Raw genomic sequence first — 70,880 nt, forward strand, 5'->3', positions numbered from 1 at the left:
CGAGCCATGGACACATTTACAGGTGAAATCAGTCACACGATGGAGAATCAAGTACACTAGATATAATTAAAACCACAAAGTAAAACTTATGTGTGCTACGTTCAATCCATAGTTCCTGCTGATGCTGATAAGCTTTTGATGTGTACTGGACTAAAGTCTAAAGTCAGCAGTGTTACCATTACAGCAACATGATTGTGTTTAATAATGAGGATAATTCATTGGGAGACCCCCCTCAGATGCCATTGTGATCATGAACGACTCTGTGATGAAGAATTGATCAAATCTGAAAGTTCGAAAGATGTATTTAAAACTTGCACAGCGACATCAGCAAACATCAGCCTGCATCGAGGGTGAAGCACTGAAAACTTTCTATAGCACGATTCTGTCTCCATACGGCCTGTGCCTGCTCCCATCATCTCAAAAAAAGAGTAAAAAATAAAAAATCTGCACCAGATAGTAAAACAGTTAAATGTAGACGAGCAATTCGCTCTCTCAGGTGTGGGTTTCTGTCTCACCTGTGGCTTTCCTGCTCTCGTTTTCTCCTCACTTGGCATGCCATCTATAATCCGGTTTGAGATCCTTCCCAGACGCCTTAATGCCCACTCACATTCTGTGCTATTTGACCTCAGTAAGTCACATAACAGGGTGGGGCTAGGTCTCACAAACTTGGCTGATAGTGACCCACACCTGTTTTCAAACCTTGGCTCATGTGATTATGAGCCAAGTGAAATAGTTTCATGTGAAAATTTCATGTATTTTCAATTTCATGTAATTTCACATATTTCATGTGAAATAGAAAGATGGCGCCGGTGAGGTCGGCTGCCGTCACGACTGCTCCGACCACTTTTTCTTTGTCTTTGTTTTTTAAGTTAGTTTTCAGCGTTTCTAATTCGGCAAAATCACCACCATTGGGTACATTAGGTATGACAGTGACACTCTTGTTTCTATTGGTTTACAATGTACTCACAATTTGAAGTTTTTAACTCCGGATCCGAGCTGGCCGAGTGAGATCTTGAGGGAGAACAAAGGGAAGCGGCGGCGGCCTAGAGGGAAGCGAGCCGGCGTCAGGAACAGGCTGAGAGCTCGTGCACACCGCACACCTCTGCCTAGCATCCTGCTCGCCAACGTCCAGTCACTGGAGAACAAGCTTGACGACCTCAGGGCCAGGGTGAAGTTCCAGAGAGACATTCGGGACTGCAATCTCCTCTGCTTCACCGAGACATGGCTGAACCCAGCGGTGCCGGACCACGCCATCCAGCCGGCCGAGTTCTTCTCGGTTCACCGCATGGACAGGACACGGGACTCGGGGAAGTCAAGGGGAGGCGGCGTGTGTTTAATGGTGAACAACAACTGGTGCAACAGTGCGAACGTTGTTCCTCTCACACGCTCCTGCACACCAAATCTGGAACTACTGTCCATCATGTGTCGTCCTTTTTATCTACCTCGGGAATTTACATCGGTCATTATAAGTGCCGTTTATATTCCACCACAAGCGGACACGGTCACCGCCTTATGCGAGCTGCATGAGGCACTCACACAGCACCAGACACAACACCGGGACGCTGCGCTTATTGTGACGGGGGACTTTAATAGCGCCAACCTCAAACGCGCAGCGCCGAACTTTTATCAACACACCTCCTGCCCCACCAGAGGTGAAAGGACACTGGACCACTGCTACACTACGGTCAAGGACGGCTACAAGGCACAATCCCGCCCTCCTTTTGGCAAATCTGATCACGCCGCCATCTTCCTCATCCCAAAATACAAACAAAGGCTGAAACAGGAAGTTCCGGTTCAGAGGAAGGTCGCGCGCTGGACGGATCAATCGGTGGCCGCGTTACAGGACGCACTCGATGACGCAGACTGGGGCATGTTCAGAAACAGCTCCGATGATGATGTCAACGTGTTTACGGAAGCGGTTGTGGGATTCATCGGGAAACTAGCGGATGATACCGTGGAGACAAAGACTATCACAACGTTTCCCAACCAGAAGCCGTGGGTGGATAAAACCATCCGCGACGCTCTGAGATCCCGCACCGCTGCCTACAACACGGGACTCATGACGGGGGACATGGACCCGTACAAAGCCGCGTCATATAACGTGCGGAGGGCGGTGAAAGAGGCGAAGCAGCGCTACGGGAGGAAACTAGAGTCACAACTCCAACAGAGTGACTCTAGGAGCCTGTGGCGGGGACTAAGGACAATAACGGACTATAAAGCACCAACAACCGGTATGACGAACGCGGCCGTGACTCTGGCAGACGAGCTGAACACTTTCTATGCTCGCTTCGAGGCTGCAGCTAAGGACTCCAACAATGCTAGTGTTAGCGGCGCTAACGGCTGCAGACAGGAAGATACTGCCAGCACCGGAAACGTGCTCGTCATCTCCGAGCATGAAGTAAGGAGAGCCTTCAAGAGAGTGAACACCAGGAAAGCAGCAGGCCCAGACGGCATCCCAGGTCGTATCCTAAGAGACTGCGCATACCAGCTAGCTCCTGTGTTCACTGAGATATTCAACATCTCTCTATCTCAGTCGGTGATCCCCACATGCTTCAAAGAGTCCATCATTGTTCCTGTCCCGAAGAAACCCCACCCTGCTTCTCTCAATGACTATCGCCCTGTAGCCCTCACCTCAGTAGTGATGAAGTGCTTTGAACGCCTGGTCAGAGACTTCATCATTTCTTCACTACCAGACACACTGGACCCACTACAGTTTGCTTACCGTCCAAATCGTTCCACAGACGATGCCATCTCTCATCTCCTCCACACATCACTCACTCACTTGGACACTAGAAGGGGGAATTATGTTAAAATGCTCTTCATAGACTACAGCTCTGCATTTAACACCATAATTCCCTCCACACTCACCACCAAGCTGGAGCATCTGGGACTCAGCTCATCTATGTGTCTGTGGATCTCCAACTTCCTAACTGGCAGACCACAGGCAGTAAGGATGGGCGGACATGTCTCAGCCTCCACCACTCTCAGCACTGGAGCCCCCCAGGGGTGTGTTCTGAGCCCCCTGCTGTACTCTTTGTACACATATGACTGTGTGGCCACTACCAGCTCCACCACCATCATCAAGTTTGCTGACGACACCGTCGTGGTGGGCCTGATCTCTGATAACAACGAGACGGCCTACCTGAAGGAGATTAGGAATCTGGAGAACTGGTGCTAGAGGAACAACCTCCTTCTAAACGTCAGTAAGACAAAGGAGCTGATAGTGGACTTCAGCACTAAGCAGGAGAGGAACTACCAGACCCCTGTCATCAACGAGTGCCCAGTGGAGAGAGTGGACAGCTTCAAATACCTCGGAGTTCACATCACGCAGGACCTGTCATGGTCCTGTCACATCAACACCGTGGTGAAAAAGGCCCGTCAGCGTCTCTACCACCTCAGACGCTTGAGAGACTTCCAACTGCCCTCCAAGGTGCTCAGGAACTTTTACTCGTGCACCATAGAGAGCATCCTGACGGGAAACATCTTAACCTGGTTCGGGAACAGCACCATGCAGGACAGATGAGCTCTACAGAGGGTTGTGCGGTCAGCTGAGCGCACCATCCGCTCCGAGCTCCCTGACCTGCACTCAATCTACAGCAGGCGGTGCTGGACCAAGGCCAGGAAGATCGTGAAGGACCTCAGCCATCCCAACAACAGACTGTTCTCTCTGTTGAGGTCAGGAAAGCGATTCCGCTCCCTGAAGACCAACACAGAGAGACTGAGGAGGAGCTTCTTCCCGCAGGCGATACGGTCTCTCAATCACACCACCACACAGTACTGACCCACACATACAGTTCTTACACACACTGGACATTCTGGACATTGTTTTCACTTCACTACTTAAATCACGCTGCTGTTATTGTGTATATATTTATTTATATTTCTTCATACATTCTTATATAGTTCTATATTGTGTATTTTGTTGTACAGTTATTTTATTTTCAACTTTAATTTATATATTTTATCTTATTCTCCCAGTTAAATTTACCCTTCATTCTAATTTGTGTTGTACAGTTATTTCATTTTTAACCTTAATCTATATTTTATTCCTTCCTAGTTAAATTTACCCTTTTTAATTTTTCATATTTATTTCCTATCTTATTCATAGCCTTTTCCTTTTTTGTTTTCTTTAGGTCACGAGCAGTTGTCCAAGCATTTCACTACATATCGTACTGTGTATGACTGTGTACGTGACAAATAAAATTTGAATTTGAATTTGATTAGATAGGTGATCAATAGTGGGTCAGCGACCCCTTAAGGATTCTCCCAATGGGACTAAAAAATTTGTGAGTCTACACCAGTTGGTCTTTGAACTGAAGAAGCTTCTCGGATGAAACATATTCAAGAACCTTAAAGAAGTCCAGATGCTTTTCTTTCCAAACTCCTTTGATAACCATGACCTGGATGACTGAGAACCTTCACAGAAAGCTTCCTAGGATATTTAAAAGTAGATTTGGAGCCAGATATGCTGCAATAGATTTAGTTGTCTGTAGGTTTCCCATGATGCACTGGGTGCATCTTCTGCACCCAGCTTTTTCACTCCTGATGTGTTTAATCATGAGTTATTAATACTCTGGCTCTCTTCCACAGCGTATCTTTGTTCTTTCTTCCTCCTGTGCTTTTGTTCAGCAGCTGCATTGATGGTGGAAGATGATTTGGATCCCAGTGAATAGATATAAAAAGACGTAGAAAGGAGAAAATCTTGTGCAGTCTCTATATGAAATGTGCTTGAAGTTGTAGAAAGTCTTTCTTTAAACTAAGAACCATGTGTGTATTGTAAATGTTCCCTCTAAGCTGCGCACGTGCGCAATTGCGCACTGCTGGCACGGTCTCTGTGCACAGAAAATCTGCGATGCCACCTTATCCCACAGTCCAGCCAATGATGCGATTCACATTCGTATATACGCAGCTAATCAACGCGGTTGACAGGCTCTGACAGCGTCCTTATGTGCCGACACCGGTGTTTTAGCGAGCAAAACTGATGTGGAGTGAAGCCACGTTAATGACAACATGTACAACCATTGGAGATGTGAGCAGGACAGACGGAACAACTGACAGACAAAGTGTGGACTTTATAGCAGTTTTTAAATTGTGTTGATCGGCCACGTAAAACCAGAGTTATGATAAAAATATCTGCAATGTTTGTTTTTCTTCCTGAATACTGTCGTTGTTTATATTTACTGCGGGAAGAAACGGTAAAAACGGCGTTTTATTAGGAAAACGCTCGAAAGCCTGTGAGCAAAAACGACACCAAAAACCCCGCCCTTTCCTATTGGTGGAAAAATGTACCATGTGGACCAATCAAAAAATGATATGGCAACATGACATTTAGTTGTTTAGGGAGGGGGAAGTTTTAGGAGTGACGGCGGTGTTTTGAGATGTGAGAGATTTGCGACGTTTAACGCAAATCTTGCATCAGCAATTCAGCATCACTCTGAGACAGGATGTTTCTAACTTTAGAGATATTATGCAAATGCAAACAGCAGCCCTACATATTTGATATTCGCATTGGAGGATATCCTGTTAAAAATGACTGTGGGATTCACTTGGAAAAATAAGGCAGGCTTTATTTATCTGTTGCACTTTTGCCAGGGGATACAAAATGTCCAAACTTCTTGTTTTAATGTTGAGCTGGTCCTTTTTGTTTGATTATCTAACAGACGATGTTCCTGGACACACAGCGAGTCTGATGGTCCAAAACAGAAAAATTATCAGAGAAAATAGTTAAAGATCCCAGCCCTTTGTCTCTATGAGGAAGCTAGTGTTTCAGATCTTCTTCTTCCGTTGGTGTAGTCTTTAGGTTTGGTGTAGTCTTTAGGGATAGGTTTTTAGCTTGTCAAATGCTGCATGTAAACTTCCTCTAAAGAAAAAAAACTGAAGATCTTTATTTTCCCTGAAGAACTGAAGCAGAACTTTAACCTGAACAGAAAACACTTTTAAAGTTTCTCAGGTCAGCCATTTATCAAATTAACATTTTTCTGATGATGATTTTTTTTGTAATTAAAGTTTTTTATTATTTTGGACATTTAAAAAAAACATAACATAACAACCCAAAACAACAAAAAACACATTCAGTGAAGAAATAAAAAATAACAATAAATAAATAAGAAGATAAGATAAAACTTTATTAATCCCTCGGGTGGGTTCCTCTGGGAAATTCGGTTTCCAAAAGCACAGCATCGACAGAAGTTACAGAGCGTGAGCAGTATATTATATATATATACACACATATATAAATACAGTGACATATATAAATAAAATATACGAAGGGGATAAATAGCATAAATAGGAATGAAAATAAAAATACAATTGAATTGCACATTTCAAGTATTGAGGTCTGTTGCACCGTTGACTATTAACAAAAGTATTGCACAAAAGGTATTGCACAGTGAAGTGAAGAGGCACTACAGCTTAGTTGTTCACCCCTCCTTTGTCCTCCTGTTTCCCCTCCCTCTCCCCTCCAGAGAGGAGTTAAACAGTCTGATGGCGTGTGGGACAAAGGAGTTTTTAAGTCTGTTGGTTCTTGTCTTTGGGAGAAGCAACCTGTCACTGAACTCCTCTGGTTGTTTATGGCCGTGTGCAGAGGATGCTCAGCATTGTCCATAATGTCCAGCAGTTTTTTTTAGTGTCCTTTTCTCTGCCACTGTCACCAGAGTGTCCAGCTTCATGCCGACCACAGAGCTAGCCTTCCTGATCAGTTTCTCCAGCCTGGATAAGTCCTTCTTTGCTGTGCTGCTCCCCCACCACACCACAGCATAGAAAAGTACTCCAGCAACCACCGACTGGCAAAACATCCTCCGGAGCTTCCTGCAGATGTTAAAAGACCTCAGCCTCCTGAGGAAGTACAGTCAGCTTTGGGCTTTTTTAAACAGGTGCTCTGTGTTGCATGACCAGTCCAGTTTGTTGTCCACCCACAGCCCGAGGTACTTGTACTTGTGTGTGCAACAATAAATATATTGTTGCACACACAAGACCCTTAATTGATGGGCGATCGTGGCTCAAGAGTTGGGAGTTCGCCTTGTAATCGTAAGGTTGCTGGTTTGAGCCCCGGCTTGGACAGTCTCTGTCGTTGTGTCCTTGGGCAAGACACTTCACCTACCGCCTGCTGGTGTTGGCCAGAAGGGCCGATGGCGCGATATGGCAGCCTCGCCTCTGTCAGTTCTATTAGAGTCTTCCCAGCATTTTCTCGCATGCGGCATTTTCAGTCATTTTCCCTTCCTTTTAGGGTTGGAGTCCGAGGGTCTTTCCAAAGTGTTAAATTAAGACGAACACACGTCACAATCCCAGTGTTTAGCACTCTGAAGCCTGCTTTGTGTAACTGTGGCACCTCACCTCTGTCCCCCAATAGGCACAATCTCGGTGATCTAGGTAATTTAAGTGTCACCCAACCCTCCATATGATTTTCAAACATTTTCCCATATTGAGGAGACCAGTGGACATTCCCATAAAGCACGTACTAGCGTACCTTTTTGCTTCTTGGCACTTCCAACACAGGACATCTTTACTTATAATTCCCATTTTATAAAGTCTCGTTGGTGTGTAATAGGACCTGTTGAGAATTTTATATTGGATACATTTACCTCCAGCCTCCCTAATGTCTTTTTTGTGCCACTGTGGCCAATAAATAGTTTCTTTACCTATTTTTATTTTTGGGTTATGTCACAGGGGTGCATATTTTTGAAAGTATGGGGAGAGATTACAGCTCTTGCCGCACCATTTTTGAAAACTTAAAATAGGGTTATCTACTCTATTCCCTTTATTGTCTGGTTTTTGAGCCAACACCTCAATGGGAGTGAATGGAAAGACCAGTTCACGTTCCATTAGAACCCAGTCTAGGTCTGAATTTATTGCTGCCCAGTGTTTACACAGCTTGCACATTTCAATGAGATGCTGTACTGTTTTGTGTTGGGTAGGGATAAACCCCCTTCTTTTCTCGGTTGGTACAGTCGACCAGGATTGATCTGCGGGCTACCACCATCCCAAAGAAAGGGTTTTATCATATTATTACATCTTACGAAAATTTGATTGATTGATTGATTGATTGATATACCTTTATTAGTCCCACAAGGGGAAATTTCATAAGGCTGCCGACCTATTGCACGCAATTGCGGCGCCATCTTAACCTCCGACCATACATACATTACACAAAACATCACATGGGGAAGACAGGTCAGAGAGGTATAACAATGGAAAATGCACCACATGAGGAAAGATAAGGAGAAATTGAGGTGAAATACAAACTGGTATCATTCCAATGAAATAATTGATCAGAGGAGCTGCTGCCATCTTTAGCGTATTTACTTTGCCCCATAGTGTCAAGTGCAGCTTACCCCGTTTATCCAAATTAGTTTTAATCCTAGTAAGTAGTTTTCCTACATTATCAGTCATAATCTCATCAACATTCGGATTAAGTATTATTCCTAAATATCTCATCCCTTTTTGTAACAAATTAAAATTGAAAGCTGACAATGAATTAGCAATACATGTTTGAGATATTGGCATTGCCTCCGACTTATGCCAGTTAATTTTGTAACCTTATAACTTAGAGAATTCACCAATAACATTTAGCAATTTTGTTATAGAATTGGTAGGGTCCTGACACATCACCAGAATATTGTCTGCATACAGAAATAATTTATGTTCTCTCCCCCCTCTGTTCACACCCCCAATACTTGAATCTTCCCTAATTTTAATAGCCAGGGGTTCCAAAAAGATAGTGAACAGGGCTAAGACTACAACCCTGACGGGTAGACCTGGAGATATTAAAAAAAGGGGACATCAGCCCATTGGTGAGAACAGAGGCTTTCAGCCCTGTGTCTTAACTCATCTACAAAAATTATCACCAATTCCAAATCTTGACAATGCGGTGAATAAAAAACTCCATTCAACCCTGTCAAAAGGGTTTTTCTATAAAAAAAATAATGAATGAAAATGCAACCCCCGTTTTGACTTTAAGATTTTCAATATCTTTTTCAATATGTTTATTTTCAATAAACTGACATTTGTTCAGCTGCTGAAAAGAGTAAAACAGCACAGAAACTAATAAATAGCTGACCTGAATATTTATGTTATTACATGTACTGAAAACAAGATGTAACCGAGTGGAAAAACACGGTCAGATGTTTGTAAATGTATTCACAGCGGTCAGTAATCACGCAGGAAACTGAATTTATTCAACACTGCATGAAAGTGAGAAATCATAGAGAGACTGGTCTGAGGCTGTGCAGGGACGTGTTTTCTCATTAATGACGTTTTTTTTATCATCTTTTATTTAAAAAACCCATAAAGTTTCAATAACGTTTCTTCAAAAAACACCAAACTCTTTGATGTAAGTCTCTGTCTGACGAGGAAGAGTTCATCCGAAGAGTTGACAGCAGCTCAGATTAGAGCTAACAACAGCAAAACCAGCCGAACATCAGCTGCAGGAGGAGACCAAGGAGAAAGACTTGCGCCTCTGTCTTCGATCGCCTTTCCCGCTTGTCAAATGTGACGAAGGAAAGAGAAGTTTGGTGATCCCAATCTAGCTGCTTCTTACTGTGATGTTGACATATAGCTGCCAAATGTCTGAAAGATGGACTACAAACAGATTATCTTACATGCTTTACCCAATCTGTTGTCTGCTAGATAAATTTCATTAGATAATAACTGCAAATAAACGGGAGAAAACAGCTTGTAAAGGAAATCCTTTTCAAATGAGATTCTCTCCCTGTTGCAGAGATGATCCAGAGTAACTCCTCATTCATTTGGGATTTCTGTGACTGCCATCAGATTCATCCATGATCATCCTAAAGGCTGAAACACACCTGACAAAGCTCCTGCAAACCGAGCTGAGAGCAACACTTTATTAAAACTCTTCCTTTTTATTTCTTTTACAGGCCCGTCTTCAGATTTCAGTCAGTAGTTTATTAATGAACATTAACACGACCCAAGTGGAACGGTGTTGGTTTATCGGGCTGGGACAGAAAGCTGTTCATGATTATTAATGATCTGTGTGTGTGTTATAAAACTGTCACTGTGTGACCTTCCTGCAGCTTCAATATTTAAACTGTCAGGAAATAAACTCATTCATCTTAATTAGCATCTTGTCTCCATGGAGATAGAGACGCAGTGAATATGTGAGTGGCCTTGAGCAGAGACCAGGTGTGCACTGGATTCATTCTGTAATCAGTCAGAAGATTATAATGTCACCCGATGCATTTTATTAACCACTGAACTGGTTGCTTGTGCCTCGTGCTTTTATTTAGAAGGGGCTGTAGCAGAGTAAGTCCAGCAGGGGGCGACAGAGTAGAAACTTATTCTGTCAACAGTTTACTGCTCACATGATTAAAATAGATTTGAAGTCATTATCGGTAAGTGCAAACAGACTAACCTTAAATTAGTTTAATTAACAGTAAGTTGAAGACCCCGCCCCCGGGCAATGCTTTAAAGGTTCAGACTGGGTTCAAGTTCAGGGTCAAGGTCCTGGGAAGTCCTCACAAACACCAGAACACGTGTGTGTGTAGATGTGTGTGTGTGTGTGTGTGTGTGTGTGTGTGTGTGTGTGTGTGTGTGTGTGTGTGTGTGATCCTTGGTCAGCTGTTGCTCTTCTTGTCTTTCTCTTTGAACTTTGGCCATTTAGACTCGACAGCAGCTGTCGCCTCTGAGCCAGACAGGAAGAGAAATCTGAAGGTGTGAATACTTAGCGTCCAGGTGGAAGCGCAGTTGCGAATCGGAAAACTTTATTGATATGTACAGATATAAACGTCATGACAACACTTACAGAAGCTTTGTTTTACTGCAGGTCACAACTATCCTCCATCCAACTGACCACTCAGATGGCTGAGACTCATCCACCACATGAAGCAAAAGTTTCTTAACAACAAGAAGACAGTTTGACAAAGTTCACCTGCAAGTGAAGTCTGTAAAAAAACAACATAAATGTATTTTGAGAAGAGACAAAGGTTTTAGGATCACTGAAACTCAGCAGAGTCCATAAAAAGAGAAAAAAGAAATTACTTCTCTTCTTCTTCAGTGAATAAACACTGTTTACATCACAAAAACAGCCTGTTCCTATTGGCTGTCCATTTTCAGTGTAACAGTTTTATTTCTTTTCATTTCCAGGTACATGGACATGTTTTATTAAAAAGGTGTGCAGCAGTCTTTGAGGGGTGTTTGCTTTTATGTCATTAGTGTGTCAGAAATGTTCACCAATCGGGAACAGTGTCAGCACACAGCAAACAAGCTGCCTCAGCCAGTAAAACAACACTTCCCGTTTTATCAACTCTGCAGAAGCTTTGATTTTGCATAAAGAAAGCACCTGCAGCTGCATTCAACAAACTGGAAGTATTAAGAACTGGGAATACAAACAACTTGTAGGTTGAGTCTTTTGTTGATGAAATGTTAATTAAATAGGTAAACATGTGGTTATATTTGAACTACTTTAACCAGAACTTCTTCACCTGCTAACATGCTGTACTCTCATTGGCTGTCAGCTCTTAGGTTCAGGTTAGTAGCACATGCCTGTTATGAATTAATGAGTACTGTCTCAGGCAGTTTCAGATACAATCTCAAACACATCCATCATAACATTTGAGTCGATCGAGGTGACTCAGAAACAATCAATAATCAGGGTCACCTGCAAAGTTTGACGTCACACAGGGCATTAACCATGGTGTTAACCTCTGAACACACTGGAAAAACAGAGTCTCTGCTGAGTTTGTAGAAAGAACGCCAGCTGCAGCTTCCACAGGTGAGAGGAGAAACTGGAGGAACAGGTGTGCTGTCACACGACAGATTCCCTCAGGTTCTCATCTTGAACAAACTCATGAGTGCTGCACGGCGGGGCGGCGCGGAGAACAAACTCGCTCTGAAGCTCTACCCGGGTGGGATGCACCTGACCTGAAGCCGTCTGCTCGTGGCTGCCGCTGTACGGCTGACTCAGTCCTTTAGAAAGAGTTGCTTCTGTCTCTGGTGGCTTGTCCTGTCGTCCGTCCAGCTTCTCTCCGTATTTGTAGGATACCCGTTTGACCTTGCCCCGCTGAAGGAGGTGCTTCCTGTACGCTCTCTGGATCACTGTCGCTGCTACCTCTTCCTGTTTCCTCCGCAGAGTACTGCTGATTGGTTCGTATGACTCCTGTATGTCATAATGATCACAGCATCAGAGACAAATAATATTTCTGACAAGCTGTCAAAAATGTTTTTGACAGCTTGTCAGAAACTGAATATGAACAGATAAAAATGCTGCTCTGTTACAAAAACACTGAGCTTGATCTGCTGCATGTTCACCGACACATGAAGAGCCCACGAATCGCCTTCTAAAGATGTCTCTTCATTTCCCATCAGGACAGAAATGTGTTGTGGCCATTTTTGTTGAATTCTTGTGAATCACAATTTTTATCCATTATAACATACTTAAGCTATTTCGCTATTAAAGTCTGTAATTAAAAGTTTTAATTTTGGAAAAGTTGTTTGGACCCTCGCATTAACTCAGAGCATGCTTGGTGGAAATGTTTTCCTTGTTGTCAGCTGGTAAGACGGGAGCGTTTTTAAAATGATTTTTTGACCACTCTGTGAACTTGTGGAATTAGTTGTAAGTTGTAAGTTGTAAGTAAGAAAAGTTGTAAGAAATGATTTGGTTCATAATTTTGCAAGAAATAAACAGCATATATTTTTCAAAGAGTCACGTTGGAAGTGCGTTCTGAAACAAACCACCTGCTGCCACCTCAGGCCTTTTCTTGGATTATTCTGTTTGGAAGCTTAAAAGGCCGTGACACAGAGATTAACCATCTTAACCTCATTAGACACCAATCCTAACTCTAACTCTGGTTGCCAGAACATGTAAGTTTTGATTTTATGAGATTGTTTATCTGGGTCTTTGGTCTGACCAAAGAACATTCATTCTGACTGACACATCAAACATACTTACGTTTTTTGCATTTTTTTCTTTTCTCCAAAGATTTCTCCACAGATTCATTTGTCACTTGTCATTTACATATATATGAGAGCTTTGTGTGACCGTTAGACATCTCAACATGAAATAAAAATTTAGACAAGCTAAGCATGAAGCTAAGCTATAAACAGGTCTCAGATGTAATAACAGCTTCTACACAAATTCAAAGCAGTACTGAAAGGAAACCAATTACTGGTACCTAAATATGCCCATGTGCAAACTCTCCCAAGAACTGTACATGACACTGGTAAAGACTTTATGATAGAATAGAACAGAACCTTGGATGGGTTGTTGGCTGTGAACTTGTCTTCCATGTTGCCTTTTAGAGCGTCCATGGCCCCGGAATCACCTAAAACCTATAAATGTAATATAATATAGTATAATATAATAAAGATCCAATAGAATAAGCTGTAAATGTGAGCAGGTGAGGTTACCTGTGCAGTGAGAGCAAGCAGTATGTCCAGACAGTGCAGCTTTTCTCCGGGTACCAAAGGCAGGTCCATTTGGATCAGGGTGGCAGCGTTGGGTTTGGGAATCCTCAGAGGATCCTGCAGAGCATCGCAGAAGTCTGACAGCTCACTGAGGAACACATTAGAATCCACAGAACTTAACTCTTACAGGTCTTTAGAGAACACCACATCTCAGATTAGAGCCAGACTAAAACACAGGTGGACTCACCTGTAATGTATGAACTGTGAGGCATCGGGGTCAAACTTTTCCCAGGTTTCATAAAACATCTCAAAGTCATCTTCACACAGTGGGTCGCTGCTCTCCTCTGTAGCTACATTGAAGTTCTCCAGGATGACGGCAATGTACATGTTAACCACCACCAAAAAGGACATGATGATGTACGTGGTGAAGAAAACGATGCCTAATGCTGGGCTGCCGCAGTTCCCTCTGACAGTCGTTCCTGGGTTTTCAAAGTCTGGGTCGCAGTCTGGGGGCGTGTTCATGATGGGATTTAGCAGACCATCCCATCCTGCTGATGTGGTGATCATGAAGAGGCAGATCATGCTGTTTCCAAAGTTCTCAAAGTTAAATATGTCGTCAATCATCGCTTCCTTCTTCACGTAGGCAAAGTTAGACATACCAAAGATGGAGAAAATAAACATGATGAGGAAGAGAAGGAGACCAATGTTGAAGAGAGCAGGAAGGGACATCATCAAGGCAAAGAGCAGCGTCCGGATCCCTTTGGCTCCACGAATAAGACGAAGGATTCGGCCAATACGAGCCAATCGGATCACACGAAAGAGCGTAGGTGATACAAAGTACTTTTCTATGATGTCAGCAAGGAGAAGGCCTAAAGGAAGGAAGGAAAAAAGAAAGAAGGTGGAAAGGGAAAAGAAAGTATGAGATTCTTCTATTAACGTGTGAATTAAAAAACAAAAATATTAAATATTGTCAGTTTCCTCAAACATGGATTCACCTGCAATGGAAAGTATAACCACCACAAAATCAAAGATATTCCAGCCGACGGCAAAGTAGTGCTGCCGCAGAGCGATGATCTTTAGACCGCACTCTGTGGAGAAGATGATGATGAAAACAAGGTTGACCCAGTAAAGGATGATTTCTTTGTCCTTGCTCTGCTCATCTGTTTCCACCATCATAGTCACCATGTTGAGACAGATCAACACCATGATGAGAACGTCAAAAAAACGTTGGGTCACCAAGTCAAAGACCAGACCCTGAAACTTATTCTGGACACAAAAAATAAAGGAACCATTTAAATCTTGCTCCATCCCAAATGTTTAAATCCTGTTTTCTGCTCACAGGGAGTAATCAAACTGACCTCAGGCCGTGGGATAGGTTTCTGAGGTGTCTTAGAGCCCAGTTTCTTCATGGCGTTGTAATACTTCTTCTGCTCCTCTGTCATGAAAATATCACCTCCTCCCATGTAAAGAAAAAACAACACACAGTCAGCTGGCAAATAGAAATCCAGTAATAAATGATTGATGTCAGTGAGTAAAAACCTATCTTAGCTTTCTGCTGGTTGAAGTTGTCTATAATGACTCCGATGAAAAGGTTGAGGGTGAAGAATGAGCCAAAGATGATAAAGCAGACGAAGTACAGGTACATGTACAGGTTGTCCTCATACATTGGCTGGGACTCCACCTACACTCCCAAGAATGTAACCATGGTAACCAAGATAAAGGTTAGGGTGAGAATGAAAACTGTTGAGTGATGTCATTCTCTGGGGACACTATTTCAGGGGTTAGGGTGTTGCCATCAGTGTTGGGAAGGTTACTTTTTAAATGTATTCCACTATAGATTACATGCCCCAAAATGTATTTTGTAACGTATTCTGCTACTTTACTCAATGAGAGTAACGTATTCTGAATACTTTGGATTACTTAATATATTATCATGCTTTTTACAACTACATGAATGTCCTATTGCTGTGTGATTTATTACTATTACTGAAGGTTACTTGTCACACCAACTAGATGTTTAAATCTTAATATAAATGAGTAACAGTAGGTGGACATTAGGTAAGGCTGCACTTTTTGCAGCGATCTCGTATAGAAAACTATTCCACGCGTATATAAAACAGGTCCGCGGCTCCGAACCGTAGTAAAGGGACCTCTGGCTAATACGTCGGGTTCGTGTCGGGCTCGTAGCTGAAAACTAGCTTTACTTTGTTGTCTGGGTCGACTTTGCTAGCGAGAGACAGAGAGAGGCGTTGAAAGGCTGCTCCAACAGAGCTTATTGTTTCAGAGGAAAACACGAACACAGTGTACAGTCGAGTCTTAATAGCTTACTTACAGCTGGGCTCGTCAGGCACTCTTTTTGGCTGCAGTGGTTATTATTATATTTACATGCTTCCAGCTCCCGTTTCTGCTCGATGACAGCTCGTACCTTTCCTTTTTCTCCCTCCTCGCGCTCACAGACACATAACGGGTATGGCAGTCCATTCTCCCTGCAGCACAGGCTACACTGCCCATCAGGCTACATTCTTTAGGGCTATGACTGTAACACTCTGCTATTGCATTCATATTAAATCATTTTTTGAATAATACATTTTAAAATAATATTTCTTCACGTTATTATGTGGACCACAAGTAGAGGTGACATGGGCCGCGAGATAGAGACACAGACATTTGAGCCTCATAATGCGTGTTTTGTTTGGGTTTCCACCGGCGTGGAATTACCAAAAATAGAGAGAGCATAGCCAAACATATGAAACAGGAAAAGACCGCCATGTAATCCATTTATTTCAACAAAGTAACTGTATTCTGAATATCATCTTTTAAATAGTAACTGTAACAGAATACAGTTACTCATGTTTTGTATTTTAAATACGTAACACCAGTACATGTATTCCATTACTCCCCAACACTGGTTGCCATTAGATATCTGATTTCCTTTCCCGCCTAAAGGGCATTGTTTAGGAATCCAACAAAATGAAATAAGCTAAATTGTTGTGATGGCTTAAATGTTTTTCTTAGGTTTACCCGACTAACCACAATAACTCAGAAGCAACGAAACGTTCTGACATGAAAAATTCCTGTCCCTTTCCGTCAGACTTCATTTTTAAATACACAAATCTGCTCACAAGTAGGAGATCTGTGCATCGGTATCAGCACAGTCTCAGTAACCGTTTCAGTACAACTGACCTCTCTTGAGTCTACTGCTGCATACATGATATCCATCCAGCCTTTAAATGTGGCCTGAAAGACAAAAGTCCTGAACATCAGTTTCAGTTGTTCATCTACTGCAAGAATCAGCAGGTAAAGACCCACAAAACATCATGACAGCAATATCTGATCAGTGAGGTCAGTAGAATTATTCTGTATTGATCTATTGGGTTATTTCTCTGTGAAGTCACAGGTATTCAGACTAACCACTTGCAGCAGAGACAGGTAGCCCATTCCAACATTGTCGTAGTTGATCTTCAGGTTCTTCCAGTGGACCTCAGTGAAGTTTTCCTGAATCAGAGCCAAACACTGGGTCTTGTTGTCAACCCTCTCAGGGAGAAACAACTCCTCCGATGTCTCATTGAAGCAGTAATAAAACTTTCCTGCAAACAGGTTCACGCCCATGATGCCGAAAATCAGCCAGAAGATCAGACACACAAGGAGGACGTTGAAGATTGATGGGACTGCTCCAACCAGAGCATTAACCACCACCTGCAGTGAGAAAGCAACCAGTCAAACACAAATTCACTAGCACCCTGAGACCCTCTTGACAGGGTTGTAGACATGTGCTAGCCCCACCTTCATCCCCTCAAAGCGGGAGAGGGCTCTCAGGGGCCTCAGAGCTCTTAGGGTCCGCAAGGACTTGATGGCTCCCAGCTCAGAGTATCCCAGGATATTTGCTGTTAGCGACACCAGAGACACCTGAAAGACAAATGACACTGGTGGTGAAGTCAGAGTACTAATGTCCTCCTAAAGTAGACTGTTACGCCACAGGGTGTGAGGACCCCAGAATAAACACTTTGTTCTGATTTAAAACAAGCTGTGCATGAACAGAAGTTTATATGAAATATTCAGATTTATTAGCAGTTTAGACATGAACCTGGAGGAATGGAAACCTGTCCTTATTACTGTGGTGGAGTCTCCCTAATGAAGCTTATGCACAAGTTCAATAAGGAATATCTGTAGTCACATATCTGTCTGTTTTCCCGGCATTGCGGCTAATCTAGGCTTTCATTAACTCTCCCACACTGTGCAGCTGATTTTGACATCACTGCTCTAGTCCAGTCATCTTTTGTCCAACCTTCTTCAGGCCAATCAGCCTTTGCTGTGGGTACTATACTATAAATCTCACTGTGTACCCACTCCATTGCAGACCCCTTGGTACAACCCTCCTCCTCCCCATCACCACCTCTCATAACTCAGCCTCCATTCAAGTCTCCATCTTCATTTCCACCACCAGCGTCAAGATTCCTAGGGGTCCAGCCCTAATCCCTATCACCAGTGGGATTCCGTTCTGCTGTGATGGGCCATTGTAGTCGAACCACCAAATACCTCAAACTGAATTCTGAACATCAATAAATTATGTTCAAATCCTTCTAATGATCTCTCCTTATTAAACTATATGCAAGTGTCTGGGGAGACACCGGGGAGCCATGGACATCCATGTTTGTGTCTGTAGAAACCCTCGTTGTGTTTAAAATATGTGGAGGTAAGGCAGAGGTCTTTAGCTCCACTCCAGTGGAGGGGTGGTGCCGCGGGCTCAAGGGGCAGTGCCAGGAAAGCTAAGTTCCAGGTGGCGGAAATTAGGTTGATGAACTCTTTTCCTTTTTTTAGTGACATCGGGGACTGGCAGACGAGTGTGAAGTACATGAAGCATTGTGTGTTTAACTTAAGCTGCAAAAACACTAGGAACAGTGACTGAATGCTGTGTGGGTCAAATAGGCAGACTGTTGTTGATTCAGTGAAATTTAAGTAGAATTTTTTACCTCCCGTGTTCACGTTCCTGTTTATAGAAATTAGTGCACATTTAATGAGATGAAAAGTATGTAATAATTTAAAATAAGCAAACAAAAACAATCTTAATTTCTATCTGGGATGTTTCATAATGTCTGTCAGTTGTATCATAGAAAAACAAAAGATAAACATCAACAGCATCTTTGGTAATCATCCATTCTGTTCTTACATCTACAATGAGGAAGTCAAGCCAGCACCAGGCGTTGGTGAAGTAGGTCTTGAATCCATAGGCGACCCACTTGAGAACCATCTCCACCACGAACACGTAGGTGAACACCTGATCCGCATACTCCAGGATCGTCTTTATGACCCGACGCTGCTCATTGTAGATATCTTCAAAAGCCTGTTTTCAAATCAGCTTTAGTCACCACATGGAAAGGAGTTCACTGTGTAGTGCATCCGCTTGTAGAGTGATATTTATTAAAATAAACCAACACAGACATTTTCAACAAGATTAAAGTGCTTTCTACACTTGATAGACACAAACAGTTTTATACTGCTTTAGTTTATTCCTCTGATAATTTTACCAAACTCATTTGCTAAAATACAAAAAAGTGGCTCAACAGTAAAGGACTTGGTTCTTTTTGTCTTAAATGGCGAGTTATTTTTTAAAAAGGCCTCCATTCTGATCACACCAAAGAGCTCACAGGTCACTTTGGATTGTATCTTGCAGGTATTTTCAGGTAGTTCCAGGTATTCCAGGCAAAGGTATTTTCAAGATTAAGATGGTATTTCTCTTCATGGTGCCATCACCATCAGTTTGCTGATGGTGATGGCACCATCAGAACACTTGTTACAAACACTAAGAGTTTATCATGTCACTCACTCAGGCATTCAAACCTGACCTCTCGGTTAACCTGTCACTTAAATTCTGAGTTTATTTAAAGCCTAATCATCTCAAATGAAAAGGAGAATGGAAGTGCAGAATAATCCGTTTCTGAACAAGAAGTTCCAGTTGCACATTTTACATAGTGAAAAAATAAAGTTTGAACCTTACCCATTTTTGTACACTGCTCATAAAAGTTAGAGGACCACTGTGAAAACACATTAGTCCTCAGTTGGAAAAAAACCACACTGGATATCTGTACCGATAAGAGCTGGGTAATGTGTTAGGAGTGAAAGGATGCCACAATGTTTGATAGAAATTAAAATGATCAACCTACATCAAGCGTGTCGAACTCCAGGCCTCGAGGGCCGGTGTCCTGCAGGTTTTAGATCTCACCTTGGGTCAACACACCTGAATCACATGATTAGTTCATTACCAGGCCTCTGGAGAACTTCACGACATGCTGAGGAGGTCATTTAGCCATTTAAATCAGCAGTGTTCGATCAAGGACGCATCTACAACCTGCCATCCCAGACCTACCTACAGACAACATCCTGAAAATCTAACTAAAAAAAAGGATGCAGCAGGCTGGTCTATTTTGCTGAAATTTTATTGCAGCAACCAACAAATGGCACTCTGTAGTTTGTGTTGTATGCATGGGTGACAATGTCAGAGCCTCTTTCTGATAAGATGATGCTAATGGACAGTCTGAGGTGCCACCTGGCGGCGTTGGATGGATTGAAACATAACGTCCCGGTTGTGTTCTATCACATTTGGGTTAGGCAAGCGTGTGGGCCAGTCAATTGTTGATCCTCTAGTGTTCCAGGAACAGTAATTTCAATAATACGAAAGCAGCTTGAAACTGAGCTTCATAAAAGTTTAATTGACTTGATGCTGAATGCTGATTAAAAGGTGTTTCTTTGAGTTGTCGTGTGTTCATGTAGGGGTATTTGTTATATCTCACCTGTAAAACCTGAAGCAGACATATTAGTAGCCAACATGTGCTTGCCCACACTGTCTCCACAGGTTAGTAATCACTGTACAAATACGAACCAGTCATTTCTGACCTGCTCAGTCACATGATCAAAACAAACCAATCAGCACTGAGAAAACTGAGCAGCAATCAGAATTATGAGGATTAATAAAACAAAAATATTACAAGCAGAACAAAACATAAAAAACTCAGAAGAAGAAATGAAGGTTTTACCAGAGCACCGCTGCTCAGCAGGATCATGAATATGATGAATGTCTCAAAGTAGTTGTTCTCTACAATAGTGAAACAAGTTCTCCTGAAATTAAACCAGACTTTCCCACGGCCCTGGGAAGTGTCTATGTCCAGGAGTGGACAGCCACTGTAAAACTCTGAAATATCAATTAACAAACAAATGCAGTGTTTGAATTGGCCAATGAAATCACAGCACACATTTAACTTTGCAGTCGGTCCACAAGGAACGCTTCACCTTATAATCACAAACGTTAATGTGTGTCTATGAACGCATGCATGTGCCTACTGTCGCTGCAGCAGTCCACAGGCGTGTTTGTTTCTTCATCTTCCTCCTTTGGAACTTCAGGACGAAAATCTGCAGTACTGCAGACTGATGACATGTCGCCCTGAACACAAAGAGAGCAGTTAAACTTTGATAAAGACAACACTAATACATAATTACTAAAACTAATCCAACACTAATGACATTAATACAGGAGCATTAAATTACCTGTGTTTACCTATACTAGCTACTGCATCATGCTGCTGTGAAAAAAGGTCCATAGAATAGAAAGGAACAATAACAGGGATTACTTGTGAGTACTTCTCTTCTCCATCCAGGTCATCTTCCTCTTCCTCTTCATTTTCACGTATGTCAAAGTAGGACTCAGCCTCGGCTATTGGGACCCGCAGGGATGCAATGGTATGGTAGTTACTGGTCAGGATGCCATGGTTAAAGCTAGAGGCTTTGTCATGGGGCTCTGGTTCATCTGAGGTCACAAAGGTCAAAGGTAATACCTCCTTCATCATTGTGTCGTCTTCCTCACAACTGACTGCTAAAGTAAATGGACATTAAATCCAATTTAAAGCTTTTTTTCTTTACACATAACACTAATAAACAATAAACATCTGAAACATGGCTTGTACCACTGGACTGGTCTTGGTTGACTTGTTTCTTATTTCTCACTAAAGCCCAGATGTTTTCCAGGATCCAGAACTTGGTCCAGGCCACAGCCTGGTTAATCCGGTTTATGGCGATTTGTAAATTGTTTTCTCCTTCATCTTCTGGAGCTGCTAGATTATCACCACTGAAAGAACTCAGCAACAAGGCCAGGAACAGATTCAGGACCTGCAACAAAAGGGAAAAGCTTTTGAAACAGATTCATGGCCTAAAATAAGAAGAAACTAATTTAGGAACACATTCAGAATGAAAAAATAACAGTTTTATCAGTGAATGCAAGACAGGCACTGCTTGCTCAGTAAAACCTATAAATCAATATCAATTAAACCAAAACATGAAAGCAGTCTCTTGCCTCACATCTCAGTGTTCTGTCACAAAGCTTCTCTCATTGCCTGTTTACGTCATCCTTTGATTTACTGGCATCTTGTGGGTGCATTTAGCTATCATCTCTGGAAGCAGATTTAAATCTACTTGGCCTGGGCTTGGCAAGCCTGTGGAGCTCCAAAGTCAGCTCAAATGAAGTTGGACTCGGCAGTGTCTGATGCAAAAAACTTGAGTGTGGTGAGAGCATGGAACAGCACTTTTGGACAGCCTCAAAGCAATTGTGGCAAGCTAATGTACAACTCATAATTCCTATTTATGTGTTTTTGTGGATTTGGAGAAGGCATTTGACCACATCCCTTGAGTATCCTGTGAATTTTGGGTTCCTCCTGAACCCAAAATTCAACAAATGAACAGACTCACTCTCCAGTATCCCGACATAGATACTGGAGAGTGAGTCCCAGGGGGTTGAGGAGTGTGATCCCCCTGTAGTTGGAGCACACCCTCTTTTCCCCCTTTTCACAAATGGAAATGAGAGGCACTGTCCCAGGACTCTACTCAACATTGCAAAGGCGTGTCAACCAAGAGAGCCTCACAACATCCAGAGTCTTAAGGAACTTAGGGCAAATCTTGTCCACCCCAGGGGCATAGCCACGGACCAGTTGTGTGAGTCATCAGACGGTTTATCAGAGTCGCCATGAGGCCGTCAAAAAGTGCTGTTCCATGGTCTCACCAAACTCGTCCCACGCCCAAGTTTTTGCATCAGCCACTGTCAGAGCCCAATTCGTTTAGCCTGCCAGCACTTGTCAGCTGCCTCTGGAGTCCCACAGGCTAACCAAGCCCAATAAGACACCTCCTTTAGCCTGACAGATCCCTTGATCTTCCGTGTTTCCCTTGCAGCCGTAGCCCCTTGCAGTAACCACAGCAATGGTGTGGAGGTGTGGAACATGATCTAATGGAACTCAATGTCACCAACCTCCATTAGAATGCCTTAAAAACTCCGCCAGAGGTGGGAGTTGAAGAGCTTTTGGATTTGGGCCTCTGTCAGACGTTCCTAGTGCACCCTCATGTTTGGGTACACCAGGTTTCAGAATCAATCAGAATCAGAATCAGAATACTTTATTGATCCCTGGGGGAAATTATTTTTTGTTACAGTGCTCCATTATAAACCAACATTAAGACAAGACAGACAATACGCTAACTAAGAATAGTACAATATATACATATATATACTAGGGGTGCAACGATATTCGTATCGATATTGAACCGTTCGATACAGTGCTTTCGGTTCGGTACGCATATGTATCGAACAATACAACATTTGTAATTTATTTTATCAACTTTCCTTCTGACGATGCTGTCTGTGTTGAGCGCTCAGTGAATCTGCGTTCGACTACTCCGCCTAGGCTGCACTGTGGAGCGCAGATCCACTGAGCGCTCAACACAGACAGCATAGTCAGAAGGAAGAGCGCAGGGCAAGCTAGCAAGACAGAAGTTAAGCTCTCCTTGCAACATGGACCTCCCCCACTCTCATTCAGATCTGGCGTTTGGAATTATTTTGGTTTTCATGTGACGTATGACCCTGAAGGTAAGCGAGTCATGGACTAAAGTAAAACAGTATGTTGGATGTGCCACGCAATGCTCAATTACATGGGTGGGAACTAGTGTGTTAACGCAGTTAGCTCGTTAACGTGTTGGCCGTCTAGCCCCATGCACGGGGCGATCGGCGGTAGCTCGTTAATGGAGATTTGCCGTGTTGTGGCGTTAAGGTCATTTCAACGAGATTAACCTGAAAGCACTAGTGGGAACACAACGAATATGACTGCACATTTACGCCGACATCATCCTAGTGCAAAGACAAAAACAACAAGCATGCTACTAACTTTAGCCGAGTCATTTAGGCAGCTGTTAGCACATGATTCTCCTTATGCTGCTGAGAATATAGCCCAGAAGAAGCGGATAGTATAGCTTTTATTTTGGAAAGAGACATTTCTCTGTAATAAACTCTCTTTTCCAAAGATGAGTGATTCCTCAATCAGATACAGGGCTTGCAATATCGCTAGCCCGACGTCCTGGAGCTAGCGATTTTTTCAGTCGGGCTACCAAAATCTATCTCTTCCCTGCCCGTCGGGCTATTGTAGGAAGGAAAAATATATGTCAATGCTTTTGCATTCTTTCAGAAATGTAGCTGGGTAATTATGTCATTGGCATCGGTGAGCCACTGTCAATATGTGACATATTGAAATCGCGTTTGAATTTGCGCTTGTTTTTTGCTTTCACTTTGCAATCGTGCGAACTGTGTATAAAGAGCGACAGCACTGATCTGTGAGTGATGATAATTTGTGCACCAATTCCTCTGACATCGTCTTATTAATCGTTAGCTTACTATGCAAACATGACAAGTGAAATCTCCCGCAGCAAGCTTAAACATGTGAGAGGTTGATCGCGCAGAGAATCGCTGAGCTTATGTGAGTGCGTGTGTAAAAGCAGCAGGATATATATTTTAGTTCTGCTGAGCCAAATAAGACAGGTCAGGGTGAAGAAGTGACAGCCAAAGAAAAGCTTACCACAAAACGGAGAAGTTATGACAAATCAGACTATAAGGCAAAAAGAAAGTGCAGCTTTATGGTTTCATGGACAAAATAATTTCTGTGGCTGCAATATGACGAGCTAAATAACCAGGGCTGCACATAAGTGGTCCGCAGGTGCGCATTCGCTGTCAAAATAAAAAACACGCACAAGGGTTAGGGTTAAATTTAAAAACTGTACCTTTGAGTTAAAATATATATTTATAATTTTAATAAATGACAAATTAAAAAGGCATCAACATTTTTTTGTATCGAAAAAATATCGAACCGTGACATCAAAGTATCGAACCGAACCGAACCGTGAATTTTGTGTATCGTTGCACCCCTAATATATACCGTAATTGTCGGGCTATAAGCCGCTACTTTTTGCACAAGCTTTGAACCCTGCGGCTTTTAGTCAGGTGCGGCTTTTCTATGGATTGTCCATGAGCGGATTTGTTTTGTTTGTTCCGCTGTTGTACGGCACTACGTTGCCTGGCGGAAGGATCGGGGTTCAAGAGTGGTATGTTGGTCACATGTCCATCCGCCAGGCAACGTAGTGCCGTACGAAGTAGCGCGAAAAACAAACTTCAAAGTAGCACTACGCGTTCAGCTGGAGGCGTGGATGATGAGCGGCGACAAACTTGCGAAAAGCAAGTTATGCCCAACTCCACCACTGGATTCTGACAGCGTGGAAAAGTGTGAAAACATCCACGATCACCAACCAATTTCGAAGGGCTGGACTGCTGCCTGATGGAGAGGAGCCTCTTCAGAGGGTGTTCGACTCTGACACTGACAATGAGGATTTCTTTGGTTTTGAAAGTGACAACGAAGGAGAGAAGCTGAGAGTGGATGATGAAGCCACCCTGAGCCTGTTCGTTTCCGACACTGGAGGAGAGGACTTTGGTGGTTTTAGTGCGCAGGAAGAAGAGAAAGATGGTGGTGAATGACTGACTTTTCTTCTTGTTAAAGCTGTGTCACTGCACCTGAGCCTAAAAGGTAGTCTGAATCTATTTTTCTGGTGTGCTGTAGGTTATTGTTATGTACTACATTTGTTACTCATTTATGAAGCACAGTACATGTTTCGTACTTGTAATTACCACTACTTGTACATATACCCTAAAAGGTTATGCAAATATGTACCCATAACTTGTTTTTCAAAATATTAATAAAAGTGGTGTGTCTCCAAACAGCCATCTCTTTCCTGACAATTCGATTTGTGCATATTCTCTTACATATGATAAGTCAACATTGAAACACCTGCGGCTTTTAGTCAGGTGCGGCTAATGTATGTACAAAACAGGATTTTCCCCTGATTTTAGCTTGTGCGGCTAATATTCAGGTGCGCTCTGTAGTCCGGGAAATACGGTACATACATACATAAGTCACTCATAAATAAATAGCTGGAAAAGAAACGTGTAGTTGTAGCAGTAACCAGTGTGTTAAGTGGATGCGTTGTACAGGGAGATGGCCACAGGCAGGAAAGATTTCCTGTGTCGTTCAGTGGTGCTTTTCGGTAATCTCAGTCTCTCACTGAACGTGCTCCTGTGACTGACCAGCATGTCATGGAGTGGGTGGGAGGTGTTATCCAACATTGTCTTTATCTTGGACAGCATCCGCCTCTCCGACACCACCTTGTCCATTTGTTTAGCATCTCAACACCAGTGCACCAATGTGCACCAATGTGCATGACAAATATCCTTGGGCAAGATACTAACCTCAGGTTAATTTCTGATGCATCAATGCATGTGAATGTTAGATATGGAGCATGGAAAAAAAAACTGCTGTGAATGGTTGATGAGGCTTGTGTTAAAACAAAAACGCTGGTTTTATCGTCTTTGCTTGCCTTTCTGTAAATGTCACCATATACCTTTGACTTTCAAAACCTGAAACAATAAGAAACAGATTTAGGAAAAAGCACTTTCTAGTCAGATACTCACCACCAGGTTTCCAATAACCAGGACCATCATGAAGACAATCAGACACATGGTCTGATCCGACACCTCCATACAGTCCCACATGGTCTCGATCCACTCACCGCACAGCACCCTGAAGATAATGAGGAAGGAGTGGAAGAAGTCATGCATATGCCAGCGAGGAAGCTCACAGTCCTCTGCAATGCGACAGACGCAGTCTTTATAGTTCTTCCCAAACAGCTGCATGCCGACGACAGCAAAGATGAAGACAATGATGGCAAGAACCAGAGTCAGGTTCCCAAGAGCCCCCACCGAGTTCCCGATGATCTTTATCAGCATGTTCAGGGTTGGCCAGGACTTGGCCAGCTTAAATACTCGCATCTGTAAAGGTGAAGAGGCATGTGAGATAAGGATGAGAAGACAGACTAGCACTAATATCATTTTTCATTCACTTTCTGAGTAAGTGATGATGGTAATGACAATGATGATGATGCACTGACCAGTCGGAATGAGCGTAACACTGATAGGCCCTGAACGTTAGCTAATCCCAGTTCAACCAGACTCATGGTGACAATGATGCTGTCAAAGATGTTCCAGCCCACCTACAGCCATGACAAAAAGTACAAAAATGTTACTATAGGAACAGTTGTGAATCATCAGTAAACAAAAGCAAAGTCTGACCTGGAAGTAGTAATACGGGTCCATGGCCAGAAGCTTAAGGACCATTTCAGCTGTAAAGATACCTGTGAAGACCTGGGGGTTTAGAGGTGAGGGGTCAGACATCCAAATATGTTAAGATCTTTACTGTGTTTAACAGAGTGTAACATTCATGTGAGCTGAATGCATCTAATCAGGATCACATTGTATGACTCTATCACTGACCAGATTCCCAACACTCAGCAGCTCCTCAAACTCCTCTGTCATTGGATAATGCTCCATAGCCATGAAGACAGTGTTGAGGACGATGCAGATGGTGATGGTGAGGTCCACAAACGGATCCATAACAATGATGAAGAGCCACTGCTTGAGCCATCGCCAACAGCCACAACAGTTCCACTTCAGGAAGATGTCAGCGAACACATACCAACATGGAGGACACGGCCTCTGGTCATCCTCAAATTCTGAAAGTCACAGCTGATTGGTGAAGCATGAGCTTTATTGAGATTTTCTCTAAAGGTCCAGATGTGCACATATCACATACAAATGTCACAGACCAATTAAATGGGATTTATGCAGTGTTCATTGTAAGACAAAGAGCTTCACAGAGGTTATAAGTACAGTAAAGGCTTTCTGTTTGTGTTATGCTTTTGCCCTGCATACTGTCACAAGCCAGAGATCAGAAGTCAAGCGAGATTGTTTAAAAATTTAGACTGAATTTCTATCTCCAGGTGAAGAAGGTTAATTTTCATCTCCCTTGTTCTTGCTGTAGCTATTACTCATTACCACTGTGGTTTAAATCTCTCCTCTGGAGTCTTTGTTCATTTCACCTTCTGCTGCATAGCAGTAGCTCAAAGTTAAATTCAACCTTTGGTTTAACATGTTTCTGCTGTTTGTGGGAAATACATGAAAGCTGCAATTGATTTGAGCTCATTAATGTGCCTATAAACATTTTAGACCAAATGTATTTGAAAGCAGCTGAACAATGACTATAGACATTTATGAACATTGGAGATGATGCTATTTGGACACTGTAGGTTGGTATTTTCAGCTGCAGCAGCTGTGATTTGAGACAGATGGATGATTGAACCCTCATGTTTATCTGAGTTTATGCTAACTTGGGACTCACTGAGGATGGATTTCGTGCCTCCTTTCACTTTCAAGCCAAAGATCTTTCACGTATAAGGCCAGGTGTTAACCACTACACCACAGAGCCACTGAACACTGTTAGTATAGCACAGAGATTTTACCAGAGACTTCAAAATGCTTTTAAAGAGACTTTACATAGGGACCATTCAAATGAAAACGACCAGCTGCGTTTTTCCCGCAAGGTGCTCGACGTCTACCTCTGAACAGTTTGACCTGGTTGGTCATAATGATAGGACATCCCACAGGCTCTGTGTTAGAGGTAACATGACACAGGTGTATGTACCTTCCATTGCATCGTGCTCTAGCTTGTGGCTGTTTAAATCTGTAGATGAATTTTTCTTCTGCAGTGTTGGGTCTGCATCCTCTAACAGCTCTGCCGTCCTGGTTGCCTGCTGTAATAAAACAAAGATTCAGCTGTGTTTAAATGATCCTGTGCAAGTTTTCATGCCTGTGATCAGACCTCCTCTTCTCTCCTCTTCAGCGCCTCCAGGATCTGAGCGTACTCCTCCTCCTTCTGTTTGGCTTCAGCGATGGTGGCTTGATTCTGCTCGGCGTACGCCATGGCGACCACAGCCAGGATGAGGTTAATGAGGTAAAATGACCCGAGGAAGATGACGACCACAAAGAAGATCATGTAGGTTTTACCGGCGGCTCGCAACGTCTGCATAGAAACAAAAGAAGGACAGGTGGGCGGAACTGCTGTATGTGCTTTGGCTCTTGGTTTGTCTCATAATATATAAGATGTATGACACTGTTGCCCTGTTTATGTTCTCATTTAATTCTGCACTCATTTATTTTGTGTTTATTTGGTAAAATGGTAAATGGCCCTTCTCTGTGCTGACGTCACACAGGTGTATTTGTTCTCTTTATGATGTTTATATCTACAGTTATGCTGTTTCAAGCTGTCAAATATTTCAAACGTCACACAAATATTTTTCATCCTAAATTCTGAGAAAGTTAGAAACCGAATGAAACGTAACATGGCAGTGCATCATGGGAAGTCACGAAACAGACTGTATCTCAAAAATGGATGTAATGTCCAAATGCCATCCCTCAGTTCTCCATATGTTTCTTCCAAGGAGCCAGATTGTCTTGTAATTTAAAAAATTCTCTTGACCAATAGTTTTTCACGTTTTTTCAAGCTTTTTCAAAGTTTTTCTTTTTACATTGGATGTTTTTTCATCCATTTTTAATCCAGTCCTTGTCCCTGACCATTTTCAAATGAAATTTTTTTCTTGTGTGTATTGAGCCTCTGAACTCTGACCTATAAATCAAAGCTCTTTACTCAAGGGACAAACCAATGTTGTGGGAAACAGAGTGAAAAGCCTGAAGTATGCCAAATTACACGTGAACTGAAGTGAAAATCAGTCACGACAGGTCTGATGGAGCTACGTAATATTTTAAATCATCATCAGTAGAGTAGTCATCGGCCAGAAGTTTCCATCCACTCATCATGAGCATGAATCTCGTAGTATTTTAGGGCTTTTGATGGTATCGGTGAACTGCAGTGAAGGATTGTATGTCACACATCATGAATCACTTTAAAAAACAAGAATTGGATGCAGAGGTTTGTGTACATACAGGCTGACACGCACACACACACACACACACACACACACACACACACACACACACACACACACACACACACACAAATTTAAATTTGATTGTATTCGATGGTTTGGGCCCCAGGAAGACATGAAACCACTGTTGTGGAGGCTAATGGGGTTCCTTACAAATGAATAAACCTACAATAAACACACACCCACAGACAGACACATTATATTGATAAAGAGAGCTGATTTCCCCCATACTGGCTTCTCTTCATTAGCTCCCTGTTTACCCTCTCAAGGCAGGCGTTGCCGATTTGCAACAGTTAAAAACTAACAACCTGATTACCCCACATTCATATTTTATGAGTTTTTTTACTCAGAAGTACCACTGCAGGACTTGGTTGTGCATTAGCAACAAAAAGTTTAATTTGAGCCTGAGAGGGTTAAATTTATTATGAATTTAAAATCCTGCTCCTCACATACAAGGTCTTAAACAATCAGGTCCCATCTTATCTTAAATGCCATAACACCATCCTAATAGAGCATTTTGCTGTTAGAGTGCTCTCTAATATTGTAGGGTGTCGATTTTCAAGTGACTTGAGATAATTGGTGTGAACTGCTTCTATCCAAACATCAGTTTTCATTAGGAAAGAGTTTAGTGAACTCAAAAGCCAGTTAAGTAGTCGGTTTACTTTCTCGCAGAGACCAAATGGCTCCTGATTGATTGGAAAGTATGCAGCTTTTTCTACATGGAGGATGTGTCCATTTTTACAGTTTGTGGAAACAGCCTATAGTGGACCGGCGAGTTACTGACCAGCTGGAACAGATTTTCCCAGAAGTCCTGAGTCATGAGTCTGAAAAGAGCCAGGAACGCCCAACCGAAAGTGTCGTAGCTGGTGTAGCCGTAGTTTGGGTTTCTCCCTGCCTTCATACAGACGTAACCATCCGGACAGACCCTGGACACATTGTTGTCATCATCTGTGCTCATGTTAACGTTACTATTATTGCCATTTACTATTATTTGTATCATTATGTTGACATACCCAGCATCAGAGCTGTTTCCACACAGCAGAGCATCAGCATGACCAGGATAGTAGTAATGGTTCTCTGTGACAGACAGACTGGGGTTACAGCTATGTTCTTCAGAGAAGCTTAATCCTAACCCTTAAAGTATTCCTACCTGGGTTGTTGATGTACTCGTAGAAGTCAAAGTTACTGCTTCCCGTGTTGTTGCTGTAAGTGTCATTGCCATAGAAACTGGTGTTAAGATTACTGTCTGACGTGTGGTTGCTAAGAAATGGTGGTGGCATCAGGACACATTTTTGCCTCAGGTTTCCCATGAAGAGCTGAAGACCAATCAGAGCGAAGACACTGAGGCAGAAAACTGTCAGAATCATGACATCAGCAAGCTTCTTCACTGATTGGATGAGAGCTCCAACAATTGTTTTCAGACCTGCGGATTGGATGGGTGTTAAAGTCTAATCACAAACATCAAAGTCATCACTACAGGGAGACGAAAATCGCTGAAGTTTGTTTGGTGGTTAAACACGTTTTTTGTTTTTTAGGTGCACTTAGCATCCAAAATCCAGTCATGCACACACACACTGACCAGGGATGACGGTAATCGTTTTAAGAGCTCGAAGAACTCGGAATGTCCTCAATGCCGACACATTTCCCAAATCCACAAATTCCGTCAAATATCTGGAATAGACACATCATCAACACCTTCATCTCTTATCATCGTCACTATTTTCATAATTTTTTTCACCTTTGTAATCATTCTAATCATCGTCACTTGCATCATCTTCCTTTAATTACTAAATGTTGTTTGAAATTTAACTATGAAGATGGAATATAAATAGCTTCCATCTAAAATAAAATATTTTGCTTTTACAGTTAAAGCTGCTTCTGAGGCTTCTTTTTTTCATTTTGCCAAATAAAATGAAATAAAATTACATCTTAATGAAAAAGCACCGTTTACAAAGCCAGTTATTTTATGAACCGTATGCTGTCTGATTAATACATCAAGTGTATGATTGATTATTACGCCATGCTGATGACCATGAAGTCCAGCCAATTCCACGGGTCTCTGAGGAAGGTGAAGTCTCCGATGCAGAATCCTCGAGACAAAACTTTGATAGATGCTTCAAATGTGTAGATGCCTGTGAACACATATCTGTTCAACAAGGAAACAGAGAAAATAAAAAACATAAAACTCATATCAGCAGGGTATTATAGCAGCACAGCAAAATCCCCAACTGGACTTAACACTGGATTTCTGACCATTACATATGTCTGTGTAGGTATCGGTCATCCAGGTCATGGTGGAGTTTGGAAAGAAAGTGACAGTTTTGTGAGGACATTTCACCTCTCATCACCTGACCATCTCACTCAGCTGATCAGGTTGGCTTGTATAGCAGGTACTAGTGATATTGTGTACATGATGGATGCATCACGTCACCCACTTGTTTTCTTATTCTCATGTCTCCATCACTCTGGAACAAGGTAAACCTGTACTCATCAGACCAAGTGACCTTCAGCACCCAGTCCTTGTGCTTTGTAGCAAACTAAGAGTTGCCTTCACATATATGCATGCTCTTACTTTCACGATTAAACAGGATTTCCTCTGCTGAAGTTTTACAATATGATCAGGATTTTTTTCTTATCACATTTCATGGAGGGAAATGAGAGTTTACATATATTCTTCCAGCAGAAATCAGGTTGCAGAGTGAAACGAGGAAAGTAAAGGAGAGCTGTGACACTTAATTATGATTTAAATCAAAGAAACTTTGATTCAGTTAGTTTAATGTTTGATTATTGTTTTTATGGTACTGTAACCACGTGCCTGGGGCGAACTAAAAAACCAAATGACCAAAGCTGCTGAGACTAAGAATTGCTGCTGGAATACAAGAAGTCAAAAGAGGGAACGTGGGTAGTCCAAGGGTTTTTTCCAAAACATTTCCCTCAGAGCACTTTTTCCAGCTGTTGCAGGATCTTTCTCTCAGCTTTCTGAGAATCTCTGTGCTCACTGATAAACATGTCACGTGGTGTCATAGAGACATCTGCAGAGACCCACCCACGATTATACTCCAGGGTCTCAGACAGCCACAAAACATGAAAAAAACCCCACACAATAACCTGAAACGTGATGTCACTTTAGAGAGATCGTGTGTGTGTGTGTGTGCGCGCGCGTGCATGGACTCACTCGACTGTCTTGCTCCATGCTGGTGGGTCACTCATCGTCATAAACGCACAGTTGGTCAGAATCGTTACCATAATGAACAGACTGAATAAAGTTTTATTTGTAAGAAAAAAAATGTCATCCTGTTGTCATAAAGGCATACTGTGACATTATGCAGGTAGGGTGTAAACTATCGTAAAGGATATGAATGAATGAGGACCTTGATGGCTAAGATCCTGAGTGGGTTGAATGGACTCAGCAGGTAACAGGCGGGCTCAGCATTAAACCTGTAGATCACGTTTCCTTTACTGAGCACAATGAAGGTCTGCAGAGAGACAGACAGGTGAGACACAGGTGACAGGCAGACAGGTGGTATGGTGTTTCTCACCATCAGTATCAAATGATAACATGTAGACTGGTTGGGTAAAGTCCCACACAACCTCAAATATCCTCGAGAGGATAAAGAACTGGTCCATTGTTTCAACCATGACAAAAACTGCTCCTCCTGAATCCAGTGTTCTAGTAACAAATGAACTCTTGTCTCTGGTACCCTGACATAAACAATTCCAGGAAAACTCAAGACGCTGTATAGGTGGAGCATCCACCCTCCAGTTCTCTTTCATAATGATGGGGACCACCTTCCCAGTCTGCCAATCCAGAGGAACCATCCCAGAGCTCCACATTGTGCTGCAGGTGTGTCAACTAGGAATGCCTTACTACTCAAGCTTTTCACAATGAGTACCACCTCATAAAATATATGGCTCTTGGAGTACTATCCTTATCAATTACATTAAAGTACAGTAGTATTGGCCTAATAAACACCACATACAGTTTACACAGACAATTTTCTTATGAATGTTATTTATTTTAACTGTCATAAACAGGATGTGACGAGTGATAATAATAACAACTGTACTGCATTAAACCATTCACAGCAGGTGGAATATCCGATCATTAAGTGATGACCTGATGAATCCTGCTTCTGGGTCCAAACTACTCTGCATTTATTAAGGCTGTTGTGTTTTTAGCGTGTTCTCTTTGTATCTTGTTTTATTTAATCTGAAACAGTCAGTGATCACTGTCGGCCTCTCTCGGATTTTACCATTACTATTCATTTTTTAAGCTCAGTTTTTAAAACCTTACAATGTAACTACAGCCCAGCCCATGCAGCAGTATGTTAATGACTAACCTTCTATTGCAGTTGTTCTCCTGACTGAAAATTGGTCCATTAACAGCATCCTGCCATGTGATTACATTTGTTCCTAACCATCGGGAACCCTCTTTGTGTGGAAAAAAAATTGCATTCGTCCTCCAACTTCAGTCACTGCTGTTTGGTTTTCTGTCTTCATTTACGTTGACAGTGAGAGCACTGCTGGCTGCGAGGGTTTACCACTCACTTGCAGAAGAAGCAGATCGCATTCTCCTGGCTACCAGGAGCTTCAGCATCCAGGCGATAGTTCCCGACTTACTGACGACATCACCCGTGCCCCCACCAATTCTCCCGGGGCCTCCAACTCATCGATGGTGGCTGGGAACGTGGCACCCCGGCACCGCAGAAAAGGGCTGTGTTTTTACCATTAGCGTGACTGCCCTACAACATCCAGGGCTTTTAGAAACTCATGGTGAACCTAATCCACCCTAGGAGTTAGGCCTCCAAGGAACTGCTTAACTGTGTCAGTGACTCACCTCTAGTAATAGGCTAACTAAGCCCAATTCCTTCCCTTGTTCTCAGACTCTGCTAGCTCTACAGAAGCTATGCCAATAGGATTCAGGATGCCCTCAAAGTATTCCTTTCTATGACCAACTCAGCTGAAGTAAGCAACAACCCACCCTGCTATAAACAGTTTAATTCGAGCACTTCTTTCCCCTTGTGAGATTTTGCTTCAACTATAGCCTGAGTTCCCCTTGGCCTGTCGGTACCTGTCAGCTGCCTGTGGAGTCCCACAGGCTAACCAAGCCCAATGGCCCAGTGGCTCTATTCCCCTCTGGTGTCCACAATGTTGATTAGGGATCACGAGAGGTATCAACCGCTTTGCAGCTGCATCTCCTTGCAGCAGCCTAATCAATGAAGGTGTAGAACATTTCCAGCACACCCCCATGATATATTTGGGTGTGCCAGGTGTGTCTGGCATCTGCCCCTGCTACCTGATCCAACTCACCACCAATTGGTGATCAGTTGGCAGTTCAGCTCCTCTCTTCACCTGAGGGCTCAGAACATATGGCCGTAGATATGATAATACAATTACAGAAATGTGTTGTACACTTATGGACATCCTTATGTTCAAACATATATTTCTTTAAACAAAAACACCTTCTTTGACTGGTAGAAAGGATCCAACTCCTCCAGTGGGGTGTTGAGAAACTCAGGAGGTGGGTCTCCATATATAAGGGGAAGAGGTTTTCCGGCCTCCAGGTCACTGGCTGGTTTAGGAAGATCTTCCTCTGCAATCTGTGACACAGCCAGAGTATGGATTATATGTTTTCAGAGTCCTGATTACTTATCCTTAGCTGATCAGTCAGTATATTATATACCTCAATGTTGTTCTCCTTTCTTATTTGACATTCCTTTTCTTCAGCTTCATGGCGCTGTTGGATTTCCTCCAGTGATGCTGGTGTGAATCGTTTAAAAATCTCTGAACCAATAGGGGGCAAAAGAGGTGCCATGTTGGCATCATGCAGAATCTCCTGAACTTCCCTAGTTCACCTGTCACCTGTAGGGAAAGAAAATGCAGGGGATTTAAGCCCTTCATTAGAAAGGAGCACCATGATGTCACGGTGAAACTAACTAAAAGCGAACTAAGTCAAACAAGAACCACAAGAAAAATGTGACTGTGAATAAAGTGTGAATAATTACGAGAATCAATCAGAAAGTTCACTGGTAATCTTAAATGACGTGACTATTAAAAGTACGTTCTACCTTCCTGGAGCGTTTAAATGTTGTTCACCGCGATGGGCTCAACACTTTCTCTCATATTTTAGAGTCTTTACCTTGGGCCGGAGCTTCCTGCCATCATGTGGTAGTCATAAGTAAAGCTGAATCAAAACTACAACATTAAATCAGAATGCAGTATCTCACTATACTTCACTTGATGATGTCAACGTGTTTACGGAAGCGGTTGTGGGATTCATCGGGAAACTAGCGGATGATACCGTGGAGACAAAGACTATCACAACGTTTCCCAACCAGAAGCCATGGGTGGATAAAACCATCCGCGACGCTCTGAGATCCCGCACCGCTGCCTACAACACGGGACTCACGACGGGGGACATGGACCCGTACAAAGCCGCGTCATATAATGTGCGGAGGGCGGTGAAAGAGGCGAAGCAGCGCTACGGGAGGAAACTAGAGTCACAACTCCAACAGAGTGACTCTAGGAGCCTGTGGCGGGGACTAAGGACAATAACGGACTATAAAGCACCAACAACCGGTATGACGAACGCGGCCGTGACTCTGGCAGACGAGCTGAACACTTTCTATGCTCGCTTCGAGGCTGCAGCTAAGGACTCCAACAATGCTAGTGTTAGCGGCGCTAACGGCTGCAGACAGGAAGATACTGCCAGCACCGGAAACGTGCTCGTCATCTCCGAGCATGAAGTAAGGAGAGCCTTCAAAAGAGTGAACACCAGGAAAGCAGCAGGACCAGACGGCATCCCAGGTCGTATCCTCAGAGACTGCGCATACCAGCTAGCTCCTGTGTTCACTGAGATATTCAACATCTCTTTATCTCAGTCGGTGATCCCCACATGCTTCAAAGAGTCCATCATTGTTCCTGTCCCGAAGAAACCCCACCCTGCTTCTCTCAATGACTATCGCCCTGTAGCCCTCACCTCAGTAGTGATGAAGTGCTTTGAACGCCTGGTCAGAGACTTCATCATTTCTTCACTACCAGACACACTGGACCCACTACAGTTCGCTTACCGTCCAAATTGTTCCACAGACGATGCCATCTCTCATCTCCTCCACACATCACTCGCTCACTTGGACACTAGAAGGGGGAATTATGTTAAAATGCTCTTCATAGACTACAGCTCTGCATTTAATACCATAATTCCCTCCACACTCACCACCAAGCTGGAGCATCTGGGACTCAGCTCATCTATGTGTCAGTGGATCTCCAACTTCCTAACTGGCAGACCACAGGCAGTAAGGATGGGCGGACATGTCTCAGCCTCCACCACTCTCAGCACTGGAGCCCCCCAGGGGTGTGTTCTGAGCCCCCTGCTGTACTCTTTGTACACATATGACTGTGTGGCCACTACCAGCTCCACCACCATCATCAAGTTTGCTGACGACACCGTCGTGGTGGGCCTGATCTCTGATAACAACGAGACGACCTACCTGAAGGAGATTAGGAATCTGGAGAACTGGTGCCAGAGGAACAACCTCCTTCTAAACGTCAGTAAGACAAAGGAGTTGATAGTGGACTTCAGCACTAAGCAGGAGAGGAACTACCAGACCCCTGTCATCAACGAGTGCCCAGTGGAGAGAGTGGACAGCTTCAAATACCTCGGAGTTCACATCACGCAGGACCTGTCATGGTCCTGTCACATCAACACCGTGGTGAAAAAGGCCCGTCAGCGTCTCTACCACCTCAGACGCTTGAGAGACTTCCAACTGCCCTCCAAGGTGCTCAGGAACTTTTACTCGTGCACCATAGAGAGCATCCTGGCGGGAAACATCTTAACCTGGTTCGGGAACAGCACCATGCAGGACAGACGAGCTCTACAGAGGGTTGTGCGATCAGCTGAGCGCACCATCTGCTCCGAGCTCCCTGACCTGCACTCAGTCTACAGCAGGCGGTGCTGGACCAAGGCCAGGAAGATCGTGAAGGACCTCAGCCATCCCAACAACAGACTGTTCTCTCTGTTGAGGTCAGGAAAGCGATTCCGCTCCCTGAAGACCAACACAGAGAGACTGAGGAGGAGCTTCTTCCCGCAGGCGATACGGTCTCTCAATCACACCACCACACAGTACTGACCCACACATATAGTTCTTACACACACACTGGACATTCTGGACATTGTTTTCACTTCATCACTTAAATCACTTTAAGCATATTTGCACTGCAGAAGACATAATGTGGATTGCACAACACTGGACATTATATTCTTCATTTCCAGTTAATACTTGTACAGCTGCTGTTATTGTGTATATATTTATTTATATTTCTTCATACATTCTTATATAGTTCTATATTGTGTATTGTGTATTTTGTTGTACAGTTATTTTATTTTCAACTTTAATTTATATATTTTATCTTATTCTTTCCCAGTTAAATTTACCCTTCATTCTAATTTGTGTTGTACAGTTATTTCCTTTTTAACCTTAATTTATATTTTATTCCTTCCTAGTAAAATTTACCCTTTTTAATTTTTCATATTTATTTCCCTTTTTAATTTTTCATATTTATTTCCTATCTTATTCATAGCCTTTTCCTTTTTTGTTTTCTTTAGGTCACAAGCAGTTGTCCAAGCATTTCACTGCATATCGTACTGTGTATGACTGTGTACGTGACAAATACAATTTGAATTTGAATTTGAAATTTGAATTTGAGCTTTCATGTTTTCAGTGTTGCTGGTGTTGACCCCACCCTTGCGTTACTATGGCACCAGCAGCTGTTGGGAGTCATCAATTTAACCCTTGGGTGTAAAATTACAGTGAGTACGATGACCTGGCTCATTCCAACACACACACACACACACACACACACACACACACTTCCTTTCAGTGTTTCTACATGATTTTCTTTCATACCCTCTTCACCTCTCATTGAACCCCTACATTGTTTTGTATTTTAGCTGGATATAAACTCATCCACCGTGACTCCGACATGTAGCATGTTATAAAAACTTCTTTCAGTGAATATAATCATCACTATTGATCACACTGATGATTGACTACATTTTACAGTAGACTCAGCAGAGAAACTGCATGTCTCCCAGCTCGTCTGTCAGCTCAGTGACTCTGCTGGTTCCCACAAATATTAGGCTACAGGAAGCTTAATAGAGACGCTCACACACACTTTGAATCAGTCCAAAGAATTCATTATTACCTCAAACACTAAGTAACACCTGTGTTAAAATGTTGTTTCATCGCATGTAAAAATAACAGATTTAAAATAAATGTAATAACTTTCACTAACATCAATCAGAACAAACACATTTAACGCTTCGTTAACATTCAGCTCAAAACATTAACTCTCATTAAAAGTGCCACTGCTGTGGAAACACAAAACACACACACACACATGCACATTCATGAACATACAAACACATGAAAGCACAATAGGTAAAATGTAACCACAGAAAATCTGATGATGGCACAAAACCAGGCTTACAGTGAGAGCTGCTGTAGCTGCGTCCTCTGATTTAACCTGAAAGTGTGTGTGTGCATTTATATGTCTTTGTTTGTCAATGTGTGCATGTGTTTGTGTGTTTGTGTGAATGTTTGTGTGTCCATCAGTGACATGTCATTCAGCCTCTTGTTCTGGTGATAGCCGGCGCCACACACAGACTGACAGACAGTAATGTTTTGAGTCACCACAAGATGGCATCAGAGACCACTTTACATCACTTTACATTCACAGTGACCATTTTAAGTAAAAAACCCATTATGACTAATAGTAATAAACATAATTCATGATAGATTAAATCTGACGTCTGTCCAGACTTTGTTATTCTTTAGCTCCTGTCCCGTTGTTAGATTTAGCTGTGTGTATTCCCAGGTGTCTCTCCTTGGCCCTCATCAGCTCTTGTATTTATTCCCTCAGTTTGCCTTAGTCCATTGTCACATCATCTTGTTTCCTGCTTATCGTACCTCCTGTTTTGTAATTTTCCAGAGTTCAAGTCGGTTTCCTAGCTGCCAGTGTGTCTGTTTTTTTGGCATGTTGGTTTTCCATCCATAAAAGATTATGTCATTTGAATGCCTGCCTAACTAAGAGGTCTTCATTAAACCTGACATCCAGAGAAGTTCTTAAGTCCCCACACTGTTTGATCGTGTTCTGGCCCTAATGGTGGCAGTGAAACCTCACTGTTAATGCATAAGGCCGGAGTTCACAGCAGTATGAGGACCTGATTCGTTACATCTAACACGGATCAAAAAAGTCTGTTTATATGCAGATGACATTCTGATTTTGTGTTCACATCGACAACAAGCAGTTTTCCAGCACAAATCTTCAGCCTGTGAATCCAGAATATTTCATAAACTTCCCCGGAAAACATTCAGCTGCAGAAAAGGAAAAAGGAGATTTTATCAAGCTGACTGAGCTTCTCAAAGGCTTTCCTTTGTCCACAATCGAATCCCGTTTATCTGAAAAACTTTTTTTTTTTTACACCTTTAAGGAAGGAAAGGAAAGTCTGAGTGACTCAGAGAACAAAATACATAAATCAGCTCACACTAACACTATCAGAGGGCACACACCCACAGATGCATTAAAAGCAGAAGGACTTTTCTCTATCGGTGTGACACAACATCATCACACCCTGCTGGAACAACAACACAGATAACTCTGCGTGTGTGTGTGTGTGTGTGTGTGTGTGTGTGTGTGTGTGTGTGTGTGTAACCATAGCCTGCAGAATGCTGTTGGACATGCTCAGTAACGTTTGGTATTTCCTGTCTCCCTCTTGGCTCTGTTGGTCTTTGAGCAGGAAGTGAATGACAGACTACAGCTGCAGACGCCTCCTACAGGCAGGGGGTGCTGTTCCACATTTCATTTTAAAGAAACATTTATTCAGTTATTTGGGAACTTAAACATCATACCAACTTGAACATCATAACAACCTGTTCCCCAAAGAACAGTCTAAGGTGTGTGTGTGTCTTTAAGTCTTTGTAAATCGGTGAGCAATATTTAAACTATATCGACTTTAAACAGCACAGCGTGTGACCACAGAGCACCAATATGAAACAGCTGACTGTCATGTGACTGTCATGTGACTAATGTAGGGCCTGTCATTCAGTCTGAATTTACCACAATTTGCAGCAATAATAACAAATACACACACCTGAGACTTGGAGCTACCTGAACAATCTTCATGTGAGAGACAGATGGGAGTTCCGATATGTGAGCGAGCTGCCTTCTGTTGGAATGGAATCATTTCAGTGTCTCACTCACTGTTTTTCTATTGCACAGAGTTAGAAGACTGTGTGATGCATGAGTACAGAGCTAGCCTATGTCTGACATTGCACACTAACGTTGACTTTCCCGTTAGAGTTTCTGACTCTTACCTCCGTGACGTGGTTTGCTTTGTGCAGAACCGTCGCTCACTGTTTACCACAGCTGTTTGAAGTTTTTATATTATTAGTAATGTTTTGTCTTTCTGTGTGTCATGATTGGATGGCTGGAACCTCCTGAAGATCTGAACAGCAAAGCTCTGCAGTCATCTACTTAAATCAATTCAGAAGTGCTGATGGCTGTTTTTGAACTGTTTAACGTCACCCCAGCTGGTTTGTGGTTTGTTGCAGACAAATTTGTCTTGTCTGAATATTGTCAGTGTCAAATTTTGCTGTGTGAGTTTCTCTGATTGAGACGTTCCCAAGTTCACTGACAGCAAGTTCAGATTCTCCAATTTCTCTCTGAAATCTCTGCGGACAAGAACCAAGCTGCAGAGTCGAGCAGCTGACAGACACCAGCACACACACACACACACAAACATGCAGATACACACACACACACACACACACACACGTGCTTTAGTCTGTACGGATTCTGCGAGGATCACATTGCAAATCAGATGCCAAGAAACTTGTAACTATAAATCCTCCAACCTTCTGCCATCACGCACGTGTGCATGTGTGGGTGTTTCATTCAGTTATGCTTCTCTTCAACTCTGAAAACTACATTAAATAAAAACAGGTTATGCCGGCTTGTACACATACACGAGAGACACGAGAGTTCTTCCTTACTGATGTTTACTGTGCTTCTCTTAACGTACAGGTACACCATAGAACTGGTGAATACAAATGTACAAGAAAACTATATTTCAGCATTAAAACATATTGCAATATAAAATTCACAAAATATAAACAAACATACCACTTTGGCCTGCAAGTAGACAAACCGGTGTAATTGGAACTTAGGACTTATTTCTTCTTTAACATTCACACGGCTAGACCGTCACCATGAGCAGCTTCTCTGACCTTACTTCTCAAAACAGGAAGTAACCTCTGCCCTTACCTTATACTTACAAAATTAACCGGTTATTTTCCATGTATCAAATTAACTGTACACCAATCCGGTATGCAAAAAAAAAAAGGAAAATGTTTATGCTCAACATAAAAATAAAACATACAAAATAAAATGCGTTAATTACATTATCATTACAAGAGCTCCGCCTAGTAGTCAAATACTAACATTTCACCAACTGTTACACTCCCACCATTACACTATCGCAACAGCATGTGTGATCCTAAAGGAATTTGACCCAACAATGAACTTAGTGAAGGTTAACCAATAAACATTATGTTGAGTCTTTACTCTGCTTCAAGTAAAAGTATAGTCTTATGTATGGGTCTCTCTAAAATCGTCTTAGTTGTGTGCTTTCCCTTATTGTCTCTAGTAGAGTCACCGATGAGATGCTTAACTTTTCTGACTCTGCCGTCAGCTCCTGGAGTGACTTCCACGACTTTGGCGAGTTTCCATTGATTTCTTGGAAGACAACTGTGATCTGCAGGATTTTGTTCAGAGGCAACATATCGCCATTGACTTGGTTCTGTACTTGATCTGATTCTCTGTATTCTGTTAGCAACAAATACATGAAAGTGCCTTGCGTCGTTGTTAATATAACCAAGGACAACTTCGGAATCAGTCCAGTAGTACTCCTGAATATTTTGGATCTCCAATTCTCTCTTTAGAAAGTCAGCTGCTCTCGTAGCTACTACAGGCGCAGAAAGCTCCAATCTTGGGATGGTTGTCACTTTAGTAGGAGCAACTCTTGCTTTACCCATCACAAGAGTGCACTGTACTTCTCCAAACTTGGTCACTGTTCTCAAGTATGAGCACACACCATAACCGGTTACACTGGCATCAGAAAAGCTGTGTAACTCATACTGCTTCACTTGGTCAGATGTTGATGGGACATAACAACGTGATATCTTTATGGAGGACAGGTTCTGGAGGTCTCTGAGCCAAGATTCCCATTGAGGCTTGAGATCTTCTGGAAGTGGCTCGTCCCAGTCAAGCTTTTCCTGAAACATTCTTTGGAGGAGTTTCTTACCAACTAAAATGAACGGAGCGACGAATCCAAGTGGGTCGAATATTGAAGCCACTGTCAAGAGCACTCCTCTTCTAGTGAAGGGGTTATTCTTTACAATCACTCTGAATTGAAAGGTGTCTGAGCTTACACACCATTGGACGACATGCTTGAATCCAAAGTTTGCGCATCCTGGGGCCCGTTCTTCGTACCTCGCTAAGTAAGTTAGCTGGATTAGATTGTTGACGATTTCGCGTGATCTTGGATTGTTCGGTTCCCCGAAGCTCATCCGGGACTTGCTGCCATAGCAACAGAGCCGTAAGCGTAAACCTGCTCGGGAGCAGGTTTACTTTATGTAAACAGGATTAGATCGCGGCCACGCAGGTATGTCCGCTTCATTTATACGAAAGCAACAGCGATATTCCACCACTGTTTCACCATAAATAAATAACATCAATGTAACTAAAGATAATGCAGCACTTGATCCTGTTATTGATGTCACACAGATACATACAGGTCATTTCCTAAAAAAGGGAAATGTACTATTAACATTCTATTACATGTATGTGATTATTACAGATGTAATTCATATTTCAGAGTAGTAATTGCAAATTACTTCGTGTAATCAAGATGGGAGACCACGGCTATAAAAGCGAAGGTGGATTTGGGAAGCCTTTTGCAGCCATGTCCTGTCCGTATACGCGAGCAACCCATTGCGGAAGGTGCAAGATTGATAAGGTGAGTCCTCAGAATCCAGCGTATATTGCAGGACAGACAGGATCCTTTAGCTCAGCGCGACAGTGTGCTCATTGAGAGATATCGATATTCCCGTGAGGGTATTATTTACTTAACCAACTTTTTGACGAGGGGGTGCAGGACCACCACCTGTCTTTTGTTGCTCTGCCCTTTTCTTGGTTGCTGTTATGAACAAACAAACAGATTATTTCAGGGTCTCTTTCCAAGAGACGAAAAGCAATAATATAAGTGATAAATATTACCATTCTGTAGAATATTCTTATATTTCACTTTTACCTGTTCCCATGTTCTAGTGGGTCCTGTTGTGGCTCTAATGTGAAAGGGGATATAATATAACATAATATAATATAATGTAATATAATATTGGATAATATAGTGTAATATAATAAATCTACCCTACCGCCTACTGGTGTTGGCCAGAGGGGCCGATGGCGCGATATGGCAGCCTGGCTTCTGTCAGTCTGCCCCAGGGCAGCTGTGGCTACAACTGTAGCTGCCTCCACCAGTGTGTGAATGTGAGACTGACTGAATAGTGGTATTGTCATGCGCTTTGGGTGCCTTGAAAAGCGCTATATCAATCCACTCCATTATTATTGTTATTATTAAATTACTTACGAGTTTAATTTGTCAGCAACTTTCTGCCAGCCCTCTCTCCTTGCTTTTGCAGCCTTGCGTTCTGATTAAACTCTGAAGACGATGCGGATCTTATTTGGCTTCTGCGGATGGTAGACGCCATGGTGAGGAATGTACCATGCTGGTTGATTATTTAGCTCAGCCTCTGGCACTTTCTCTGCGTCACCTCTCTTTATGATGTCTTGCATGAAAGTCACGTAGTCCTTGTAGTAGCGCTCGTCTTTTCTGAGACACCTTTCTAAACACTTCAGTCTGTGTTCTGCGCAAAGTTTGTTGTTTGGCAAGTCAGGTCTTTCTTGTCTGAAGGGTAGTGGCATTTCAAAGTGGCCATCTTGGCTTTGTCTTATGCCTTCTTTTACTTTGGCTAGAAACAGTAGATCTTCTTGTGACATTGACTCTTCTTCTACACCTTTTTCAACAAAGTCCATCTCTAGCACATTAAGTATCTCAGCTGGAGTAAGTATTTCTTTGACTTTGTTTCTGCTTACAAAGTGAACTTCTGTTTTGAGCTTGTGAGCGGGTTCTACAGCTGGCAAGACTTGTCTAACAATAACACGATGGCTTACTCCTATTTCATCTTCACGATCACCTTCAGAGTCGCTGTAGCCAATGATGCTCCAGCCAAGCAGAGATTTCTGTGCAAATGGCTGGTCTCGCTCACCACTGACCACCGCTAGAGGGAGCAATGCTTGAGGACAGTTATATCCGATCAGTAGTCCAACTTCACAATCAAGCTTGGGAGCCATCTCCTTTGATAAATGTTTCAAATGTGACCAGTTCTCTGCTGTTTTGTTTGTGGGAATATGTGATCTGTTAGCAGGAATGTAGTCTCTGGTATAGCTTGCTGGTAGTTTGATTCTCGTTTCAGAGTAAATGCCTCTTACTTGTAAGTCCTTTAACTTGCTGCTTGAAACAACTTTTGTTTTGGACGTTATAGTGGAAATCTTGAGTTTAACTGGCTCTAACATGGCGTTGAGCGACTGAGCTGTGTCTTTCAAGATGAAAGTGGTGTCACTTTGAGTATCGAGCAAAGCATACACTAACCTTTCATTCTCTGGTTCATCCACAGTGGATACATAAACTGGGATAACTGAGGAAGTACAACCTTTTGACTTTTGTTGCACAACTCTGTTGGATGTAACTTGGTTAGATACTTGCTCTTGTATTTCAGAAACCTCTGTTTCCTGGTTAGTCTTTGATTGTTGTTGGCTATTCTTTCTTTGTTCCTTGTCTCTTTTCTCTCTGTCTTGATGTAGACAGGTTGGGTGAGGCTTTTGGCATTTGTCACACACACTTCTGGAAGTGCAGTTCTTAGAGTTATGACCAGTCTTGAATCAAATCAAATCAAATCACTTTTATTGTCACATCACATGTGCAGGCACACTGGCACAGCACATGCGAGTGAAATTCTTGTGTGCGAGCCCCACAGGCAACAGAGATGTGCCAAACACAACAACACAAACGAGCAAAATACAAGAATGGCCGACCTGAAACTAATAAATATATGTACAATATATAATAGTGTATGCATTTCTGGATGTGTATACTAAATATTTTCCTACGTGTGTGTGTGTGTGTGTATACACATTTTTACAAATTAAATAGTAAAAAAAAACAAAAAAAACAATAATAATAATAATAATAATAATAAAATATATAAAATATACAGAGTTGAATATGTGCAAAACAAGTGGCATTTATATACAGTGTGGAGTGCATAATGTTAAAGTTCCAGTAGTGAAGCTGAGGTGTCTATGACGTGTTCAGCAGTCTGATGGCCTGGTGGAAGAAGCTGTCTCTCAGTCTGCTGGTACGGGACCGGATGCTGCAGAACCTCCTTCCTGATGGAAGCAGTCTGAACAGTTTATGGCTGGGGTGACTGGAGTCCTTGATGATCCTCCCCGCTTTCCTCAGGCACCGCTTCCTGTAGATGTCTTGGAGGGAGGGAAGCTCACCTCCAATTATCCGTTCAGAGCACCGCACTACTCGCTGGAGAGCTTTGCAGTTGTAGGCGGTGCTGTTGCCATACCAGGTGGTGATGCATCCAGTGAGGATGCTCTCAATGGCACAGTGATAGAAGGTCCTGAGGATGCGGGGGCTCATGCCGAATCTTTTCAGTCTCCTGAGAAAGAAGAGGCGCTGCTGCGCCTTCTTCACTGTTTTGTTTGTGTGTACTGACCACGTAAGATCCTCAGCCAGATGTACTCCAAGGAACCGGAAGCTGCTCACTCTCTCCACAGCAGCGCCGTTGATGGTGATGGGGGTGTGTACTTCTCTGCACCTCCGGAAGTCCACTATCAACTCCTTTGTCTTTGCGACGTTGAGGGTGAGATGGTTGTCTTGACACCAGTGGGTCAGGGCGCTGACCTCCTCCCTGTAAGCTGTCTCATCACTGTTGGTGATAAGACCCACCACTGTAGTGTCGTCCGCAAACTTCACAATGATGTTGGAGTTGTTAGTGGCTGTGCAGTCGTAGGTGTAGAGTGAGTATAGGAGAGGGCTCAGTACACACCCCTGTGGAGCACCAGTGTTCAGTGTGATGGGGGATGAGGTGATGCTGCCCAGTCTGACCACCTGGCGTCTGTCAGACAGGAAGCTAAGGATCCAGCTGCAGAGGGAGCTGCTCAGTCCTAGATCCTGCAGTTTCCTGTCCAGCTTCGAGGGAACGATGGTATTGAATGCTGAGCTGTAATCTACAAACAGCATCCTCACATACGTGTCTCTCTTCTCCAGGTGTGACAGGGCAGTGTGTAGTGTCAGGGCTATGGCATCATCAGTGGACCTGTTGTGGCGGTATGCAAACTGTAGAGGGTCCAGTGAGTCGGGTAGTGCAGAGCAGATGAAGTCCCTGACCAGCTTCTCGAAGCATTTGCTTACGATGGGGGTCAGGGCTACAGGTCGCCAGTCGTTCAATGAGGAGATGGTGGAGGATTTGGGTACAGGGACGATGGTGGCCATTTTGAAGCAGGCTGGGACTACAGACAGAGAGAGGGAAAGGTTGAAGATGCGCGTGAACACTCCAGCCAGCTGAGCCGCGCATGACTTGAGGACGCGGCCGGGAATCCCGTCCGGACCAGTAGCTTTGCGTGCGTTCACCTTCCTGAAGCACTTCCGCACATCCTCCTCAGACACAGTGTGCGCACTGACGTCATCCGCGGTGCGCACACTGTCCGGTCTCATGGTGTTCGCTGTGTCGAATCTAGCGTAGAATACGTTTAGATCCTCACACAGAGAGGCCATGGTCTGCGGTGTGCTGGTTTTCCCTCTAAAGTCTGTGATCGTGTTTAGTCCCTGCCACATACTCCGAGGGTTGTCAAACTGTTGCTCCACCCTGTCCCTGTACTCACGTTTGGCTGCTTTGATCATCTTCCGGAGTTGGTAATGTGCGTGTTTGTAGTCCGATGTGTTCGCGGAGGCAAAGGCGGTGCTCCGTGCCGCCAGTGCCGCGCGAACATCTCCGTTAATCCAGGGTTTTTGATTTGGGAAGGATTTGACTGTTCTGGATGGGACGACATCTTCCACGCATTTCCTGATAAATCCACAGACTGAGTCTGTGTATTCATCAATGTCTCTGGCGGCCACGTGAAACATTTCCCAGTCCGCGTGATCAAAACAGTCCCGCAGCGCAGACTCCGATTGGTCCGTCCAACAGTGCACCGCCCTCCGGGTTGGAGCTTCCTGTTTCAGCTTCTGCCTGTAGGCGGGCAGGAGCAGGATGGAGCAGTGATCTGATTGGCCGAATGGGGCACGGGGGAGGGCTTTGTACGCATCCCGGAAAGAGGTGTAGCAGTGGTCGAGTAGCCGGTCTCCACGTGTGTTAAAAAGGATGTGTTGATGGAGTTTTGGTGAGACTTTCTTCAGGTTTCCCTTATTAAAGTCTCCGGCTGTGATAAACGCTGCCTCTGGGTGTGCGGTTTCCTCGCTGCTGATCGCGCTGTACAGTTCCCTGAGTGCACGGTCAGTGTCGGCTTGTGGGGGAATGTAAACAGCCGTAATAATCACTGCTGTAAATTCCCTCGGTAGCCAGAATGGCCGGCACTTAATCATCAGGTACTCCAGGTCCGGTGAGCAGAAGGATTTGACCGGGTGCACGTTCGCATAATCACACCAGCTGTTGTTGATCATGAAACACACACCACCGCCTCTGCTTTTCCCAGTAAGATCCTGTGACCTGTCCGCGCGGTGCACAGAGAACCCCGGCAGTTGTATTGCGGAGTCCGGTACTTTGTCCGATAGCCAGGTTTCTGTGAGGCAGATCACGCAGCAGTCCCGCATCTCTCGCTGGAATGAGATCCGTGCCCGAAGCTCGCACAGCTTGTTCTCCAGAGACTGCATATTAGCCAGTAATAAACTGGGTAACGGTGGTCTGTAAGTGCGCCGTCTCAGTCGAACCAGAACGCCAGATCTTCTCCCTCTGCGTCGGCGTTTGCGGCCTCCAGGGCCAGAGAACAAAGGCGTCTCAGGTGAGATGAATGGGGGGTCTGCAAACGGAGCGTCCGTGTTGCAAAACTTGAACTCCGGAAAGTTATGAGAAAGACCGTCTTTTATGTCCAGTAAGGTTTGTCGGTCGTACACAAGGAGACATGTGCTACTCGCGAAAAAATGAAGGAAAAGTAAAATTAAACACAGAAGAAAGCCGTTGCTTGGGGGAGCTCGTGACGAGGCTGCCATACTCGGCGCCATCTTGGATATAGGCAACCAAACCTTGGATGAGGCAACCAAAGCACAGTTTTTCAGACTGCACAAACTTTACTCTCTCTTCAACTGACTTGTCCAATATCTTGCGACATTTCTGAAGTGTGTGACCAGGTTTCTTACAAAAGAGACATGTGACATTTGTCCGTTCACTAGGGCTTGTACTAAGTGCCTTAGCATTCAGCATGTAGTTTCTTTTGGGCTTGTCTTTGAATGCATACTTGTCTTGTTCAGTTGGCTTTATTGCAGGCAGAGAAGTGATAGGATTACATGCAATTCTTGCTTCTTTATTCAGGAATTTGACGAAATGACTAAAATCTGGGAACATTCTGTGTTCATCTCGAAACTCTGTCACCGTTCTGTTCCATTGTGCACTTAGCCAATCAGGCAGCTTTGCAGCTATCCTCTGATTTTCCACGCAGTCATGCAAAACTTGTAAACCTTGAACATAAGGTATGGCTGACTCAACACTGCTTAGAAAATCTGCAAACTCACGTAGATCTTTAGTGTCTTTGTTGTTAATTTTTGGCCATGACTGAATCTTGTCATGATATGATTTGCCTATCACAAAGGGATCTCCAAACCTGTCGTTGAGTATCTCCCAGGCAGCATGATAAGCGGTGTCTGTTCCAACCAGAAAATGTCCTTCAATAGCCTTCTTCGCTGGACCTCCTACATACTTTCTCAGGAAGAAAAGCTTTTCTTGAATTGGCAGATTCTTGCAGTCAACTAATGTTTGAAAAGATAACTTCCAGTCGTTATACTGCAGCGGATCACCTGTGAAGACTGGAGGCTCTGGGATTGGGATTCTGTTTGCAGTGATAGCTTCAGCGAGCATCCTTACAAGATCAGTGGAGGGCGTTTCATTTGCACCACAAATTGCTGTTTGAGGAACAGATGCTTGGAGAGGTGCAGTTTGTTGCGGAGCTCTAACTTGAGAGGAGATGAATGGTTTCGAGTTCACATTCGGAAAGCTTGGTTGCGGGAAGGAACTATCTTGTTTTACTTGGGAATGAACAGGAGATTTGTCTTCATCCTCACTGTTCACACTTTCAGCATACACCTTCAGTCTTGCTTGTGCTGCATTACGCTTTTGCAATTCTTTCAATAGTTTCACTTCCTTTCTCTTTTCATCTAACCTTGTCTTTATTGAGGTGCTCTCAGTTAGAAATTGAGCTCTTTTCCTTTCATCCTCAACTTAAAGTTCTCTGATTTCTTCCTCACACTCATGCTGTTTTCATTATTTTAATGGCTTCTTCTGTAGCTGCTACTTCAGCTGCAGCTTCTTGTCTTTGTTGTAGTGTGACCAGAGATGATTGCTTTGACATCCCAGAAATAGACCTTGCGGAGATGTTATATTGGTTTCACTGGTAAAAATAAATAATTGAAATGGGTATATATTTGTTTTTTGTTAAGTTGCCTAATAATTATGCACAGTATTAGTCACCTGCACACACAGATATCCCCCTAAAATAGCTAAAACTAAAAACAAACTAAAAACTACTTCCAAAAACATTCAGCTTTGATATTAATGAGTTTTTTGGGTTCATTGAGAACATGGTTGTTGTTCAATAATAAAATTATTCCTCAAAAATACAACTTGCCTAATAATTCTGCACTCCCTGTAGTTCTTTTCATCTTTTCTTGTTACCCACAGCAACATCTACTTCTGTCAGGCCTAGGCTGCTCACTAGGGCTTGGTATCATCACTGATTTCTATAATCCATTCGATTCTGGTTCTCAACGTCCTGATTCGATTCAATTTAGCCTCAGACAGTCAGAAATATTATAATTCTGATCATTTATCAGTACTGATACATGTGAGACTTCATCAGAATTGTGAACATCACTGCAGATGCCTTTGTGTCAAAGTAACTGAGAATAAAACACAAAAAAAACATGGAGATTTTTCTGACCTGACTCTTTATAGCAGATAACCTTAAAAATATTCTGCAATATTCTGCAATTCTGCAGAATTTTAAAAAGTTTTAATTTCTTCAGTATTGAACAGCAGAAATTAGGCTTTCTTGTCCGAGGTCATTTAAGTGAAAAAAGGAAAAAGAAAAAGACAGCGGCCGACAGCGCTGTAAACAACGGTACACTGATGGGTAATAAGCGAATGAATAATGCAGAAAACAGAGATTTGAGACGGGAAACTGTTTTTGAAGTACAGGGAGAGAGAGAGAGAGAGAGAGAGAGAGAGAGAGAGAGCTGTGCATGAAGTGTGATTTTTATCGTGGTGGAAGCAAAACAGCAAAACTCAGAGGGAATTCATGACGACATTTATCAAATATGAAGCGTAGTTTGATGCTTCTTTTGCTGCTGGCTCGGTGAATTTTGGTTGGAGAGACAAAACCTACAGCTCAGAATCAGCGCAAAAAGACGTAAATACAGAGCAGACCTGACGCATCAGAATCGCTAAGCTCCGACAGCGTGTCTGTCTGCGGGCCGTCGGGTGAGAAAGCCGAGAAAGACAAAGCTGATTCTTATGTGTCGGGTCCGCTCTGTGTTTACGCCTTTGTGTGGAATCCGTGTACCTGCTCTCATTTGCTGTTTGGTGGCTATTGAAATAGTTTTTTGAGCTTTAATCTGAGAATCTGGCGTTTCTGGCAAAACACAGTTATATTTAAAATTCAATTCAGGATTTAATGAATCAATATCGCTTTATTCAAGCTACTCACCTCCCTCTTCCACCTGCACTTTCAACTGGACCATGGCCAATCAGAGAGGTCTCGCCCCTGACTATCTCTGATTGGTTTAGTCCACCATAGGGGCATAATGTGTGTCTGTTGTTGACCACACGGAGAGTTGCAGAGATTTATTTATTTATTTTTTTGTTACCCGAACAGTTGGTCGCACCGGTGCGACCAAAATTTTTTTTTTAGTCGCACCACCGAAAAGTTTGGTCGCATTTGTGACCAAATTGGTTGCACTCCAGAGCCCTGGGGCTCCCACACAAACACAATACAGGAGATGAAGCATCGCTGAATATGTTTCCAAACCAACTTCATTCTAAGCCAAAGACTAGAAAATATGGTGAAGCATGTCTGCCCTTTGGCTTCACCTGCACAAGTGCCAAGGTAGGTCTCCCTGCAGAATTGGTTTTCCTTGCGTCTGGAACACGCGCTGGGCTCTTCAAATCACGGACAGAGTCCCACAGCTGTTTATGTTTTTGAACCCATTTTGCACAAAGAGGCACATTGATAGCAGTGTTGAATATTATTACACAGGAAAAAAACAACTACAACTAAAATAATCACACCGTGACGCCTCTGCCTTTCTAAATGGAGGGACAGTAACTGCGTGTGTATATGTAAGCGTGTAAAACCTGCAGATAGTCAGATTAACAGTATTTTGTCTCTATCTGCCATTCTGCAATTCATCTCATGGTAAATGGCCTGTATTTTATATAGCGCTTTACTAGTCCCTTTACATATCCAGTCATCCACCCATTCACACACACATTCACACACTGGTGATGGCAAGCTACATTGTAGCCACAGCCACCCTGGGGCGCACTGACAGAGGCGAGGCTGCCGGACACTGGCGCCACCGGGCCCTCTGACCACCACCAGTAGGCAACGGGTGAAGTGTCTTGCCCAAGGACACAACGACCGAGACTGTCCAAGCCGGGGCTCGAACCGGCAACCTTCCGATTACAAGGCAAACTCCCAACTCTTGAGCCACGATTGCCCCTGTAAACATGTAAACAATAACATGGCGCACAGCGTGACGTGAAAAAAAGGCACATACCTTTGACGTTGCGTGACGAACTCTGTATTCCTCGTCCACACGTAAACGCAAAAAAGGAGTTTAAAAAAAAACTCTGTCTTCGGTGATTCGAAGCGCAGTTTACGTGTGGTTTACCCGTGTAGGTGTGGACGTAGCGTAAAAGAATTAGTAGTGTATTTTATTACTACCTGTAATTTGTTGCAGTTTACTTGTATTTGCTTAATTGTTTACTAAATGTTTCAGGTGTTAAATAAACCGCAATGGAGTAACAAAATATGGGTGTGTGTGGTTGGAGGATTTGTTTGTGGTGGGGGGAGGGGGGGGCAACATTTTTCTTATAAAACTAAGGGGGGCCCAGCAAAAAACGTTTGGGAACCACTGCCTTAAAGTATGATACGATGGAATTACCGTATTTTCACGACCATAAGGCGCACTGTGCTAAAAGGCGCAGTCTCAGTTATGTGTGCCCTTACTGTATTTAACACACACATAAGGCGCACTGGACCATAGGGCGCATACAAGTACCGTATGCGTATTTAAAAATAAAGCGGGAGCAAACCTGAATTCGGTACCTTACTCACACTTCTATTGCCGGTAATCGTCATCATCAACAACACACAAGCATACAAGTGTGCATATTTAAAAATAAAGCAGGAGCAAAACTGAGTTTGGTACTCACATTTTTATCATCAATCAAACCCATCAAAGTCCTCATCCTCTGTGTCTGAATTGAACAGCTGCTAAATCTCCATCAAACATGCCAGGTTCACCGTCTTCACCGTCAGAGTCACTTTCCGTGCCGTGCGGCTCCTCGGAAACGATGCCGGCTTTTGCGAAAGCTCGAACAACAGTGCCAGCAGACATGTTAGCCCAAGCATCTACAATCCATTGGCAAATTGTGGCGTAACTCGCCCGGCGCTGCCTTCCACTCTTAGTGAAACTGTGGTCTCCACCGGTCATCCATCGCTCCCAGGCCGCTCGCAGCCTTACTTTGAACGGGCGGTTCACACCGATGTCCAGCGGTTGGAGTTCCTTTGTCAGGCCTCCCGAATGACAGCAAGCTCACAGTTCATTTGCTTCACAAGTTTTTTCACATCGGCTGTGAGATGGGCACGCATAGAGTCACAAATCAACAGCGATGGTGATGCGTGGAAAAAACCACCTGGTCTCCTTACATACACCTCCCTCAGCCACTCTTTCATCATTTCCTCATCCATCCAGCCCTTTTCATTTGCCTTAATGATGATTTCTGCTGGAAACTTCTCTTTAGGCAAAGTCTTTCGCTTAAAAATCACCATAGGCAGCAGTTTCTGTCCATTAGCATGGCAGCCAAGCACAACAGTAAAAGAAGACTTTTCATACCCCGTTGTGCGTATCGCTACCCTGCTGGTCCCCTTCTTCTCCACAGTGTGACTCACCGGGATGTCAAAAGTGAGCGGGACCTCGTCCATGTTTGTGATGTGGCTGGGCTGGATGTTTTTGTCGCCGATGTGTTTGCTGCAGTAGGAGCGGAAGATGGCCAGCTTTTCCTTATACCGGTAATCCGCTGGAAGTTGCTGCGCTACCGTAGTCCTGGTCTGGATGGAAAAATGGCACCGTTTCATAAAACGAAAGCACCAAGACGGACCTCCTTGGAAATGTTCAATGTTCATCTCTTCAGCTAGTGAAACTGCTTTTAGCCGAATGGTGACCGTCGAAACGCTTCTCCCGCTCGCTCTTTGCTCGATGATGCACCGCTCGAGTCTTTCCTCCAACTCGGGCCACCTCGCCTTATGTCCGCGGAAACTCAGCTGCGTTTTCTTGACCTGCCGGAGCTTGTTTTCCAGCTTCCTCCATTTGCGAACCATCGATTCGTTAATCTTAAATTCTCTCGCCGCTGCTCGATTTCCATGTTCCTCCGCGTAGCTGATGGCCTTCAGTTTAAACTGTGCTTCGTAAGTGTGTCTCTTTGCCATTTTCAGGGTTGTTAAAACAACGATGTCCTGCATAATGCACATACCTGTTCTTTTATACAGGTATGTGCGATTGTCCCGGTATATACGATCAACGCCCACACTTCACCCTTTAACGTTCTCATGGTGTTCTCTACTACGTCCTCCTTACAACACATAGGGCGCACCGCGCTATAGGGCGCGCCGCACTTTTTGAAGAAAATCTAAGACTTTTAAGTGCGCCTTATGGTCGTGAAAATACGGTATCAGTTATTTAAATAGCTAACATTAACTTGTTGGACGATTCATGCTTACCAGAGGTGACTAATGCTACTTTATTTGAGGTTGGATAAAGGTAAATTTACAGTTTACTAAAGTTAGTACTACTGTGAAACACACAGGTGAACTTGGCACCAGTTTCACTTGTACAGTTTTTTTTCTGTAAATGAAACAGACTCTTTCTGGAACTAGTTCTCCTTATGCTAACATTTAGCATCAGCATTAGATAAAGTTTATTCGTCTACATTTTTCTGCTCACTGGCACTGCCTGGTGGTGAAACCTGTGTAACACACCGTGACATATTTATCAGGTTAAACATGTACAAGATATGAAAGACTGACAAGAAGACAAATTGTACTCTCTATGGAAATAACAGCATTAACCACAGTTAAGTTCATGTAGCTAATCCTGACTGTAACTGAACTTGCCTGACATCTACTCAGGCAAGTTCAAGTGATGTGGTTACTGTCATATCTGTGAGCAACTGAACTCTCCATGTGTGAAGAGGCCAAGCATGTAAAGGTGCAGAGGCTGACATAGGTTAAATTTGTACCCATCAGGCATGGAAGCTTTATCTTCCCAATCTCTGGCTGTAGTCCTTATTTCATATAAATGTCATTAATATGTAGGGTTAATCTTTAGATCAGGTTTTCAATTGACCCTGGTGATGTTACTCCTCCCGCAGTTACTGAGGAGATCCTTGCACCCTTTACTTGATCAACAAAAAAGGTAGCAAAAAGCTGAAGTGAGTCATGCAACATTGTTTGTTACGAAACTACTGTTAATAGTTACTTACGAATCCTTGAGGCCAAGTCCATAACATGTAACTGTTTCAATTAGATTGATTGTCATTTTAACTGACTTTTTTATTTTTATTTGAATTTTATTGAATTTTATTTGTATTCTTTCACTTACTGTTGCATGTGTGTTGTTGCTGCCTGTGTTTGAGTAATTTCTGTAACTGTGAGACATCTGCTGATGCCTATCTTGGCCAGGTCTCCCTTGAAAAAGACATTTTTTAATCTCAATGGGATCTTCCTCGTTAAATAAAGGTTAATAAATAAATAAATAATAACTGACAAACTACTGGAGGAGAAAAAGACATTCTAGTACTTCTAAATGAATACAACAAAGAACCAAAAACTAACAGCACCTTGTCAAAGTCATTCAACGCAAAATCGAGACATGAAACATGATGAACAAAGCTGAAAGTGCTACTGTCACATCTGCTGAGGCAGACAGAGATGAGAGATTGTGGTCCCAAATGCAGATGGAGACAGAGACGGAGAAGGCTTTAACAGAACACTGCACAACTACAATACAAAAACCTGAACCGCGAAACCTGGAACCTGGGAAACATAAGGGAGGTAAGCAGATGAGCCAACAACAGGAAAGACAAAGGACTAAACACACAGAGGAGAGCCAGATGGAATGAATCTGTACATGTAAATGTCTTTGACATATTGATCATTGATTGAAGAGCTTTGGAAAACACATCTGACAGGGTTATGTGTTGGGAATGAGAATGCTCTGGACTCTGACAGCCTCTGCTTTAGGATGTCATGGGTTTTCCTGGGGACCTGAACACTTGGATAAATTGTTGCATTCTTATTTACAAAGCCTGGGGCATTTATTGCTAAAGAATGTCACAGTAGCAGACCATCCATCCATTCACTCACTTCCACTTATCCTTTTCAGGGTAACGGGGGGCGCTGGAGCCTATCCCAGCTGTCATAGGGTGAGAGGCGGGGTACACCCTGGACAGGTCGCCAGTCTGTTGCAGGGCCAACACACAGAGACAGACAACCATTCGCGCTCGCATTCACTCCCGCATTCACACCTATACCTGCAGACCTAACCTACCCAACCCGGGCAGCAGCATAACTTATGTATGGAGTACAGGCCTGTGAGGCTAGAAGCTGCTAGCACACGTGATTAAACTATCGCACCTGTCGGTTCTGAAGCAAAGCTCGTTTTAGCAACCGGATATGTGATCATCAATTTAAACGAAATGTTTCCTGGTCAGAAGCTGCCACTTCATCTTATAGCAAACATAGCATCCTGATCTGACTCTAATAGTGCTAAGGTGACCAGCTCAATGCCATTTCCTGTGGCAGACTCTTAACCTTTTGGTGTGACCCTCCTCTGTTAGTGCTCAGCTTTGCTGCAGCCACACAGAGCTATATTGGAAAGCAGCAGTTGTTGGTCCCAGCAGTTGTTAATATCTGATCCCTGATCAGCTTCTTCACTACAGTCAGCTGGCCTATAAATAATGTCTGCTGGCTTACCTTAAACTCTAAACCCAGTCAGTGCTTCGTCTTATAAAACCCAACCCTCTTTACAACTATTAAAGTCTGAGTCGCATTTAGGGTGGATAATGTAGCATAGTAATGCTAACCTCCATAATCACAAGGTGCTGCTGCAGTGTGCTGCATACACGAGATCAACGTCATCATCTGCCAGAAAGATGTTAAAGAAGGAGCACTCTGGTTTCTCCGACTTACACATTGGGCAGTAAATAAGAAGGTCAAAAAAAAAAAAAAAAAATCTGACTCCACTGTCTCTGCGTCAGCCACTTCAGATACTCCTGCTTGTTTAAACTGTGCGCTATTATCATCTTACGCTATCATTCCCTGAAGCATGTTTCTTGACACGTCGTAAAACCATGGCAACAAGACAAATTTATTTTGCCTTTTTATATTTCTAGCAGCAAAAGCATGAAGTGAAACAATCAGAGTTCATCCTCATAACTCGAGCTTACAGACACTCAGTTAGCAAACACGCCAAACCTGCAAGCACAGGCCACTCAACTGAACATTCCTGTGAGGCTTTCACACAAGTTTCAAGTAGAGAGACTGGTCACTATAGGGGAAATTCAAAAGTCCAAACCTGCCTGGAAAGATTAAATGATTCTGTGTTTTTGGTTTTTAAAGTGCCATCTTTGCATAAAAGAAGAGCAGTTTGGTTAAAGTGAGTCTACTTTTGATTTACTTTGATATTTTTTTCATTTAAGCTAAAAAGTGTCTGATGATGTGCAGATATGATGACAGAGGGTATCAGGTTAACAGCAACGCAACAGGTGTAACACACACACACACACACACACACACACAGTGTACTGAGAAGCAGGACAATAACGAGGATCGGTTGTTTCAAAGTGAAAACTAAAGCATGAAATCCTGCTCTTACATTTAAATCAGAATCCAAAGCACTTTGAATCTTTGGTGAAAATTGTAATTTTAGACATTTTTTGTCAATTTTAAAGTTTTCAGACTAACAGATGAAAACGTGTCTTTAATTATCACAAAAAACTGCTCCATAAACAAATGAAAAGGTCAACAACAAACCAATGTCTTGAATCTATAAAATCTTAGGTTTCACTTCACGTCCAAAAGCATAAAGTTCAGACTCACCTGCTTCTGCTGTTTCTTCCACAAAAAATCCAGTAAACATCAGTCACAGCACCATGCTGCCTGTCCGTATGTCTCTCTCTGTCTCACGTCTTCTGGCCTCGCCTTACTCTACGTCTGTGGCTGAAACTTGAGAGGTCAGGTAGTGTGTCAGCACACTCTCACACACTCTCTCTCTCACTCTCTCTCTCTGTCACACACACACACACACACGTTCAGCAGTTCCCATCAGAACTTTATAAAATCCTTTCTGACAACATAAAATTATCAACCCCTCATTTAAAATAATAAAAGAGACATTTAGTAAGATCAACAGATTAATTGGTCAAAAATATATTTGTTTTTAAAGATGCATGATATATGGCATGTATTCCTATGTGAGACATGACAACTGAGGAGCTTAAATCTAAAATGTCTCTTGAAAGTAGAATCTCACCAAGGATACGCTAGATTCAACGTAGCGCTAAGTTTTTGTCACAACAGTCATAAAAATCTTTTATGCAGCCATGAGAGGAATTGAAAGTCCTGCAGCATACTTTCCCTCCACAGGCAGGCTGGAGGATTTTCCCATCAGACCTTGGCTTGAGCAGAATATCTCAGGAGATCAGATCATTTGTACTGCACAAACATGGCTGCCCCCTCCCTGAGCCTGGTTCTGTCTCAGGTTCTTCCTGTTTTTCCTTCCCACTGTAATCTTACGGGGTCATGAGATTTGGGGGATTTTCTCTGTATTATCGTAAGGTCTTTACCAGACAGTATAAGGCACCTTTAGGCAACACTTGTTGTATCATGGTGGTATATAAATAAAACTGAATTGAGACTTCCGATGACGTCACCGTAGCAATCGGTCGAGCTCTGAACTGCTCCTGCAAGAAACTTTGCTAAATCCTTAAAATTAAGGAAAAACGCTCCAAAACACGAAAACGAAATACGCTATAGACCCACGATGCCTGGACCTGGTAAAATTACCAAGGAGAAGACTAAGTCAACCACGCAAACCAAGATATCGGTGTTTGGCGGTGAAGCTAGCGCGTCTGAGACCTGCGCAGCTAACAAGCCAGCCACCATGAGCGAACACGGCCCCGCGGATAGTGGCAACATGGAGGAGAGGTTGCAGCGTGCCATACGAGAGGAGTTTGCAGGTATTGAAAACAAGCTTGCAAACGCGCAAACTGCACTTTGGGACAAGCTGGAGGGCGCAGTGGCCAAGTTTTCCAGCAAGGCAGATGAGGTTGTGGCAGCCATGAACGAAATGCAGAAAAAATTATCTGACTGTGTGGGGAGAGTAGAGCAAACGGAGAAACGCATTTCAAATGTAGAAGATGAACATGTGGTGATGGGGACCACCGTTTCAAGATTAGAAAAAGAAAATAAAGCACTGATGGATAAAGTAGTGGATTTGGAAACCAGATCCCGACGCAATAAGCTCAGGTTGGTTGGAGTTCCAGAGGGAGATGAGGGCGCGGACACCTGTGGATTCCTGGAAAACTGGATAACGGATGTATTGGAGTTGAACACATCAAGGAGCCCTCTGGTTATCGAGAGAGCACATCGCATTGGCCCAACAAGAAAGCCTGAGGAACCTCCAAGAACATCAATAATGTGCTTTCTTAACTACAAACAGAAAGATATGGTGCTCAGAGCAGCAAGATCGAAAAAGGATATTTTCTACAAGAACAAAAGGGTGAGATTCTATGAGGACGTCGCCACAGAGGTGCACAAACAACAGAAGAAGTTTGGAGGGGTACGACAACAACTCTGGAAGATGGGACTGAGAAGTGGCATCGTACCACCAGCTAAACTGATAGTAACATACAAGGAACAAGTCCACAGATTTAGCACGCCAGAAGAAGTCCAAAGCTTCATAAAGCAGATCCAGGAGAGCCAGAAATGAGGATGATATTATAAGGTCTAGCAATCTGGGGTAATGATTCATTTTGGAAAAGGATATAGTTAACTTCATCAAAGCAAAAGGTAACTAAGAGCAAAGTGGGTTTTTTTTAAATTTTTATTTTATTTTATTTACTTTATTTTTTTTTTATCTACATGGATAAATAGACAGACATAAAGATAATTTTCGATTTTTATTTTATTCTACTCTTTTGTTCTTTACTTTTATTTTCATTTCATTTTCATTTATGTGTCTAGGTTTTTTTGTTGTTGTTTTTTTTGTTTGTTTGTTTAAAGACAACAAAAAAGCAGTTAATTATTAAGGGGCAGTGGAATATTAGCAAAGCTAAAGGATTCATTAAGGATACAGGGAGCAAGGAAGAGCCAGGCATAAAGCCGTGGTCATTTTGAGTTAGCAGATCTTAAAACTGGGATCTGTATATGGTTAACGTTGGAAGTAGAACATTTGCATGGGTTACCCAGGAACTGGGTGGGTGGGGTTTTTTGTGTTTTTTCTTTTGTACGGTTTGTTCATTTAAAGCTTGTGTTTTGTGTTCTGTTTTGTTCGCACTCTCAGACAAGTTTAAATATTTAGCAATGCATGTGAGGCGTGTTGGCTCGGAAATTGGCAGTTAAATGTACCTCTTGGAATTGTAGAGGCCTAAAAAGTAATAAAAAGATTAAGCAAGTAATGAACAAAATGAAAGATCTGGAAGCAAAAATAATTTTTCTTCAGGAGACGCACTCGCTGGAGGAGGAACATATTAAGGTTGGCAGGAGGTGGCAGGGTTCGTTGTATGCAGCACCATTTAGATCCAATGCTCGGGGAGTAATCACATTAATACATAAATCAGTACCTTTTCAGGTCAAAAATGTAATTAAAGACAAATTTGGTAGATATTTGTTCATCCAGGGATTACTTGTACAAGAAACCATTAACTTAATTAATGTATATGGACCAAATACAGATGATGATACATTTTTTACTAATCTTTTTCTCACAATTTCATCACTCCATGGAAAATGCATCATAGGAGGAGATTGGAACTGTGTTCTGGATCCCAGTAAGGATAGACAGATTGGGACTGATCAGGCCCATAACAAAAGCCGAAAGACAATTCTTAACTTCATGAAGGAACTGCATTTGATAGACATCTGGAGACAGTTAAAACCTGATGATATACTTTTTTCTTGCCATTCAAAAACGTTTAATACATATTCCAGAATAGACTATTTCTTAGTATCAGTGAGCCTCCTATCAAACATAAAGACATGTTCATATGACAGTATATTAATATCGGATCATGCTCCCTGCAATATCATATATACACATAACAACTTAACAATTGAACATAGATGGTGCTTACACCAGAAATGGCTGAATGATGAAGGATTCCTCACTTTTGTAGGAAAAGAAATAGATGAATATTTTACTATAAATAGCTCACAAACATCAGCTAGCATTAGGTGGGAGGCATTTAAGGCATGTTTAAGGGGAGTTATGATAGCATATACTTCATCGAAATCTAAAGAAAAATGCAAAACAAGACAGCAAATGGAAAAGGAAATTAAAAAACTAGAGGAACTAGTGTTCAAAAGTAGAGACCCATTAATAGAGAAAGACTTGCTAATTCTAAAAGCACAATATAATAAAGAATCGGCAGATAGAGCAGCTTCGAACATTTTGAGATTAAATCAGTCTTTTTATGAACAAGGAGAGAAACCTGGAAAAATATTGGCATGGCAAATTAAAAAATTGGAAGTGCAGAAAAATATAACGTCGATTATAAACAGCAAAGGGGAAATGATAATGGATCCGATTGAAATAAACAAGGAATTTAGAAACTATTATGAAAAACTTTATGAATCCCAGGATAGATCAGATCAAAACTCCAGAAATGCGTTTCTGGATAAAATAAATATTCCTACTATCGCTGACGAAGTAAAACAACAATTAGATGCAGAAATCACCGAAGAGGAAATAAGCAGGGCAATTAACAACATGAGATCAGGTAAAAAAGCTGGACCAGATGGATTCCCAATTGATTTTTATAAAAAATTTAAAAGTAAATTAATGAAACCACTATTGGAAATGTATCAGGAATCATTAAGCAAAGGAAGTCTTCCTAAATCAGTAACAGGATCACTAATCCTTTTGTTACCTAAACCAGGAAAACCGAGTAATAAATGTGAAAATTTGAGGCCGATAAGATTACTTAATTCTGATTTTAAGGTGTTGGGTAAAATATTAGCAACACGTCTGCAAGATACTCTCCCCTCAGTAATTCATAGAGATCAAAACGGTTTTATATTGGGGCGCCAAGGTCTACATAATGTGAGAAGAGTCTTTAACATTATAGACGGACTAAACAATTCCTCAGAGAGGGCCTTTCTCTCACTGGATGCTGAAAAAGCATTCGATAGGGTCGAGTGGCCTTATCTTTTTGATGTTCTGACTAGATTTGGTTATGGAGATGTGTTTCGAAGATGGATACAATTATTACACTCAAATCCAACTGCTGAAATCTTGACAAACAAAAATATCTCTAAACCAATAAGGGTGAAACGGGGATGTCCACAAGGCTCACCGATAAGCCCAATGTTGTTTATATTAGCTATGGAACCCTTTGCTATAGCCGTACGTTCGAGTTTATCATTGACAGGAATTATGGTAAATGAAGTAGAACATAGGATTTCGTTGTACGCAGATGATGTAATAGTATATCTCTCTAAAATAACAGAATCTATACCCGCTCTGCTTAGATTGATAGGGGAGTTTGGTCAAATATCAGGGTATGTCATTAACGAATCTAAATCATCAATTTTATTACTAAATGAAGAAGAAAGGAAAAACCCACCCATAGTAACATCTAATTTTAAGACAGTAAAGGACTTTATGTACTTAGGAATAATGATTTTGCCCAAATTAAGTGAGATCGTGGAAAATAACTATGAAAGACTTTCTAAAGAAATAACAGAGATAGTGGACAGATGCATGTCTCTACCAATTTCTTTAATTGGTTGGATTAATATATACAAAATGAGTATACTGCCAAAGGTGCTTTATGCGTATCAGAACATCCCACTGCCGCCTCCTGTTGATTGGTTTAGCAGGATCAAAAAGCTTGTTCTCGGTTTTCTATGGAAAAATGGGAGACCAAGGATAAGATTATCATTGTTGCATCTACCATACAACGAGGGTGGTGTCATGTGTCCAAATATTGAGTGGTATTACTGGGCACGTCAAATCAGGTCTATAAGATACTATTTTGACTTAAATAACGCCCCGCAATGGTCAGAGATGGAAAGTATTAATTTGCATCCACCTTTACCTTTATATTTTTTCTCAGACACAGCAATAAACTTGATTAAAAAGGCGAAAAATCCAATGGTAAAGAACATGGTCAAAGTGTTGTATGATGTAAAAAGATATATGAAGGAACCTGTTGTATTGTCACAGTTTACACCAATGTGGGGAAACCAGGACTTCAGACCTGGAAGAGAGGATGAAGTTTTTAGACAATGGTCAATTAAAGGACTCCAAAAAATCCAAGATTTGTATGCAACAGATTCTCAAGATATGATGTCCTTTGATATGCTTAGACATAAATATAATATAGATAGAAAGCAATTTTTCAAATATCTCCAAATTAGAAGTTACATTCGAGCGAATCAAAAATAATACCTGCACCAAACCACCAAAATCAGAATTGGAAGACATAATTAGCAAAAGCAGTTCAAAAAAAGGGGCAATATCAGAAATATATAAATTGATTAGGTCCAAAACATCTGACAATTCTTTGGGAAGGTTGAACGCCTGGAAAAATGGGTTAGGGTTAGGGGGGTTAGGTGTTGAGTAAGGGGAAAACAAATTTGGGAGTCCGGTCCCCGAAGGGGGCCGGGCTCCAATGCACAGACCACACCTGTTCTCATCTCAGACGTTCAGGAGCCCCAAAGTACACCCCAAATGGAGTTTAAGGTGAGTTTGTGTGAAAAAGGTTTAAGGTGGTGGGGACCCCACTGAGGTTAAGCTTAGGGCCGAAATTGTCCCTTATGTTGGGCCCACTGAGGTTAGGTTTAGGGCCTGTTTTAGGGGTAAGGGGGTTAGGGTGGGTTAGGGTTAGGGGGTTAGGGTTAGGGGTTAGGGTGTGGGGAAAGACTAGGCCCGGCTATGCCGGAACCTAAGTGCACGGTCCATCACTGGGACTGGTGTTGGTGCCCCCTGATCAAAAAATTACCCTTAAGCGGGTGTAGTGCACTGCGGTGGGCCATTCGCGACGTTTCGGCTTCTCTTAGCCTTCCTCAGGCTGGCCCACCCGCTTTTGTGTTCTGATTTGCCACTCTGGGCCTTTTATACTTTTCTTTTTCCTTTCTGTTTTTCTTAACTTTTTCTGTTTCTTAGTTTTTTCTTTATTCTCAGTTTTTTCTGCTTTAGCTCTCCCTTTTTCAAACTTTTTCTGTTGTTCTTTGTTCTTTCTGTTTTTCTTTCTCTTTCTCTTTGTATTTCTGTTTTTCTTTATTCTTGTTCTTTATTCTTTCTGTTTTTCTTTATCTTTCTCTTTGTATTTCTGTTTGTTCTTTATTCTTTCTGTTGTTCTTTATTCTTTCTCTTTATTTCTCTTGTGTTCTTTTCTTTATTCTTTCTCATATTTCCGTAAATGGCACCCCCTTCTCTTTAGACATCCCGTCCTATGTTCTGTATTTTTCTTTTATGGCACCCCCTTCTTGTAAATCCTTTCCCTTTGTTTCTGCTCTTTCTTGGCTTTTTTCTCCTTATGTAGGCTTTTTTTCTCCTTATGTAGGCTTTTATAGTTCCCTTAGAGTTAGGGCTAGAAGGGGAGGGGGGAGGGGGGCAAAGGGGTTAGGGTTAGGACAGGGTAGTGGGTGGGGGGCTCCCCATAATGAGGGAGAGAGGCAATGGGCAGGGGCACCACCAATCCCAGGAGGCACAGGCTGGTTAGGGTGTGGGGAAAGACTAGGCCCGGCTATGCCGGAACCTAAGTGCACGGTCCATCACTGGGACTGGTGTTGGTGCCCCCTGATCAAAAAATTACCCTTAAGCGGGTGTAGTGCACTGCGGTGGGCCATTCGCGACGTTTCGGCTTCTCTTAGCCTTCCTCAGGCTGGCCCACCCGCTTTTGTGTTCTGATTTGCCACTCTGGGCCTTTTATACTTTTCTTTTTCCTTTCTGTTTTTCTTAACTTTTTCTGTTTCTTAGTTTTTTCTTTATTCTCAGTTTTTTCTGCTTTAGCTCTCCCTTTTTCTATCTTTTTCTGTTGTTCTTTGTTCTTTCTGTTTTTCTTTCTCTTTCTCTTTGTATTTCTGTTTTTCTTTATTCTTGTTCTTTATTCTTTCTGTTTTTCTTTATCTTTCTCTTTGTATTTCTGTTGTTCTTTATTCTTTCTGTTGTTCTTTATTCTTTCTCTTTATTTCTCTTGTGTTCTTTTCTTTATTCTTTCTCATATTTCTTTAAATGGCACCCCCTTCTCTTTAGACATCCCGTCCTATGTTCTGTATTTTTCTTTTATGGCACCCCCTTCCTGTAAATCCTTTCCTTTTGTTTCTGATCTTTCTTATCTTTTTTAGGGTTAGGGCGTGGGTTACGGCCCCGTCCCCCCTGGGGAGGACCGAGGTATGCGCGGTCCTTCCCTCCTGGGCCCCTCCCTCCCCGGTCCCAAGAAGACCAGTCCTGGTCTCGAGATTGGGGTCGATAAGTATCGGGCCGCATACGGGAGCGACCCCTCCTCCCATAGCGGACCTGCTGCCACCCTTCATCAGCCATGATGGAGGGCTAGTTAAGATTTTTCAATATTTTTTTGTTTTGTTGTGTTTTTTACTTTTTTTTAATTTTTTTATTTTTTATAAAAACCAAAAAAAATCAACAAAGAAAATAAAACTCTGAAAAACTAAAAATGCCCTGAAAAAGGTTCAAAAAAAATAATAATCGTGTGCCACTGTGGCGACGTTTCGACCAAATGTGGTCTTCTTCAGGCCTGGGCACACTAAAAACTAAAATAAGTCTGCTGCAGAAAGAGCGACTGTCTTCGTTGAAGGGCAGCGAAAGAATGAGCCTGGCCTGCAGGCTCACCCCTTAAATAAGCTCTGGCTCCGCCCCAACGGCTTCTGAAGTTTAAACAAAAAGAAAAAGAAAAAGAAAAAGAAAACCCCACAGTCCAAATGAATTTAAACGTTTTTAAACCTTACCCACAGTATTTTAATGAATTAAAACCACACCATATGAACTTACATGAACTAAATGGTGCGTATAAAAAATAAATTTACTATTTACAGAAAACTTTTTAAACTTAATATTTACACATCCATAACAAGTATTTTTTTATTTTTTAATTTTTTAATTTTTATTTTTTTATCTTTTTACCTATTTATTACCAAGTATTTAACAAAATTAGTGGGGATGGGGGAAGGGGATGGGACTAGGGTTAGGAACAGGAGTAGGAATAGGGAAGGGGATCAGGGTTAGGATATAGGACAGGGGTTGGGACGATAGGTTAGGGTTAGGGCTAGGAGTGGGAAGGTGGTTAGGGTTAGGGGTTAGGGTTAGGGGTTAGGGTTAGGGTTAGGGTAGGGTTAGGGTTAGGTTAAGGGGTAATAGCCAGTAGTTGACGGAATAAAATGGAATAACTGGAAAAGTAAGTGTCATAGAGGGATGGAAGTGGTGTCTACGGGGGGGTTTTGGGGTCCTCCGGACACCCTGGTGAAGACCCCATGTCGATAGCACCAACGGTTCTGGACTTAGGGCAAAATCGGCCAAAATTTGACGGAATAAATAGGTCAAAGTGGCAGATAGGAGTGTCCGATCGGGCTCATTCCACCACCACTGTACTCAGCAGGCCCTGCCGGGTCGTTAGATACCCAACATGGCAGGGATCAGTGACCCAACATGTGACGGAATATTTTTGGTCAGGTGACCAAACATAGTCATGTGACCTATCGGCGGATGCGGAATCGTACCGGGATGCCAATTATGCGATCCGTATCTGTCCTAGCGACGGGTGAGGGCAGATACGGTAGCTGGGACCAGAACCAGAAAGGCAGTGAGTGCAGGGGGCTGCCTTTTAGGCTCCTATCCCAAGGGTAAAGCGTACCCTGGTGGCCAGTCAGGGTATGATTCGCTGCTGGCTGCCAGCAGAGGTCACCATTCGACATGCCCTTCAGTATCATGGTTTGGTGTGTTGTAGGTTGTTCAGAGGCATGATGGGCGATATATGCAAATGATGGAACGGAGCCTACTTCCTTGTTCCCATGATGCTTTGTTGTTCTGTCATCGCTATAAATGGGCTAGCTTAGCATTGGGCTAGCTTAGCATTAGCATTTTCGCTAACTTTTCTGAGGTGCTTCCTGAAGTAAAGGGAAGTGGGTTAGGGTTAGGGTTAGGTTAGGGGGTAATAGCCAGTAGTTGACGGAATAAAATGGAATAGGGTTAGGGTTAGGATGGGGAAGATAATCCCTTCTCCGAAAGGAAAAGGAGCGTGCACGGTCCATCCCTCCCTGCGGCCCTCCGTACCCGTCCCAGAAGACCTGGCGGTCACGTTGGCGGCGGCGGCCATAGCGTACCACCGTCCAGCCATCATCCATGGCGTCCAGTATTTTTTTCTCTTTTTCTTTTTTTCAAAAAAAGTTAAATGTGCTTCAAAAAATATTTTTTTAATTTTAATGTGAACAAAAAACGCTTTCCAAAATGTGGAAAGGAAAAAGTCACGTAAAAACAATAAACAACAAAAGAAGGTGTGCCAAAAAAAACTGTTTATTTAAAAATAAACACAAAAAACACAACGTTTCGACCGTACACGGTCTTCTTCAGGTGTGGCACACAGAAAACTGTAAGCTAGATTAGCTGGCAACAGTTGGACTGGCAGAGATGTGCTCTCATCGAGTGCCGAGTGGAAAATGAGCTCCTGTGTGAGCTCCGCCTTTTATATTCTCCCCTCGGCTGTGTAAAATCCCATTCGTCTTTTTTTAACTTTGGTTCGGTAAAAATGAATTTGGTCTTTATTTTTTAATCTGCATTACATTTTAACTGTTTTTTAGCCAAAAATAACATATTTGCACTCCATGAAATTACTGTTAATGAATTTTAAAGCCAAATTAATTTAATCACTGTTTTTATTCCCAATTTGTTTTTTAATCCAATTTTAACTGTAAATAGTCTTGCAAACCCTATGAATTGTGCTGATAAATTTATGAACCCTGGTTTTTAGAATTTTTAAGCCAATTTTCCAATGTCTCACCAATTTAATTCCCCATTATTAAATAATATATACCGAGGGTCAGGAGGTGGGGATAAGGTGGTTAGGGTTAGGGTTAACATACAGGGCTGGGGTTAGGTTTAGGATAAGACAAAGGACTGGGGTTAGACTGACATAGGGCTTACATTGAGGTTAGGGTTAGGGTTAGGGGTTAGGGGTTAGGGTTAGGGTTAGGTGTTGAGTAAAGAACAGGCCACCAGCAAGCTGGTAGCCTGGCGTGCACGGGCCATCGATGGGGCCGGGTGGTGGTGTCCCTGCCCTGGTTCAAAAAATTACCCATATCTTGGGTTCAGTGCACTTTATTGGGCCTTCGCGACGTTTCGGCGTAGTTTCGCCTTCCTCAGGCTGGCCCAATATGTTTCTGTCTGTTTGTTCTCTGTGTGCCTCTCTTGGCTTTTATACTTGTGTTGTCTCCTCCCACTTTTAGGTTTTCTGTTTGTGTTTTTTTCAAAATTTCTTTCTTAGTTTCTCACTTGTTCTTTCTTAGTTTCTCACTTGTTTTCTCTCTTTCTCTTACTTGTTTTTCTGTTTCTATTGTTTTCTTCTCTTATTTGTTTTTCTTCTTCTCTTATTTGTTTTTCTATCTTTATATTTCTCTTCATTTTCTCTTTGTTTTCATGGCACCCCCTACTTGGTTTGACATCCCGTCCTATTTCATGTACTTGTTTTTTCTTTGTCTGTCTCTTGTCTTTAAGTTCTCTCTTTGTTTTTATGGCACCCCCTGCTTGGTTTGACATCCCGTCCTTTGTTGTTCATGTTCTCTTTGTTTTCAACTTCTCTTTCTGTGTTTGTTATACGTGGCTTCTCTTTTTACTTTTTCTGTTTTTACGTGACTTCATGTCTTTCTTTCTGCTTTTCTTTGACTCTCTTGTCTTTCTTGTCTTAATTGTTTTTTGTTTTTTATAGGGACCCCCCTGGTTAGGGTTAGGGTTTGTTAGAGGGCAGGGGCACCCCCAACCCCACGAGGCACTGGCTGGTTAGGTGTTGAGTAAGGAACAGGCCACCAGCAAGCTGGTAGCCTGGCGTGCACGGGCCATCGATGGGGCTGGGTGGTGGTGTCCCTGCCCTGGTTCAAAAAATTACCCATATCTTGGGTTCAGTGCACTTTATTGGGCCTTCGCGACGTTTCGGCGTAGTTTCGCCTTCCTCAGGCTGGCCCAATATGTTTCTGTCTGTTTGTTCTCTGTGTGCCTCTCTTGGCTTTTATACTTGTGTTGTCTCCTCCCACTTTTAGGTTTTCTGTTTGTGTTTTTTTCAAAATTTCTTTCTTAGTTTCTCACTTGTTCTTTCTTAGTTTCTCACTTGTTTTCTCTCTTTCTCTTACTTGTTTTTCTGTTTCTCTTATTTGTTTTTCTTCTTCTCTTATTTGTTTTTCTTCTTCTCTTATTTGTTTTTCTATCTTTATATTTCTCTTCATTTTCTCTTTGTTTTTATGGCACCCCCTACTTGGTTTGACATCCCGTCCTATTTCATGTACTTGTTTTTTCTTTGTCTGTCTCTTGTCTTTAAGTTCTCTCTTTGTTTTTATGGCACCCCCTGCTTGGTTTGACATCCCGTCCTTTGTTGTTCATGTTCTCTTTGTTTTCAACTTCTCTTTCTGTGTTTGTTATACGTGGCTTCTCTTTTTACTTTTTCTGTTTTTACGTGACTTCATGTCTTTCTTTCTGCTTTTCTTTGACTCTCTTGTCTTTCTTGTCTTAATTGTTTTTTGTTTTTTATAGGGACCCCCCTGGTTAGGGTTAGGGTTTGTTAGACCTCAGGCAGGGGCATCCCCCACCCCCACGAGGCACGGGCTGGTTAGGTGTTGAGTAAGGAACAGGCCACCAGCAAGCTGGTAGCCTGGCGTGCACGGGCCATCGATGGGGCTGGGTGGTGGTGTCCCTGCCCTGGTTCAAAAAATTACCCATATCTTGGGTTCAGTGCACTTTATTGGGCCTTCGCGACGTTTCGGCGTAGTTTCGCCTTCCTCAGGCTGGCCCAATATGTTTCTGTCTGTTTGTTCTCTGTGTGCCTCTCTTGGCTTTTATACTTGTGTTGTCTCCTCCCACTTTTAGGTTTTCTGTTTGTGTTTTTTTCAAAATTTCTTTCTTAGTTTCTCACTTGTTCTTTCTTAGTTTCTCACTTGTTTTCTCTCTTTCTCTTACTTGTTTTTCTGTTTCTCTATTTGTTTTTCTTCTTCTCTTATTTGTTTTTCTTCTTCTCTTATTTGTTTTACTGAACAACAAGGACGGGATGTCACCAAGCAGGGGGTGCCATAAAAACAAAAAGAGAACTTAAAGACAAGAGACAGACAAAGAAAAAACAAGTACATGAAATAGGACGGGATGTCAAACCAAGTAGGGGGGTGCCATAAAAACAAAGAGAAAATGAAGAGAAATATAAAGAGAAAAACGAAATAAAGAGAGA

At 42.6% G+C, this 70,880-nt stretch overlaps 1 protein-coding gene and 1 long non-coding RNA gene across 5 annotated transcripts; both read right to left on the bottom strand.

Moving 5' to 3' along the window:
* Window positions 1–10,701: 10,701 nt before the first annotated feature.
* scn4ab (sodium channel, voltage-gated, type IV, alpha, b) lies at window positions 10,702–58,878 on the bottom strand. 4 transcript variants are annotated; one of them, XM_040045326.1, is made up of 31 exons: window positions 58,321–58,878; window positions 35,225–35,403; window positions 35,004–35,141; window positions 32,899–33,017; window positions 32,717–32,806; window positions 31,559–31,687; window positions 31,121–31,212; window positions 30,692–30,964; window positions 30,555–30,618; window positions 30,326–30,467; window positions 28,419–28,619; window positions 28,242–28,350; window positions 27,035–27,273; window positions 26,834–26,905; window positions 26,653–26,754; window positions 26,177–26,533; window positions 21,315–21,516; window positions 20,982–21,223; window positions 20,695–20,794; window positions 20,391–20,545; window positions 18,527–18,700; window positions 17,143–17,265; window positions 16,771–17,055; window positions 16,543–16,596; window positions 14,903–15,040; window positions 14,718–14,822; window positions 14,355–14,625; window positions 13,607–14,228; window positions 13,363–13,507; window positions 13,207–13,284; window positions 10,702–12,112 (listed from the first exon to the last, which is right to left on the bottom strand). In XM_040045326.1, exons 2-31 carry the CDS (start codon window positions 35,354–35,356, stop codon window positions 11,762–11,764), a joined length of 5,304 nt encoding a protein of 1,767 aa, XP_039901260.1. In that variant the 5' UTR covers window positions 35,357–35,403; window positions 58,321–58,878; the 3' UTR covers window positions 10,702–11,761. The 4 variants fall into 4 exon arrangements, with proteins under 4 accessions (XP_039901260.1, XP_039901261.1, XP_039901259.1 ...); XM_040045327.1 differs by lacking the exon at window positions 58,321–58,878 and adding an exon at window positions 41,725–42,496; XM_040045325.1 differs by lacking the exons at window positions 35,225–35,403; window positions 58,321–58,878 and having other exon boundaries at window positions 28,242–28,347; window positions 32,899–35,122.
* A 10,213-nt stretch (window positions 58,879–69,091) lies between these two features.
* Window positions 69,092–69,802, bottom strand: LOC120742185. Its single transcript, XR_005697811.1, has 2 exons — window positions 69,755–69,802; window positions 69,092–69,233 (listed from the first exon to the last, which is right to left on the bottom strand). It is a non-coding gene; the product is annotated as an uncharacterized LOC120742185 (long non-coding RNA).
* Between the last annotated feature and the right edge of the window lie 1,078 nt (window positions 69,803–70,880).

Source organism: Simochromis diagramma, unplaced genomic scaffold, assembly GCF_900408965.1.
Source record: "Simochromis diagramma unplaced genomic scaffold, fSimDia1.1 OVJJ01000055.1, whole genome shotgun sequence".
In the NCBI taxonomy this organism is placed as follows: domain Eukaryota; kingdom Metazoa; phylum Chordata; class Actinopteri; order Cichliformes; family Cichlidae; genus Simochromis; species Simochromis diagramma.

What these genes read in the sequence shown, in the direction of transcription:
- scn4ab (XM_040045324.1), bottom strand. Translation starts at nt 33,293, where the DNA reads ATGCTCCACCTATACAGCGTCTTGAGTTTTCCTGGAATTGTTTATGTC. An exon ending in TCAACCAGCAGAAAGCTAAG is followed by an intron (nt 14,823 to 14,902) that starts ATAGGTTTTTAC and finishes TTTTTTCTTTAC; the next exon opens with ATGGGAGGAGGTGATATTTT. An exon ending in TCACAGTTCATACATTACAG is followed by an intron (nt 13,508 to 13,606) that starts GTGAGTCCACCT and finishes TGTGTTCCTCAG; the next exon opens with TGAGCTGTCAGACTTCTGCG.